Source organism: Parambassis ranga, chromosome 2, assembly GCF_900634625.1.
Source record: "Parambassis ranga chromosome 2, fParRan2.1, whole genome shotgun sequence".
Taxonomy (NCBI): domain Eukaryota; kingdom Metazoa; phylum Chordata; class Actinopteri; family Ambassidae; genus Parambassis; species Parambassis ranga.
Genome location: NC_041023.1, coordinates 6469798 through 6540456, shown reverse-complemented (window position 1 = coordinate 6540456; position 70659 = coordinate 6469798). Strand labels below are relative to the sequence as shown.

Genomic DNA, 70659 nt, shown 5'->3' with positions numbered 1-70659 from the left:
ACAGTAAAGAATTTAAAACAGTTGAAGTAGTGGATAAGAAGTCCTTTAAAGGAATGTCCTAAATATATAATGCAGAACAATCCATTTTATTTAACCAGCAGAGAAGCTTGATGAAATTATTGAGAGACTTATAGAAACCAGCAGTATCATCTGAGCTCTATGTCCACTTAAAACCACCACCTGTGATGTAGGAATGCTGCATTAGTCTTTAATGCACAGCTGCTCTCATGTTTCTCACTGTGTTTTCTCGTCTACCTCGCTTAACCATCCATTTTAACCATCAGTGACCTCAAAGCAGTGAGGTTTTGGCTATAGAAATGAGTGGTCATTCCCAAGTGTACAGTTAGTCGCTGTGCTGCTGGTAACACATCACCCTTCCAACCCACTAACACCCCTCCTCCACCTCCTCCTCAGTGGTGCATCACCCCACTCACTCGCTTTCAATCTCTCCTTCTCTCTCCTTCACTCCCTGGCTTAATATTGATCTGAATTCATTTGTTTCCTATTGATCTGCCACTCCACCCTCTGCCGCATTGAGCAAACACAAGGACACACACCATGCACACAAAAGCCTAGAGCACATGCGAGTCTCGCACAAGCCTCATGCGTGCACATGCACATATACCCAAAGAATTAAAGGCGATGAACACCCCTTTAACAAAACTGTTGTACATGAAATGCTCTGAGGGTTCATATACACACACCGACACTGCAGGCAAGACGCACCTGCAATCACACTGTCTTGGTCTGAAAGATTTCAAAGGCTGAAAACACATGAAAAAACAGTTAGCAGAGGTCACAGCTCAAGCAGCAGACAAGCTAATGACATACAAAGGAACCTGGATTCTGTATTGATCCAACACTTCAGGTGTGAGATGAAAACATGAGCAGTCTAGGGCTGCCACTGCCAGGCGACACAATTACGGCCGCAGTTCATTTCTCAGGTTCGCTGGATTGTATTTAGAATCATTAGTACAACAAATGGACTGAATTCATTTCGATGGTAATTGTGTGGAGAGATAAAAGCCAAGGTGACATTAGTGGGAGTAATTGTGTTTTTGAAACACCGTCTCTTAAAAAGCATTCATAGATTTCATAGTAAATTAAGTCAATCAAGGTTAAAACCACACTACACACCTTTAATGAGGTTTCCAAAAATGCTTCATTGTAGAAATTGACAGTGGAAATAATCGTATCACCGGAACACTATTAACACAATAAAACTCACAAACTGCTTGAATAATTTCTGAACATGAGTGCAGTCCATATATTTATAAATACTGTCAAATAGATTTGGACCTTATCGACATCAAAATCATCGTTGTTTGTCATTGAATGACGGCACACTGGACAAAAAAAACCCACAAAGAGCCACTAACAGCTTTTGTCTTCAGTTTCAATCTGCAGCGATGTAAACACCCGAGTGCACATCGGTAAATTCAGCCACAAAGTCCATCTGTCTCCATTCAAGCTGCGCTGAAACATCCTCTATTCAGTGATAATTGAATAAAAACGGCACTGAACTTTAAGGAAGCACACATATGTGGTAATTTAAGTGTAAAAAAAAAGAGAGAGACTTTTTTTTTAATATAACGCCGCGTTTAGTGTGACAGTTTGACCAACTTTTCTGCAGTCCCACCAGCCTGTCCAAATTTTTGGCTGGTGGCATCAAGTTGCCATGACACCAGACTGTTTGTCCTGCCCTCTGACCTCCTTTCAGGACATGCTGTGCTCAGTCAGACTGCATCTCCAGCAGCGGCTTGAGTTCAAAGGGCCGGAGGGAAAGTAGCAAGGGGGGGAGAGGCTGCGTTTCCTCTTGGTTATATTAGATAAGATGCACCACAAGCTCTCTAAGTGCACACCGACAGGAACACACAAGCCCATATATATATATATATATATATATATATATAAATATATATATATATATAAATGTACTTACATACCCATGTGGGAATTAATGAGTACACACTGACACAAAAGCCACACATCTCTGTGTTGTCTTTCATTGTGTCTCAGTGTCATAATTATTGCATTTGTTTGGCTGACTGCTGTTTAATTTATGATGTTGGATTGTATTTTCCAGCATTATTAATGTATTATTCATCATCATTGTCTTTAACCGTCTCTGCAGTACATGTGTTTTCGTACCACCCTCTCATTCATGCTTTGTTGATGGGCACAGTGTTCGTTCTCACCATTATCTTCCCACTTTGTTAATCCATTTCTTCCACCACAAATCTATTTATTTGTTTGGATTGCCAAATGCAGGGTTTGGTCCATTAGGATTTTATTATCTCGATGCATTTTTTTCATTGTTGAGTTTTTGTGAGAAACATCGCCACTAAACTATGTGGACTGGATAAAAGGTCAGATAAAGTTGTGTCTGGATGACAGGCTTTATTTATTTACATATCCCATCATGGCCTTATTTGTTTATTGATGTTCCCCTTTTTTATGTTGTGGTATGCTAATAATCTGTGCAATGCTTTGTTGATTTCAGGCGGTCAGCCATGGAAGCTCCCCAGTGAGAAGAGCCATGGGAAAAAAAAAAATCTCCAACTAGATCCTGGTTGTAAGGTAAACGCTTCGACCACATATGTTCCTTCCTCTTTTATACCGACAAAGATTCTGAATGTGGATGAAGTGAAAAAGAGAGCAAACAGCTTGATAGATCAGAGCTATTGAAGGAGAACAACAGCTTCGGCACTAACACATTTCCATATCCCTCAGCTTCTTTTTTTTTTTTATTCTCTGACAGTCTCTTTTATTTTTATTCTTATCATGGAACACAACTTCGTCCTAACTGACAACATGTATTGAAACAAAATTGTTATATCGGCTCCCACTATAAAGAGACTACTTCCCAGCTGGGCTAACTCATTCAGAGCTGTTGGAAGAAGGCTAAATAGGAGAGCCATTATTGTATGTTAGTCATCATAATTGCTTATGGGACCTCACATAACTGCCCTTCGGATTACTCTCTCTTTGACAAACACTTTATACAAAGAAAGAAATAAGCATATATTAGCCAACCAAAGCTGCCTTGCATCACAGTGTCAAACCAGCAATAAGAAATTCAAAGCAGCGCACATTATTTAAAATAATTACATATTGGAGGCATATAAAAGCCTTCGTTATGGAATCAGAACATTGAATTGCTGGTGTATATTTTTTTTTTTATGCTTGTGTGTGTACTCACACAATCTCCTCTCCTTCACACACAGCGCACACGCATACATATATACAGGACATGCACGTACACACACTGGCCCACACAACCCAATAGCCATTGACAACAGTGCCCTAGCAACCATTGGGCATCATGCCAAGCCACTGAGGTTGCCTGGTAGTGTGTTCCCATGGTAACATTTTCTGCCTTTGTAAATAAGGTACGAGGAGAGTGAAAAAGGGGGGTTTTGGAGAAATTGCACTACAAAATCTCATTCTATCTTGAGAGAGCTAATAATTTATGGTTTGCAAGTAGCAGACACTTAATCCTGGCCCCACACCAAGCTGTATTCTTACTCAAGTGCTGCATTAGCATCAATGGGGGAATCTAAGTTCTGAGTGCTCACCACACATGGCCAGATCTGGTTTTAAGGAGAACAGGAGGGGAGCATGTTAGTCTTCTTCCCAGGTCTCTGAATGAGTTCTTTTTATTGGCAAGAAAATCACTTGATCATTGATGGCTCTGGTTAAGTTAAAATTCTATGTTCATTGTATATTCTGAGAATATTTGATTTGTCCATCCACTCACCCAATTTTCTATTATTTTTCTATTAATTGAAAAACAATTATGTCCTGAGCAGTGTGTGGCAATCTATAAAATCGGGTGTACCAGCAGTAGTACTTGGCTCTGAGCTTGAGAGCCTCTGTCTGATGCCTAAATTCCTGTTGAACTGGCATTCGCCAGTTTATTTGCTGTCACTGGGCAGATTTCACTCCTCTCTGCCCCTTCATTGTTTGGGTGGTGTCGTAGTCTCTGTGCGTCACTTCTCAAAGACAACGAGTGGTGGTGAGCCACCTGAAATCTTTGTTCTATCTTTGACCGTAGAGACTAATTTGGTTATGTGTGTGTGTGTGTGTTCAGTGTGTGTGTGAGGTTGCTATTATAAATAATAGCGGCCTCTTTAATTGACAGAAATTTCTTGTTGCGAGGCAGATGTGGGCTTGGTTTTAGAAATCATGTTGTTAATTATCTCTCCAGTTTGTCAGACAGTCAGTTTTGGTTTTTTTATTCCGTTTTTCGTGGTTTCTCTTGTAAAATATATTTAATGAGGCTTTGAAGGCTCCTCTGTGGTATTTTATTTTTCAAATTCATTTTTGAGAATTCAAAAGTGTCACAAATTCTCCTAACAATTTGTTTTTTAAAACAAAATTCCAGATTTAATTTCTTTGGACATGTAATGCCTCAACTAAGGCTCTTCATTTTTGTTTTATTGATAATAGAAAATTCCCATCACATAACTATCCTAGTTATTTAACGATTGCGTTCTTTAAGCTACTACAAAATAAATGCATTGTCTGTTAGTTATCTCAATCTAAAGACTTCTTATCAAAGAAGTAAAGAATCAGAACATTTGTAAAGATTTTCTAGTCTGCCTACATGATAAGCAAAACAAGAATTTAATTATTTGTGAGTGAGAAACAGTGTGTTACTGCTCAGCTGTCAGCTGGAAAAATTACCCTATGGTGATCAGGTATGGGATTATTCGTATATCTTCCATATAAGAGATAAAGGAGTGGGTGTGAGAGCAACGATTACAATTTAATTAGCAAACTGACTTTACAAAATTAATAATGTGGTGGAAAAAAACAACAAAAAACATAATGTAGTGTTTAGCTTTTTTTAGAAATCAGATCATGAAAAAAATAAACTTCTGCTAGCTTCTCATCACTATTTTCAGTGATATGTTGTTTCATATTTTTTTTCTCGTCACATCTTGGATTTTGGCAGTTTAGCTCAGCAATGTTGCTTTTGGAATCCAATATTGTCAGAAGTGATTAAAACATTAATAAAACAGCTAATACTGACAAGCTAATATTTGATTCAGCCACATGCTTTAATGCAGATTAAATGTGTTGACAGCTTTCGGTTTAAATGTCGTCACTGTACAAACATCTTACTGGATTACTGTTATGCTCTGGTAGCATGTTTTCTACACTTCTACAATGTTTTGGTGATCTCACGCGTCAATACTTTGGTTGAACTCGATTAATTTGTTTTTGCTCTCTCCGGAGGGTGAACTGTTATTCTCGCAAAGCTTCACCTGACCCAACACCATCCAGAGTTTGGGCACGGAAGCCACCCTGGCCTCCGATTCAGGGGCTTCCCACCAGACTCAGACTGACACACATACACACCCAGGCGGATTGGCAAAGAGCTGGCATTGGCACAACCATGCCGCATGCATGCGTGATCCGACTGCGAATGAGATGGTGAGAGAGGTTTAAAAAAGGGGAGGAGTGGAATCAAGGGGATGAAGGGGAGACTTAGTTGGTATGAACAGAGAGATTGTTTTTAAAAAAAAAAAAAGAAAGAAAGAAAGAAAAAAGTTGTAAAAGATTTTGAGGCATGAAATGTTCAGCGATAAAGGACAAAAAAAGAGGCACTTTGAGAGGCAGGAGTACATCCAATAAAAAAAATGAAGGGTAGGTGAAGGGTGGGCTTTTAGAATGGCAGGAGGCGGTGGAGAACGGCGGGTAAATGGGTTTGTGTTTGGAAGCTGGCCAGTGAAAAAACAATCCAAGTCTCTATCAAGCATATGGTGTTGCCAAAACACGGTATTCACCCTTTAAAGTTAACTCTTATTTGACTTATTTATCTGTGAACGGGAAGTTACAAGTTTACAAATTACTCTAATTTCTGATAAAGAAAGTAGCTATTCATCGTCATGGTTGTGGCAGGAAAAAGAGTGATTTAGCTTTTAAGACATCAGTGATATGCTACTTGTTTGTTTGAACCTAGCTCTAAAGAAAGAGAGGCTCCAGGCATGGAGAACTTCTACATCTTAAGGTTGTATTTTTGGTGCATTGACCAAGATGAATAGAAGGCCTAGCAGCTCAGCCGTGCAGCAGCTATCAAGTAATCAATGAGTCCTTGAGGCACACAGGAGCAGTGTCAAAACACAGCCATTGACTGCTAACAACAGCCAATTTGCCGCTTTTGCAGAAGATCACCTCAGCTAGATGTCGAATGTGTGGGTGCGCCCCATTATTTATGGAGTATAATGAGGGAGATTGACTGGATAGTGCTGTTACTCCAAATTGTCGTCCAATTACTCACCCATTAGATCCTATTTGCTACATTGAAAACTGTTCTACGATGCAACTATTTCTGCATTACCTGCTCATACAGCGTTCAGTTTTAGTGTGCGGAGATGTCTGACAGCTGCCTGAGATTGTGACGAAGACAAAGCAAATGCATACACCACTCTGAAAATGCATCTTCAGTGCAGTATTTGAGTCACTCACTCATACATTCGTGCACTCACCGCTGTCTATAGCTGTTTAAAGGCATGGTCATTGCTACATGCAGCACTCGGTATCATCCCTGGCTTCTCTGCAGCGTTGTTTAACGCTGTGGGGTGCTTCCCATCTGTGATATGGTTTGCCCTTGTTAGTATTAAGACCTAAGGCTACTGCCGCAGTGATGTGAGTTAACACTTAATAAGAGCTACAAGGTTCGTTTTCCTTTTTTTAGAAGTGCATAGCTTTTTTTTTATAATGTTTTTATTTTTTGCCAAAGATTAATTGAATAAAAACTTTATTTGAAGGACAGGCAAGGGAAGATTACTTAGATGGCACCTTTTAACAACAAGGCAACCATAAGAAGACAAAGATACGGTGCTCCTTCGATCAGATGAAGAGGTCGTATCTGATAACCTTCTTCTGGAATCTTGCTTCTGTTTCTGTTAACCACAAACAGCAGCAAAGCAGCTTCAGACTTCAACCTCTGAAAGACAATAAAATAGTTTTCTAAAGTGCTGAATCGAATCCGTGAGGATATGGAAGATTCCAGCAGCTTCACTTGCAGAAGTAGGTCAGGCAGACGCCTACAGTAAGCAACTGCAGGTTAAGTGCTTGTCTTTGTATTCAGAGACAGTGAAGGTCTGCCTTGGCCTCTGGTGGAGGGGAGGAGGGGTGTCTATGTTCTGGGTCTACCCACAAGAGGGAGACAAGTACACAGAAATGCAAAGAGTGCATTATTTCACATGCACACCTCTCTTACGGTATTAAACTTTGATCTCATAGTTTTTCTTATAAAATATGATGCAAGCTGTTACAAAATATGCACCGAAGCTTGATGATTGTGTTGATCATAAACATGGCTTTGAGATTTTTGAATGAAGTAAGACAAGAGGGGACAGATGACAAATAGAAGACTGTGTGTGGACGAAGAGGAAGAAGAAGAGACTTCGGTGCTGACCATGCTCCGGTGCTCTGCAGTGTGAGGTAGTTGGTTGTATGGTTTCGCATAATAAACAGCCTGGAGATAACTGTACAACCTTCTAGCTTTCCCTGCGGAGTCACCCAGACTTCACATAGATGCCATGATCATCCTTTGTGTCTCTTGATGTGGTGAGTATGAAGACCAAAACTAAGTCTTTGTAGGATTACAAGCTGAAATCGTTCCAGTATTTCATATTAAGCATGATAAAGTAATAAGTGAGAGAAGATTTTTTTTTTTTTTTTAGAGCTGTAGCTGAGGTATAAAGGGCGAAAACAATGCACAGACAGATCACATGTTCATAATCAGATCTAAAAGAAATTCTCATTTCTTCTTCAGCTAATCTAGTCTCAAGCCTATAATTAAAACAAAACAAAAAAACAAGCTACAAAACTGTTTCAGTGCCGACTTTAAATCCGGTACATCAGGTTTTTTGCTGTTGAGGTCCAGCTAATCCAGACATCAATAATACCCACCTTGCTCTGCAGTGCTCCTTGATTTGTTATTTGGTGCAGTCCAATGGGGTATAGAGCCAACTGTCAATAGCGGTTTGTTTTTTTGTGCTTTCTTAGCATGCCATGCACAGGAATACAAAATATGTCTTCAGATGATGGTAGAATGTGAGGAGATGCTTAAAAAAAACAGAAAACATGGGGGTCAAGGACATTTTTTTTTATTGTCTGCAGGGTGAGACGGTGTGTTTGCTCACTGTATTGCCTTAATTTTTAACGTTTTTAAGTACTGTTCGATTTAGGACAAATATATAGACTTTTATGTGTATAAATCTGTCTGAATCTGGAATTTGAGCAGTTTCCAGTTTCATTTGAGTTGTTTCTGTGGGAGCCCACTGTTCTCTATAGCCGTGGCAGATAATGACAGCGCGCCCAGACGTTAGTGCAGTGTGTCCTGAAGCACAAGGCTGTATGTGAACTTGCTTACTGCCTCCGCCTCCTTCTCTTCTCCGCACCCCAACCCCTCCTCCACCTCTTCTCCTCGCTACCCACCACCCCCACCCTCCTCCTCCTCCTCTGTCCCCCAGTGTGTCTGGCTAGTGGCTCAGACACCCAGTATCCGCATTGCGTTGCAGTGCTCCGACAAGGAAGGGGGAAAAAAGAGCACATATCAGCAATCTGCCGAGAGCTGCTCTTTTCTGTAGCACACAAAGAAACAGCTCCCTGGCATGTTCCAACTTAAGAGGGTACGCAGCCATCACAATACAGTTGTTGGCCACCCACTGTTTTATGAAAAAAATTTGACAGGTCCTGTATTTGTTTTCACATGTAATTAATTTACGGACACTTTTCTCATTAATGTGTAACTATTTTTGCAATGTTTAAATGACACATTTTTCATTTTTTCATTGAGCTCCTCAAATTAAAACACATTCATCGTATATGTTGAAGTTCTGCTATGTTTTAACATCTGTGTTCTCGTCATGATAATATTCAGGAATGTCTGAAACAAAGGTGGACATATTAATGTGTGAATTGTACAGATAATTAATATAATTTAAAAGCGGAGCAGCAGTGTTGTGGTCAGAATGGCTGGGGGTTAATCACCTTTGGGCTTGTTGTGGCTTTGATCCTCATGCTGTGTAAAATCCACAGCCTCTGTCTATGAGATCCCTCCACTCTCCTCTTGTTCCCTCCCTTCGCACACACACACACACACACACACACACACACACACACACGTGTGCACAGCAGTGCACGAGGACGAATGTGCACACACACACATATGCCCCTCCCTCTGAACAGTCTCTCTCCTCCAGATGCATAGAGTAGCAGCGCAAGTTCAAACACACATACACAGAGCAATAGACACCCACGTAGAGACACATGGCAGCATGTGAACGTAGACTTCTTTTTCTTTTTTCTTTTTTTCAGGCGTGACGTCCCGTCTCGCCTGGAAAAAAAATGTGAGGGGTTAGAAAGTGAGGGAGAGAGGGGCAGAGATGAGGAGGGAAGGATGAAAATGAGGGGATGGGCTGAGACAGAGCAGGGGGAGGCGGGGACATAGTGATAATGTTCAACCAAGAGAAGAAGAAAGAGCGATAGCTGGAGATACTGCATGCTTGCATAAGTGTAACTGTGTGTGTGTTTGTGTGTGATGTATGTAGGTGACACAGATTTATGAAAGGAGGGGGTCATAGCGCTGTTGGTGGTTGTTGGGGGTTGGGGGAAAGTGGGGTTGTTGGTAGAGCACCAGATAATGGAATCAATGCAATTGTCTGTGTGTGTATGTGTGTTATACTGTGTGTGTGTGTGTGTGTGTGTCCGTGTGTATGTGGCGTACCTGCCTCATAGACGTTGCCTGTTCGGACTCTAATCGCCTGGAGAATTAGTGATGTGACTTGGCAGAGGGAAACAGGCACAAAACAGAGCCAGGGACAGCGCCTGAGAGAGGGATAGAAGAAGAGGAGAGACAAAAAGAGGAGAGCGAGAGAGATGGAGGGGTAGCGAGAGGGAAATAGCTTTTCTGTTTGCTGCTGCGAACGGCGCTCAGAGAAAAGGAAGCCCGTGAAGATGGGGCAGGATAGGTTTTATGAAGCGCTATTTTCTTTACCACTGGATTAATTGTTGTTTTTTTTCCTCTCAGGGGGAAAACGGATCAATAACTCATCGTAAGAATGTGTTGTGTGTGTGTGTGTGTGCGTACGTACCTTTTCTATTTTTGTGCACTTGTTGTATGCATGTGCACACTGACATGAGTACAAATGTGTGTGTGTGTTCATGTAAGGAACACCAGGCAAAGGCAAATGGTGAGTTCAGAATGACTTGAGCGGGCCGTGCAACAAATCGAGACCGACCACATTCACCCGCCATCTTCCTTCATTTGCGTCCACCCTCATGTTCATTCTATTTGATATAGATTTTATTTATTTAATGAGGATATTTCACTTCATTTTTCCCTCTAGCCTCTGGTTCACATCCTCCGTTCTTTGTCTCTGGTGCTTTTGAAAGCAACAGAGGAGCTCATAAAAACTGGGGCAGAGGAAAATATCTCCAAGCACAGAGACAAAGAGGAAACAGAGAGAGGCAGTGTAAATTTTCACACAGACAGCAAAAGGCTTCACGTTCTCTGCGCTTTTGGTGGAGTCGCATGTTTGTTTGCATATGTATACACCTGGCCAGAGACAGATTTTGTGAGTTTGAGGACTGAGTATTGTGATGAAGCTGTCAACCGGACAGGCGTGCATGTAGTGCAAGTGGAGCTTTACAGCTGTGTGGCAGTTGTTTGAACTCATATTCTTCATGTGCTATCTGCAGTGTCAGAGCTCGTGTGACATTTATTTTGTCTGGGTAAGAGTAAATCAGTGTTAGTCCCTCAAGGCTGAACATCTTTGTCATGGGGGAGTGATTGCATAATCCTGTGAGATCACAAGGCCTGTAGGAAATATAAGACGACAGTGTTGTCTGCGGCTCCAGGCACAGCTGTCTGCGGATGTTACATGCATGTGCACATTGCACAAGCAGATTCCACCGCATGTTTATATGAAATTTATTATGATGCCGCTGCTAAAGCGTATGTTATCCCATCTGTGCATATATATATATATATATATATATATATGAAGTGCGAGGGATTTTTTTCCTCAGTGAACGTGTGTGTCGGTCTCTCTGTCTGCCAGCAGGGGGCATTTTGTTTGAATGTGTTACTGCACAACACTGCACCGACTAACAGGCGCCGGCTTTGTCAGGAGGAAAGAAATTGAAAAAGGGATAAATAACACTACGAGGGCTGATATTTATGATGTGATTTACCTATTCTGACGGAATTTGCTTCTTTCCACAGGATGCGATCCGGTCCAGGTTGTGCAGACGTGATGGGAGAAAATATTTCATGTCGAACTGCATCGATAGCAAGCAACGGTCATCATTCCATGTGACGTATAAAACTGTCTCTCTTCTTAGAGCATATTTTCTTATTTTAGCTATCAGTAGTTATATTGTTTATTAACGTAAAGGTCAAAACTAAGGTAGAGTGAGCTTACAAGGAAACAATATGAACAACATGGCACGTTAATGCCGAAGAACCCACTGAAATACGTCATACATCACAGATGTATAGTCGGTGTTTTGCCTTTGGATGAGTCTAATTGAACAATAATTCCCTTCCTTGGTGTGCTTCGTTGTCCCTGAGACCCTTAACCTGTGATGATATGAAAGGTCACAGGTGAGGTCCTTGGGAACAAAGTTGCATGCATTTCCTTCTAGAAGCTTAAGCTGGTTTTTCTATAATTAAACTTAGACATAATTTTTGTATCATGTTATAAGGATTCTGCAGTGACTCACCTAAGAGGGGACGTTCCACTTGTCACGAAAAGCCAAGAAGACGCAGCGTGGTTCTCTGTAGGGGGCAGTTCCTTTTGGCCGGCTTTGTGTGCTGAATACGTTCATGTTTAAAAAAAAAAAAAAGACAGCCAAGGGTCATGACCCCGATATATGATTCGCGTGGGATTTTTCAATCAGCTTCAAGCAACTGAAAATTACAACAGTCTGGACCTGTAGACAGGAAACATTTTACAACAGACAAGAATTAACTACAGACATTTTAACACTTCCCATGGCAACTGAAAATATTGAAGAAAACATGTTGCCACTGTAGAAAATCAAAAGCCTGAATGAGATTCCTACAGATCAAAATGCTGCATTATTTCTTAGAAAATAAACTTTATTAAAATATTTGTCAATTATTTTTCTTTCTTCTGTTTTTTAGTTTTTGTTACTTGTGGAATTCTTGCACCTTGTTCTGATTCTTCTTACCAATAAAATTCATAAACATCTTGTATTGTTTTTGTTATTTTTGCTCTCCCACTCCGAAGATCAGATCAGTGTAAAGATTATCATTTTAATATTAACTCCCACAAGCGAGCACAAGCTAAACTCCCCAGGTGAATCAATAAAAATGACGTGATTCCCTTTCAGACTCTCACCCTGACGCTCAGCCAGGGTGGCTCAGTGTTCCCTGGCTCTCGGCCTTTCGTGTGTTTGTGCATCCCAGGACAGTTGACATTGATTGTGCAGGAGACAGACTGAGACACATTAGTACCCAGCTCGCTCCTGCTGCTGAAAAACACATTAACTGGCTGCATTGGGAGCCCTGTCTGGTAACCATGGCAAAGCACACAGGCAGGGAGGGGGTGGAGGAGGAGGAGGAGGAAGAGGAGGAGGGTTGAGACGGGGCAGCGGGTTCAGCGACAGTCTCTCAGGGGTTGTCTTTCTCAAACACTCCTTTCCTTTCCTCCAGTCATGTCTGTCATTTTCTTTCAGCCTCTTTTGAACTGACAGCTTTTCACTCTCGTTCCCGTCCCTCCCCACACAGTTATAAACACATTTGCATATTTCTTTTGTCCTTTCTTGCATTCTTCTTATTGACATTGACCTCATACTCCACCCTCTTATCTTACTACCCTAATCTGCCACTCTAATTTGCCTTTTTTTCCCCCCTCACAATACATTTTCTTCATCATCAATATGGTCCTTGGTTGTGGTGGAGGCACAGTAAGGTCAAAATGTGGGATGAATGCAGCTCTGCAAAATGATTTTCCACTTCATGCTCATAAAATCCAAGCACTTCTCTCTCTTTAACACAACTCAACAAGTTTTTTGTAATCATTCAGATAGAAGAAGTCATCATATAGAACTCACATTTATATATATTCTCCTTGAATTGTGAACACATGTAAAAGGACATACCTGTTTCTATAATAGAGCAAGTGTTGACTCCAGCTTGACTTTTGATTAAATTATTGTACACACCCAGATTTAACTCATTCTTCACATGTATTATTATGGGAACTTCAAACATCAGCAGACTAGAGACTTTAGTATTACAGTTGTAACAGCATGCATGTTGTCACTCTGCGAAGGAAAGAAGTTCTTATTTGCCTTCATCAAATTATTATTTGCACCCATTAAACTGGTCTATAGGGGGCAGAGCTCAGCTCCAGTTGACATCACAGTGCACATGCTGAAGGAAAATTCTGATATAACATAACATTAAATAATTAAATTCATTTTAATTACTTTGCATAACTAACTGTAACTGTTCGAGTCAGAAGCACAGTCAATAGAAGAGATTAGAAGCAAAAAAAAACTGTAAGATAATTGATCGAAGTGTAAATCAGAGATTATCTGGGTCGGAACAAAAAATCTCCGCTGTAGTTTCTGTCAGAGCCCTTCGAACGTGAAGGACGGCCGGAAGCGGCTGCAATATTTAAATAACCATCATACCAACAATAAATGGGAAATCAAAGTTTGAGGTACGTCTACTAAATCATACATCTATGAAAATGTAATATTTAGTGTTCGAACTTAGAGATGAGTAGATCGCGGTGTTTTATCCGCCTGACAACGGTAGCTACTGATTTCTTGCAATCGATTATGAAGCTGACTATTTCCTGGGATCCGGTGCGCAATCATAACAGTTTTTGTTGTTGTTGTTGTTGCCCAAATTACATTAATTTTACTGGTTTGCAGCGACAGCCAAGAATGCACAGACTGTAACATCTGTAAACATGCAGCCAAAACGCAAATTCTTCTATTTGCATGCAGTGAGTCGCGCTGTTTATTCGAAGAATGATTGATTGTTGAATCTGATGGAAATAAAATCAATGTTGTGTAATATGTTTAATTAAAAAAAGGAGTGCGAGTGTGCAGTATGTGGCTACACCGCTAACACAATAACCGGAAGTTCAGAACCGGGTAGGAACTGAAACTATTGCCTATAGTTTCTTTTCGAGCCTGTTTAAAGGGAAGGACGACCGGAAGTAGTCGCAAATTTGAACAACCATCACAGCAACAATAAAACGCGCACTTTCACTTTACGGTACGTGTACTTAATCAACATTTCTTGAAAAAACAAGATAAAATCGTAACAAAGCGTATATTAATGGGAGGGATTCACTGTGTGGATTGCAGTGTTGTGTTGCTTCACGCCGCCTTGCTACTCTTATAAACGCCGTTGGTTTTGTAGCTGACTATTACCTGGAAAAACAATCTGGTCTCCAGCCATAGTACACGATCTAATTAAATTCGCTGCTGTTCCGCAGCAGTTAAGAATGCACTGGATCCGTGCCATTAAAAAAAAATCAAAATATTTGACTGTAAACATGCAAGCTGAAAACAGAAGAAGCATTTGCATGCAGCGATGTTTATTAGTCGTGTTATTATGGCCGTTTAAACACAGTGGGTATACTTTCCCGCCGTTACAATGATGCAGTCCAGAAAATAGACATAGCCCAAAACCATTTTTACAGTTAAATAAATAATATATTTGCAAAAAATAATATATGGGTAGAATTGTCTTCCTAGGCTAGGGTTTTGCAGCCTGTTTTGTTTTGTTTGTTTGTTTTTGTGCTTTGTTTTGCAGCTCAGATGACAAATCACTTTTGACCACGCTTTATTTATTATTACTTTTTTAAAATTGTAAGTATAATTATGCACGTATAACAATGCAGTCAAAGTAAAAATTCAGAATATTTATAGTTGTTGAATTATTGTATACCTTGTTAAAATACATAAAATTATCTATATATATATATAATAAACACTACATACATATAATCATACTATATTGTTTAATATTAATACTTTAAATAATAAGAAAGTGTATATAAAAATGTATTAAGGGGTTCCAAATAAGATTTATAAACTCTTACAGCTATATGCTACCTTAAAGAGCAACTTAAAAAATAGAAATTCTCCATTAATGACTCATGTGTTCAGAATTTTACACATTGATTTCAACATGCAAGCCAAAGAAACATGTTTAAAATGCCATCAGAAAGATCTGAAACTATTAAATAATAATCAAATGCTATAAATTCTGCCAAATAAATTGCTGCAAATTAATATTGTTTTCTTTTTGTGTTGTCCTAGTGGGGGCAAACCAACAGAAGTCATCCAAGCTGAAGGCAGCAATATGGAGGAAGAAACTGTGACGGCTGAGACGGAACAGGAAGATGCTGTGAGCAATAAATCCGAGCTCAGTGAAGAATCTCCCATCGTTAAAGTGAAAAGAGGACGAGGGAGAGGGAGAACGCAAGGTTCCAAGGAACAGAAAGTCAGTGTTACAGGCACTAACCAAACGGAGTTGGTTTCTGCCAATTCCAACGGAGGGTCTCCGCAACCACAGAGGGGGAGAGGACGTCCACGACTCTCTGACAGAAAAGACACAAAACAGCAAGGGTCAGGGGACAACCATGCTCACAACTCTGACAAAACTCCTAGAGGTCCAGGCAGGCCGAAAGGGTCCAAGAAACAAGCTAGTAATGACACTTCTGTGACTGAAGGTTCGCCTATGAAAGCAAGTAGTTCTAAAAAATCTTCCAGTGAAAGCATAGCTGAGAAGGCTGCAGCTGTAGATTTACCCAATGGTGGTTCTGTTACGCCGAAAAGGGGGCGTCCAAAAGGATCAACAAAGCGCAAGTCTGAAAGTTTAACACGTGGGGATGCGGAGGAGGGCACAGGCAGTTCTGAAACACCCCGGAAAAGAGGTCGTCCAAAGGGTTCTCTAAATAAGAAACCCAGGCTGATGGCAGAGCTGGGGAATGATGGAGAAGTTAATGCAAGCTTACAGAAAAGAGGAAGAGGTAGGCCCAGAAAGGTGGTGAATAACACGGGGGGGGCAACACAGCTGTCATCAAATGGCATCTCCAAAACACCTCGGAGAGGAAGAGGAAGACCAAGAAAAAGTATTGAACAAAAAAGTGGAAAACAAAGCTCCTTGCTGTTGAAGAGAGGAAGGGGTCGGCCTAAAGGCTCCTTAAACAAGGTAAGACATGGTAAAGTAGGCCGTCCACGGAAACTACAGGTTCTTCTTCCTAAGAAGGGGAAGAAACGTGGTCGACCACGACTACATCCACAACCAGGCAAAAGAGGAAGGCCGAGGAAATACCCTGTGCCCTTACCGGAGGAGGTGAAAAAGCCAAAAGTGTGGAAGCCATTGGGAAGGCCAAGGAAATACCCTCGTGCTGATCCTCCAGAAGGAGTTCCATCAACCCCACGCAGAGGGCGTGGACGGCCTCGCAAGTCAGAGTCTAAGAGAGGCGTTCACTTACGCAAAGGTGTGCCTGCAACCCCATCCCGTGATGGACCTCCGAGAAAAAGGGGCCGTCCTCCTCTCAAGCCAAAAAGTGAAGGCGGCACGTCAACGACGCGGAAAAGGGGGCGGCCTAAAGGTTCGGTCAAACATAAAGCCACACGTGAAATGGAGACTGACAGCACATTCCCCAGCCAGTCAAAAGCAGAAAATGTGTCACCTGCTGCTGGGATGGAAGGTGAAGAAGAGGCAGTAAAAGGGAACACAGATGGGCTTGAAGACAGTACACAAGAGACTCCTGTCAATCAGGATGTAAGCTCTGACAACAGTAACCAGGCTTGATGAACAATTTCAGTCTGACCAAAAAAAAGTTGCTGTAGTAATTATCGTTTAAAACATAGAATACGTTCATGTCAGAAAAAAAGTTTTTAACACTTTGTCTGTTGACTAAGCTAGATATACAGCATCTGTTCTGTTTTTGGACTAACTTGGTCATCTTATTATTTTTAATGTGCTTCTTTTTTTTAATTTGTGTCATCTGAGTAAGCAGAAGTACTAAAATCTTTTACTAGAACTGGCATGTGGAAGTATATTTAGTAGGATTGTACCAGTTTTCATGCAGCTTTCAGATGTAGTGTCTGTCTGTTTAGTTGGTTCTAGTTAAACAGTTGTTGTTGGTGGAAAAACTTGGAGGGGAAAAAAGTACAGAAGACAAACTGTAAAACTTAAAAAAAAAAAAAGGTTCTGTACATCAATGCAGTCGTTCATAAGGCATTACTTGTCACGTGTCTTAATCTGAAAAAAATGAAGTGTGTTCTTGGGGTTTACTTTGAAGATTCTATGACAAATCGGTGCATGAATACAGAGCAGTTTTGGGCCCAGTCACACCTCCTACACGCAGCACATTTAACTTGCACAAAAATATACTAGATTTGATACGGTTCATGACGAAAGAACTGGAGTCAGGCGTTAATTAAATGTATTATTTTTTAACCTAAAATTGGCATACTGTAATAGCTACTTGCTGGAGATACTCAAAAAAACAGGTGTTGGAGTTTTAATTCACAATAGTCTGCTGTGAATGAAAAGTAATACTCAAACAATAAACAGTTTTTTATTGAAATCAGAAATCCTGATTTTTCTGTGAGGAGGGTTTAGGGGCTTTGGACGATGTCATGATTTTATTAATTAAATCATACAGTTGATCGTGGCTTCATATTTGTTTTGCCTTAATTGCCAAAGCTTTGAATGTACCCTCCTATACTTTTGATCAATGAGTTGTCTGTCCTGCACTGATGCATTCCTCAAGAGGACGAAACGTCCTGTGCACCTTCCTGCGCTCTCAGGAGGATTTCATATCCTTCACTTGGGTTCTTTATTATTTTACTGTTTCTCTAAATGTTGAAGTGTAGCTGTGAATCTTTTGGGACTCTCATGAGATCAAAAGCAAACAATTTGATTGATTTCGTGAACATTAATTTTACCTGTTTTGAGTACCTTTTAGGAAGTAGTGTGACATTAAATGTACACCATTATTACGGATATCAACAGCTTTTTGGGTCGGGTCAAAACAAAATTGGAAGTTCGTACATGCCAAATTGTGCTTCTCTGAGTTACAGAGGCGGTTTTACATTTTAAAATTCACAACAAAATTTGATCCGACTGTGAATTCACATAATTTTAAGTGATCATTTGAATTTCTGTGTGTTTTGAAAAAGAAGCCAATAATTTGTGAAGATATGTTTAAATAAAATGTTGATCTTGCCATTTTATTTGCCATTGTGGTGAGATGTTTTGGCCTGTGTCCTGTAATGTTCTGCTTTATCTCACTGTTTATCTGTGGACAGTTTGTCTACATCGTTATGTTACATAAACACAAAGGCAATAGATCACTGTTTATTATGGTGTTAGTGGCTCCACTCACCACTCCTGTCTACTTCACTGATGTACTATGCACCTGAGTCATACCAGCAGCCAGAGCAAAGAATGTGTGTTGTGACAGATGACTCACTCAAAAACTAAAACTAATACATGAAACAATAAAAACCTGTGTTTCCTTAAAATTTTAAAAATAAATAATAATAAATGTATTTTTCTGTAAGTAGTTGCAATATTGCGGCATCTGTGGAGACAGGTGAAAGGACTACAACTTCTCTGTTTTGAAACTACAGTTCACTGAGCAGCCATTCAGTCACTTCCTGTTTGTGTCACATGGGCTTCTAGCCACGCCCCTTTGCAGCAGAGAAACGGTTAACCCTGAGTTTAATAATTCCAATGGGGAAAAAGTGACGTGATCCTACAATTGTAGCAATTACGTCACTTCTGAAAATCAATAAATATTGCACCATTCATCACAATATAAAAAAAATATTCCGATAATTCTGATTTCAAAGTTGTGCCGAAGAAAAACACGTTGGCGCAGGTCACTCTCGCGAGACTTGCTAACCAACGTTTGTTAAGCTAATTTTGTGCGATGCTACAAATAGTTGGTAACTATGTAGATATTTAATAATAGTTTAAAAATAAGATACAGATATGTATCTTCTAATTTAACTTCCTGAAAGAAAATAAAAAAATATATATTTTAATCTGTTTGTAGTTTACGGAAACAGATGCGGAGTGATACGTCTTCACCGGAACCTGTGCTGCGGTTAAAGAGTACATGCTGCACCTGGTCCCACCTGCCAGGTGACTTCCTTTTACTTTTAGGGGAAAAACAAAGTCTAAACTCGCTACTTACACACAAATTTACGTCTTGTTTTAGTGATGGTGAAGTAACAACAACCAGGTACGTGAACTTTAAACGTGTGATATCTGTGCTTTGTTGAAATATCACAGGACTCGGTCGTAAATACGTAGTCGCTAAACAAGTTTTAGTTTTAGCTAAAGTATGTGTGAAACTATGTGCCCTGCAGGAGGCCTCAATAACTTCACTAAAATCCACAGGAGTCTTTCAGTCGTCATAACAAACATAACAAAAAGGTGTGTGCAGGTTTCTGTTTTTTAAGAGACAATCCAGATTCAGGATCCGTTTGTGAGTGTGCTTATACACTAAAGTGTTTGTGAAGGCTTCAGTGGATTATATTTAAAACTTATTTTATTATGTAATTGTAATTTGAAGATCTAACAGGGTCTGACTTTATGTTTGGAAAAAAATAAAAGGGCTCTGTCATGTGATAGTTCAAATCATTAAACTATCTTTATTGTATTTGACTTCACTGGAATGAAATTAGAAAGCTAATGACTAGATTAAAATGATGCTACTATATACATAATGTTTCCCTTTTCTAGGATCTGTCTCACACACACACACACACACTGTTGGCCTCAACAAAGGGCAGGACAGGCCATATAGGGTAACACACCCATGATAAACAATGAACTTTGATTCTTTTTCTTTTTTTTTCTTAAGCTGAGATCTGTTTCAAACATTGTATGTTTTTCCCCTTCAGCCTCACAGAGAGAATCAGCAAATGTGGCCAAAAATGAACTGTAACAGCTGAAGGACGAGTTGTTTACATCAGACACTTGCAACACGTATTTGACCGAAAAAGAACTGGATTTGAAACGCAGGAGAATGGCCGTGTTAGGCAGTGTAATCCCAGATTTAGCCGAGGAGGCGATTCTTTCACCTGCTGGTCCAAATACAGAGACACAAACAGCAGGGAGTAAAGATGGTATCAGTTTAGAAGAAAATACAGAGGAAGAGGAGGAAGAGGAGTTGAAGAAGGAAAAAGATCAAGAAGAGGACGAGGAGGAGGAGGAGGAGGAGGAGGAGGAAGAAGAAGAAGAAATGGCCAGGTCTGCTCATCTGGAGCCGGCCACTTTACCATGGCCTGGAGACAAACACAAAATTCCTCTGATGGACTACGAGGATGGAGTCTGCTCAGAAAAGGGAGTCTCGGAGCCTGAAGAGAGGGACACCGGGATCGGTGGAGGGAGCCAGGACCTGTCAGAGGAGCAGAACCAGGAGAGTGTCACCAAAACCAAAGCCAAATGGAGGGAGAGCATGCCTGAAGGTGAGAGGTGGAGGGACGATGAGATCGAGGTGCAGCGGAACGATGGAGGCGACGGCTCACTCGCAGATGATGAGGAAGAGGAGGAGGAGGAAGAAGAAGAGAAGTCGAAGTGGAGCTCAGAGAAAGCTGCCCTAGGCTTCACTCCACATGTCACCATCATGTGTCCGTCCAACAAAGAGCTTCCTGAGGAGAGCAGGCACTTCATAGAGAAAGAGGTGGAGGAGCCGCTGATGGAGCCCGACTCAGCTGTGCAGGTTTACCCGGAATGGACCGAACAGGACGACAAGCTGTGTGAGTATCCCGCTAACCAAGGAAGGGATGCACTCCTGTTGACAGTGACGGTTTCGGCCATGATTGTCAGTTGTTCAGTTTATCAAGGTTTTATCACTGAAATATAAATTAAAAGAGAAGTAAAGAAATTCAGAAGTCCATTTTATTGACAGACAAAAAGTTCATATACAATAAAATGTACATGTGTATGTTCTTGTCCTCCTCAGACCTGTTGGAGCACCTCTGCAGTGAGAAGATGAGGCTAGCTTTAGCAGTAGTAGCTGCAGGGCTCCTCTTCCCGTTGCTGATGTGGGGAGGTTACGCACTCCTTCCCTTTGATTTACCGCTACTCCAGAGCGCCCCCCTCAGGGTGGTGTACACACTCCGCTGCTCGTTCTTCGCCACCATCCCCATCCTGCTCGGTAAGAGATTTGTTTTCTTAATGCACTGAGGTAAAAAAAAAACGCCTACAGGTGATGATGCTGTGTGTGTGTGTGCAGGTGTGGTGGTACAGGGTGTGGCCCGATTGCGTTACAGCGTGCTGAAGCCCCTCTATCAGAGTAAACTGGCGAACGAGGACGTGGCGGTGCACTGGCACTATGTCAACGAATCGCTGGCCCTCTTCCTCTTCTACTTCCTGCAGCTTGCTGTCATGGCAACCTACATCAGCCAGGACCTGGTCAAGCTGGTGCCGCTGCTCACCATCATATTTGTGTTTGGCAGGTATGTTTACCTTAAAAAGAAGACTGTAAACATGTTTACTTCTGCTGTGCATTTGGATGACACCCTCAAGTGGTCATCTGAGGAACTGCACAAGTGATCAGGCAAACCCTGTGTTTATTGATATCATCGAAACCACCAAGTTTGTATAGAATAGGTGAATATTTAACTGGCTGTAACTTTGACCTGTTAGGTTTATTACAGTCATTTATATTTGTACGTTTTTAAGGTGAAGAAGTTAAGATGTTTTTCAGGTTAAGCTACTCGGACCCGCTGTAAGTTGTCATCCTTACCTTCCTGTTGGTCTGTTCTCTGTCCTGCAGGCTGATCTACTGGCTCTGCCTCTCTCTGGGCAGCACCATCAGAGGCCTCGGCTTTGGCTTCTCCTTCTTCCCCATCCTGGTCATGCTGGGTGCCAACCTCTACTACGTGTGCTCGTCGGTCGGACAAGAGGCAGTTTTCGACGTGGCACCGCCTACCACACCTCCACCTCCTAAGCAACGCTGGTGGGGTTAAAGAGTGACGTCCAGAAGGCGGTGAGGAGAAAAATCACAACATGACATCACACAGGCTATAACCATGGTGACACGAAGCACAGGTTAAATCAGCGATTTCATAAAATAATAATACTTATTGATTATATTATTGATTGCAGCTGCAGGATGAAGGTTTTATAGATGTACAGTGTAAATAAAATGACTGGTATATATCCTATATTAGTTTGTTCAGTCCACCTGTAACAAAATATGTGACTGTAAATATAGTAGATCAAAAATGGGGACTGATTAAAGGGTTAATTTGTACAAATTTAAATACTTTTTGTGTAATTAATGTTGACTAATTTCTGTTAAAAGTCTGGGAAGAATTTCTGTAAAGATCCAAAAAAGGTGACGTTTATGCTCACAGTTAGGTGAGTTAAGTTTCAGTATGTGAACAGTCAAGAGAAGATAAACAAACTGTTAGTGTTGGAGGAAACATTAGGTTTTTTTATATAAAGTTGTATTATTAGCATTAATTAATTCTGTTTTTTTTATATTATGTTATAGTACAATCGCTGCTCGTGCTAATCTTTATTTTTATTTTTTTTAAGCTGTGAAGGATAATTTTCAGTCGATGAATGATGAGTAGTTAAAATGATCCATATTTGGGACCTGGGAATATTTGATAATGATTAAATAAAACTTCATTTTGAAACGTGATGCTCTAGTCGATAATTCAAATTTAAATGACTGAGGGGAATAATGATTAATGTTTCAGTGTCCCTTCATTGGCTTTATTATGTATTAAACTTAATACTTGTCTTTACTTGTCTGGAGCTGAAATTGCATTCCCTTGCCTAAAAAGAGGACAGAAGCTGAATATTGATAAATATTAAATGTTGCCAAACTTGTCAGACTTGTGACAACCTGTGTAGGAATGCCATAAAACTGCCAAACCAAACAAACACAAATACAGTTTAAAACCGCAATCTCAGCCTTCCTGCAGCTGCTGGTTTCTGTTTCGCTCTCATCCAAAAACAAGCATAACTTAGATTAAACTCTCTTAGTGTTGAAGTCACAGAGAAAGTGACTTTGATTTTAATTTAATCATCTTTATACATAAATAGTTTAAAATACATTTGATTTTTCTGATTTTACTTCTTTTATCTAAAAAAAAAACAAACAACAAAAGCAATAGTTTTCAGCGCAACAATTATTTATTCTTTCGTCTCTGCTGGTGTTTGTTTAACCTCCTTGAAGGTCAGGAGAGATGAGCTAAATTTAGCCGTCTAGTTATCACCGAATGTGTGAAATGAAGCTTCATTGCACGTGTTTTGTAGCTGTGATGATGAGCTGAGGAAGAAAAGAAAAAGACCGAAAAATGAAGCCACAGATTCAAATTCATTTCACTCAGTTTGTCTATTTAATATATAAAATACGGTAAAACATACGCAAAAAGGATAAGGTTTCAAGGGACTTGGATACTTTGGTACAACAAACACTTTTTTGTAAAAGCGGTATAGAATTTCAATAACATATCAGTGCATACTTTGTATATGAAAATATACACAAACTGTATATCATTCTCAAAAAAGACAACAAAAAGAAATATTTTCTTTACAACAAAAACCCAAAGCAGACCAGCTCAACACAATATATTAGCTATAAATTTCATCTTTAGTATTTCATATGCTACATTATTCTGAGTCGTTTTAAAACTCACTTGTGATGCATGTCCTTATCATTACTGTATGTAACATATGGTTTGTTGTTACCTGTATCCCATGCATTTAACATTTTTCAAATTTCATGGATTACTAATTTCAATTGTTTCCCGTTTTTTTTTATAAATATATTCTATATCTTAATTAAAATTGCAGCATTTTACTGGTATTTCCTTCATTGCATTTGCTAATACCACAATAACTGATCGTGCAATTTTCAGCAAGTTGTTTCAAAAAAAGGATACCAGTACTATATGTTTATGATAAGGAAGATAAAATAAGAGAGAGAAAGTAAAAACAGTTGGCTATCCTACACAAAATAGCAATAAAATAAAAGCTCCATAATAATATCATTATAATAATAATAATAATAATAGACAATGGAACTGTCACCAGCACAAATTAATCCAAAAATAGTGAGATTCTAAAAAACATTGTACACAACAAGTAACAGGGGTGCAGGTTTCATTTCTCATATAGATTGTCTTGTGACTACACTGCTAGATTGGACAGAGAACCTTTTTTTTTTCATTTTTTCATATTTTTTGTACATGAACAAACCTGCGTGAGGCAGGATGTCGAAGCCAATCGGTGTGGTGTCACATTTCAGTCAACCATCAGCGCCCACAAACAATAAAACAAAGCTGCAATGGAAATTATTTTTTTTGTTAAAAGATTGAAATGACTGTGTGGTGAGGAAGTTCACTACAATCTTTAAAGGACAGACTCTGATATTTTCTCTCACTGCAGTAGCCGGTTAGACTGCTCCTGTCCAAAGGTAACGCCTCAAAAACTGATTGGCTGATACTTTCTGTACTAAAATTAAAAAACAAATGAGCGATGTTGATCACTTACACAGATTATTGGGCACTATAGTTACTTTCTGTACTAAATCTGTGGCCTGAAATCACCTAACGAATATATAAATAAATCTGTAACGTCACAGCTTCTGGACACGATTCAGCCCAGTACTAATTAGAGACAAGGGTTCTGTGAACCTATGGCAGCCTCAGGTTAGATTAGCCAGGTAGAATTCTGTTGAACGGGATTAGGAGCAGACAAAGAAAAGACCTCTGAGGTTCGTCAGGTCATGGGGCTACTGCATTCATGCAACATCAACAGAACAGGAAGAACAGGAAAACCTCGACTCGGGGAGCGTTCACACATTATTCACCTGTATGTTTACCCTTTAGCCTTCACCTTACATATCATCATATCATATTTTCTGTTGCCTCTGCTTTGATATTGCATGAATGCAGCATTAGAAGAGATGTTACCTTTTGAACAGAGCTGCTCTAAATGTTTCACTTCACCATGCAATTAATTTACTCTGGCATCTTGAAAGAATAAATCATGTAAGCAAAGTGGAAAAACTATCCACCACACAGTCAAATAAGGGACGGAAAGATGACCCGATCATGGAAAAAATAACAACAATGCTGCCACAAGATGCATCAGCCTTTGTTAAAAAAAAATCAGACAATTGTCTCACCTACAAAGTGTAGGCTTGTTAAAGTAGACGAGCAGCAGCAGCTCTGACACCAGTCTGCACTTTGAGCATCGTCTCAAGGAAAAAAAAAGGTCCAGCAATCAAGAAAAACATCGACTATAAACACGCTCGTACACAAAGGGTGAAATGGTTCAGACAAAACCAATTTGTTCAAGAAAACGTGGAAAAGATTTGACATGATTTAGTCAATGTCAGGTGTAATTTATCTCTATACAATATACTACTAATACTAAGTGAATGCTTGTGTCCTAATAATGTCACGTGTACAATTTTTACTTTAATCGTGGGTTGTTTTTTTTTTTGTTTTTTTAAATTGTGTGGCAAAGAGAATATGATGACACCACAACCAAGCAGGCCTCTGTGAGTGAGACAGAAAGTGCACACACCATCAACACTAGAATAAAATAGGTTTACTGAAACGAGTCTGATCCACCGGCACTGCGTCGTGCGGCGTTAACCCCTGCACCGTAGCTCGAAACATATCAAATTCACACTCATATATGCAAACAGATCCACTGAGAATCAACACATTGCTTGTTTTTAGGGATACCTAGCAAAGTCTATGCAAATATATTCATATGTACATACACGTCGTTGAAGCCGAAAAGCTATTTTTACTTTGTCGCCAACTGAAGCGGTAGAAATATAGAAAATGTCTTTTCCTTTCACTTTTTGAAACACGGCAAAGAGCTAAGGAGAGCTATAGAGAGCTAAAGAGGACATCAAAGCTTTTGTATAAGGAGTGAGTTTTATACAAATTCCTACTTCTGGACGACTAACGGACCTTCAAAACAGATTTTTTAAAATACCAACAGATAAAGAACACTTGGACTGAAAGAACCAAATACTTCCCTACTCCAAAAAAAAGCCACCAGAGGCTCAGAAAACTCTTTACTAATTTTAAGTATTTAACTGGATGGCATCTACTCCTGGTAATTAAGCTGAGTGAGTGGCTGGATTTACTGGTGCAACAATTTCCATCCAAGTTCCAGAGGAGATGAGGTGAGAGGACGGGAGGAGCACCCAGTCTGTGAACAAAGTGACGGCCAAATACGAAGCCTGAAAAGCATCAACGTTTCCATGACAGTGCGAATGATAATATGTCAGTGTCGCTGCACCATGTGCGAGAGGCATTTGGCTTTGTTTTTTTTTTTAAGTTGATATTGGCACTCTGGCGAGGTGCTCGACTCCACAGCTGCAGAGTGCCACCTGAGGGCTGCAGCGATCCATTAGATCCATTAATGCAGAACTATCCTTAAATAAACAGCACTCCTGTCTAAGTCTGTGCGGTCAGTGCCAGGTAGAATCTCAGTCCTTAAAACGTGTCCAGACAAAATTCATATTATTTCCAATAGTGCAGTTTTGGAAGTGATTCATGGAAGAATGGACAGCACACACTCTTAAGTGACGTTAGATTGTGAAGAGCAGACGGTGGCGAGTCATACGTCCCATAATCTCGACAAGCCACCGGTCAATAATGTATGAGCTCGATGTGAACACATGACGGTGATGGAGGAACCACAGGAAAGTCTTCATTGTTGTTCCGTCAGATTGCATTTCTACCAAATTAAAAATCACTATACGGGAGTAAGTTCAAGCAAGAAGGCTTTAAAAATCTACTGTCCCACTGTTCAAGGGCCTACCTGGGACAAAATATCCATCCTCCCCTCAATCAGAGCAAGATCCTCAGAAGGATTTTTCCGTTTCCTTTTCTGTTTTTTGGCAAAGCCTCAAGTCTGGGTGACACAGCTGAGTAGTATAATCTTGGACAGAGGCAGATGTGCGATGATAGTGTCACATGGCAGTGGGGTTGGGGCAGTGGGTGACTAAGAATGAGTGTAAGGGTGTGAGTTGTGGATGAGTTGTGGGTGTTTAAGAGTCATCAAAATTTCACTGGTGGTGCTGGTGCCTCTATGTGACCCAGGTGTCCAATCTCATGCGCTTTATGTTTCCTCCTTCCTGCTCTGGTTCATTTGACGCCCTGAGGAGCTCAGATGAGCTGAAGTCAGGTGGCACAGATCGGCTGCCGGGACCTGTGGACGTGGCGGTACTTCCGCCGCCGCCGCCTCCACCTGCGCCTGCACTTCCACTGCCTCCTCCAGCAGCGCTGGCATCGTCACGATCACTGCCCTCGAAGGAGCTGGTGTTGCTGCTTACACTGTCTGCGGGCGAGCGGCCGGTCGGAGGCTCCAGGCTCAGCAGGGAGCCGGGGTACTGGGGTGGAGCAGCCAGGATGGCTCCTCCTGAGGTCGAGGACGGTGTGGTGGAAGAAGGGGGGCAAGGGGTGCTGCGATCCCGACCAGGCGAGACAGGCTCTGATTTGATGCTCACGCTGGAGTTGGTGTTGACGGTCAGCATGGCGCCTTGAGGTATGTGGGTCACCGGCCTGAGAACAGGGTCACAGAGACAGGAAGAAAATGGAAGGAAGATAAGGGACAGAACAAAATAAAATTCAAATGATTAGCCGATTGACAAAGCGGATGAAAAACTGGGAGGGCACTCGTGTCAAGACAAAAACCCACATTACAAGCACAGCACCGACACGGAAAAGCAACACTGGATTTAATAAGAATACAATCATTTCTGAGCCTTTTAAAAGCAGAAGTAACACCCCGACTGCTCCCAAAAGATCAACAGAACAGCTGAGGAAGCATGAAATGATTGGTGTGACATGGTGGTGCACAGTGAGTCAGCTGTGATGTGAAGAAACTAGAAATGATAAAACAGAAAATAATCTCGGGTTAGAGAACATGGCGGAAACCGGAACTATGTCTCTTTCCTGTTTGACTGCAGACAGCACCAGACATGCTTAAAGAGGGAGGCAGCCAAAAGCGCACAGACACACAGGAAAAAGGAAGTGTGATACAGTACCGGCCCAACCACTCATCTCTACCCAAGAGCAGGTTGGACGGAGAGCCAACACTGTGGGAAGAAAACAAAATGTTGGAGCCCAAACCAAAGGGAACAGGTGGATTAGAAGGCATGTGTGGAGAAAGGTGTGAAACATTATTGCGAGCAAGTTTTTTTCCTTTCAACAACAGCAATAATGTTAGTAATGTCTCAGCATCAGAAACACGATCTTTGTTTCCAGCACACATGAAAGTCTGGTTTTCTGTTCTACCGACACACACTGAGTGAAGCATTTGCACAAGAATGTGTTAATAAGGACAGGGAAGCCTTTATAGTTAGTATATGGTGGCCTTTAAAACCAAAATATATGCATTATCTTAGTAAAAGCAATATAAATAACTACAATAGAATAAACTGCAATTAAAGGAGCAGTCTGTAAAAAGTGCGCAGCATGCAGAACATTTCTGCATGGGTTAAATTGCCCTGAGAAACGACAACTACTCTTAGAGGCCACCATATCTGTGTAGACTACAGGACTGCAGAATAAAATAGGAGTAAAGAAAATAAGGGAACCTGCTGTTCAGCATCTTAAATTAAAATGAGTTAGATTACAACAATCTTAGCAACACTTGCTTCCTGCATTAACTTGTGCTACTAGACAAATAAAAAAAGTCTTTGGCAAGATGTCGTTATCATTATTTAAAAGTTGCATTTTGTTACTACATTGGCTGCAGAGAATTAAAATACATGAATGGTTCTCCTATGACAACATGTGCTGAGTGTAGTTTCCTACAGACACGGTCATGACATTTCACACACGCACACACTAGTTAGTGGCTGTTCACCTCAGATTGGCAGCCAGACTGGACACCTGGCTAGACAGCTCGCTGCTCTGTTTGTCCACGCCCCACATGCTGTGGACGAGAGGAGAGAACACACTTCAAGGATGCTACCAACAACCCCAAACCCTGCAGCTCTGCGCGGACACTTCATGAAAGTCCAGTAATTTAGTCACATTATTACACCTTTCATACAATGTGAAGAGCAAAGAGTAAAAGATCACCTTAAAGATCCGTCTTTTGACAGAAGGTTTCAAATGTAAAGTTTTAATTTAGACTGAATATGTTGACAGATATGTGTGGAAGTGTTTCTCCTTCTGTACATATCTGGAAATATATTTTGTGGATTTTAAATCACCTCTGCCTTCCAGACAATGTTTGATACTACCCAGTGCATCGATGCCAGAATAAACTGAAAAGAGTTCAGGTTGATGTTATGAAGAGACTGAGATGGTGAGATGCTGGTGAGAATCCAGTTCACTGGGAAAAAAGGACGTGAACCGCTTGCATATAAGGTCATGGTATGATTATCATGCAAGCTGACTGGAAAGGTCAATAGTTCAGCATTAAGATTATCAGCAGCAACTTCTCAGCCGCCACCACCATCGTCCTTCAAAGTGAAAAAACGCAGGAAATGATGACTTACACCAAGTTGCTGAGTGATGCGAGACTAAGTTGTTGCTGCTGCTGCTGTTGCTGTGTTTGCTGCTGCTGTTGTTGCTGTTGCTGTGGTTGCTGGGAAACGGCCTGCTGCTGTTGCCATGTAGACACGCTGGTGGGCAACAAGCCGCCAGGTGATGCTAAAGCATGTAATGCAGTGATGTCAGCACTGGTCAACTGGTACTCTGAGAGAGAGAGGACAACAAGGCACAACAAAAACTTCAGATTCCATAACATGATGTAAGTCTGATCCATAGGTACAAGAGTAAATCCACTGTTCCACATGTTGCCTTACCTGTGTTGTATGCTGTGGGCATGGCGGAGAAGGGCAGCCCCTGTGCCAGCAGGCTCGGTGTGGCTACAGAGACCACCGGTGTGGTAAGCGTTTGTGCCACCTGGGCTCCAGCTGCCAGCCGCTGGGCGTTCTGTCAGAGAGGGGCCACAGAATGTTAGTCACAGCAGAAACAAGGAACCAACTTTGACATGTGAGCCACAGATATTTTTAATCTTTTTTGACATGCTGGGAATGACGATGTGCACACGGCTGGATTCATAATGAATTACCACATCAAGTAAATCTCAAACTCAGAAGTGGATTTACTGTCAAGACTTTCTTGATGGCATGCATCAAAAAAAGGTTCCTTGTTGTTGTTCTTGAGCTTAATTATATTAAAGGCAGTTTATTCAACCTTCAGAAGTGTATTGTAGAAGTGAATTGTAAATTTAATATTTCTTCTAAGATGTTAAAAAGAGATAAAAGTGAAAATGGACCGCACAAAAAAATCAAGTTTATGAACAAATATTCACTTTCATTTCTCAAAAAACAGCATAAACATCTATTCAGAAGGTGAATTTTTAGTGAAAGTCTTATTTATTAGCTGGCTTACATTCTACTCTTTATCAGATTTTTGATTGACTTAGTGCAAAGCTCATCTCATGATTCTCCAGTGGATGTCAGTAAAGGTCTCAGTGCATGTGGTCCGACCGCACTGCACACTGTTAATGTTTCAATCATTCACTCTTATAGGAGTCTGAACAGATGAGCTGGCTGACACAGGTGCTACAGACATGCATCTAAATCTGTGCAAAATGCTGCCACAAGGTTTTATTGTTAGCCGCACTGAGAGAGACACACACATCTCTCAAATAGCACAGCCCTGCTTCAGAGTCTGCTTCAGCTGAATTTAATTACTTATAAAAGCAAGCTGAGGTTCTCTGTAAGAAAACTAAATAAATAAATAAAAGGCCTGCATATATGAAAGGCCAAAGATGGCAGTAATTCTGGTCTGGAATTACTCCTGTGTGCTGTGAGGCTGATCATCCTGAGAGGAAACATTCAGCAGAGTTATGACTGTAACACTGAATTTACAGAGAGAGAGGGGAAGAGACAGACCGGAGAGAGGAGCCAGATTCAATTATCTGCCTTTGTGAAGAAGTGAGGAGGGGCGGCGGGGTGAGAGTGATGAAAACTAATCACTATCCTCAGGAAAATGAGAATCTTGCCTGTCAAGTTTGAAAGGAATTAGAGGAGAGGGAGAGAAACAAACGCCACCTCATGAGCAGCAACCATATTCAGTGCTCTCTGGCTAATATAGCTAAGTGAGAATTTTATTTCTTAAGGCATAAAATTATCTTGAGGCTTGTTTTATAATGCATTTATACATTATGCTTTTTTAGTAAATTTTCAATCTAAACAATCAATTTTCTTTTGATTATTTTTGGGTTTTGGATGCGATCATAGAGATATGACTGAGTAAAATGCCTTTAATGTAATACCTGTTAGTTTAACATCTCTAATTGACAGTTTTTTACCGTGGATGGTGAAAATGAGTTGGTGTGAGTGTGTGAATGGGGAACATGCTCTGCGGCGCCTCGCACCACAATGCCAAGTGAGAAGACACCCATGCTTTAAGTGGCATCATATGATGAAGTAAATGGGCCTGGTTTTAAAAACTAGACGGGATCACTCGAGGACGTTTCTGCTGATGTGGAGTTCTACATTAAAAAATTTCTAGATCATCGCTGAGAGATTTATGATCCTGAGACTACAGAAATGCTGGAACAACACATCCATGAGTCCTGAACCACATGCAGTCAGGGAGGAAACCAACAAACTATAGACCATCCCAAGAAATGTGAGTGGAGCAAGACCAAAAAACAATGAGAAACTCCTGTGGAATAACTGTATCCATGCTAATAATGTGTGGACAGTCGACAGCACATCGACTCATGCGAGTGTCTGGCATGGGGGAAATCACCTCGTTTACCAATTCCAGCTCATCCTCTGTCTGCAAAAGGTGGTAACAGAGAGGGTTACAGCTCTGGTAAAAAATAACATGTAACAATTATAAAACTACGTAGTGTGTTTTTGCAAGTAAATGTGTGTTGTCACTTCTCACTTGTTGCTGCGTCCTATTAGTAAGTGACATGTCAAGAAATCTACAATTAAACAAGCACCCAGCAAGCTCTGAGAAAGACAGCATGAAGCAAAAAAAACCTCCAGAAAAACCAGTAAATAAAGCTTGTGGCTGGAAGAAACATTCTGTCTCATGTGAAATAATATTTTACTGGTCTACACTGTCAAACATAGCAACAAGAAATGTGGGTGCATGTTTAGCAAGAAGTTATGAGAAATCTTGTCAGTATGTTGCTGATTCATCAAGACTTTGCTAGAGTTTGAACATAATGAGAAGTTTTTAGCTCAAATATCTGCCCCCAGGTCTTCAATAAATACACAGAGATGATGGCAAACAGCCCTCTAACTGTTTATCTCCAGTAAAATTCTCTTAAGATTCATTCGATTTTTCATTTTACTCAGTTCCAAGTAAAGGAATTCTTTTCTGAGATAAAATTAAAATTACCTCCTCATGTGGAAGGTTTAGGTCCAAGTACATCTTTACTTTGTTGACATTAGTTTTATCATCACTGGCTTTTTTAATATCATGATCCAAATGGGATCACGATCCAAACTAAACGGACCCAGACAGGACAAGTTCGAATTGGGTAAACTCACCATCTGCATGAGGCTCTTTCCGCCCTGTGAGGTGATGACTCGGAGGTCTGGCTTGCGGCTGTTGACCATCTGGGGACTGGGAGGTGGAGGTGGAGACTTGGCCGGAACTACTTTCCCCAGACTGTTGCCGTTGGAAACGGTGAGGAGGCCTGGGGAGGCCCTGGCACTGGTGTATCCATTAGCTGCAGGGGAGACGGAGGTGCAAATGGACAGAAATCAATAGGGAAAAATCAAACAGGTGAATGCAGACGGGGGTAAGGACAGCCTGCACACAGGTTTGTGTTAGAATGTTACAAAGCCTTTTTTCAAACTCTACAGGTGACAGTATAAAGGTCTTTGTGAAGCAAACATTATGTGGAGAAAATATCAGGAATCACTGGATATTATTAAAATCTCATGCAGCGTCTTCTCTGCAATGTCCTCATTAAGGAATTAAAAGATTTAAACAAAAGCTGTAAGCTGCAATCCCATAAAAACACATGGCAAGGAAAGAAAAATAAATAAATAATGAAAGACATTTAAACGAGCATAAATAATGACACTCACGGACTGGACTTGGACATCCTCCGTTTGAATTATTCAGGTCTCCTCCAAGAAGAGCACCTATTGATTAAACGATTGACATAAGTAAACTCCACTTCTTCCATCCTTATTTAGTATTTTGTTCATCCAGGTATAAGTTAATAATTAAATAATAACACAAAAGACAAAACTTGTAGAGGAAGCACAAATAAATGTCACACATGCAAATTAGTCCATAATGTGCACTACACCCTGAGGAATTAAGCAGCTTATTATGCATGATAATACGGACCTTCATACACAGTATCTACGCTTTGTAAGTAACAACTGATAACGATGGAGATCATCATAGGATCATTTCCACAACTGTCACACTCGGGCAAAGATCACTCACTCACCTGCACTGGCTGGTCGCTGTGGCAACCCAGGAGACACCGTATTTCTCTGAAGAGCAGGTTGCTGTGGCGACAGGAGGTGGGTATCCGTGAGCGACGATGATGTTACATAGGAGGTAGTAACCATAGCGTTGCCGGGATTGCTGAATTGCAGTGTGCTCTGATTGGATGCTTGGACCGTGACTGGCATGGAGAACGTCTGGGGCTGAGCTGCCGACTGCTGCAAAATTTAAGCGGAAAGTTTTTGTTTACTTTCATTGTACAACTCAGATTACTTTGCAACAATGATACAAAAATTTTGTTTTCACATATTTATTATATTTTTTCATGTCAAAAACTCTTAAAGGAACAGTTTGCAGATATGTGGTCACATGAAGTCAAAGCAAAAAAGTGTTACTAGTTAGAAACTAGTTAGAGGAACTTCACACTAGTCGCAGTTTCCTGTAGGTGCTTGGCCCAACAGAGAACATTAACAGACCAGTGTTTGACCAGCGAGTCAAGAGGGAAGTACCAGACAGTAAGTGTCAGGTTTAGGAAACGTACCCCATAGCGTTTGAAGAGAACATCCAGGTCCTCTGTGGTTTTGCGGTATTTGTCATCATTAAGGGGGCTTTGGTCAATTGAGTCTTCACCATCCGGCTCTGGACTGTCACAGCCGTTGAAACCCTTCTTTCTCAAGGTCTGTAAATGTAAATAAATGCAGATGTTGGATGATGATGACATCTTTTCACCCTCCATATCTAGTTCCTTCATAAGCTTTTCTTTACACTGCTAACGTGATGGATTTTACCTCAATGATATCTGCGTTGGTCCGGCTCTCATGTGGCTCATTGTACTCTGTGTACTTGAGCAGGACCTTGTCCATGTCAGTGCTGGCGTACTGAAACAGCTTGTTCGCATGGTTGAAGATGATCAGAGCAATCTCACAGTCACACAACACACTCAGCTCGTAGGCCTTCTTCATCAAGCCAAACTTCCGCTTTGTGAACGTCACCTACAGAGAGATTGGTGAGAAAGATTTGGGAGGGTTAAACAAGGACGGAGGGTACAAATGGAAAAACAGAACACAGGTAAGTTCGCTCAAGCTCCTTTCTCAGATTTAAGTTATTGATCTAAACTCAGTGTCATCTGTAAATAGGTCTACAATAACGTAGCTTTGTGTATTTTTCTATGCTCTTTTGCACAAACAATAAAGATCCATCAATAAAAAACAGTGGAGTCAGTTTTCAGCATTAATACTGAAGCACTCTTGTATTTGTGGCCCTTTATGAGTCATAATCATCAGCACGACTATAAAATAATAGCCTTCAAACACTCTTTTCCAAGCAATAGGCAGTAATTTTCTCTTACATTCAATTATCAGTCTTCCCTCTCAATACAAGCCATTACATATATTACCATATACCTATTTACTGTTTTTTTAACTATTACCTCTGAGCAAGAATTTTACAACAATAAAGCAACTGACTGATTCTCTCAGTTCAGGGTCACTGATTTTTGCAACATGTTTATGATTTCATCTTAAGAAAGGACGCACAAGTTGGCACAATAATAAAGCAACTAAGAATGCACATATGTTTATTATCAGTGCATATAAGAGGTTGGAAACTACTACTTTTTTGTTACCGAGACACAATGTTTTAATTATTTAAACTGTGTGAAAAATGTCCAAAATAGGCCAGTCAAGGAAAAAAAGGCTAACTAAAAAATTGTGAAGAGCATGAGGCAAAATATTCTGTTGTGTGATGAAAACACAATTGAACTTTTCAGCTGTCGTACAAAGCACTTTGTTTGGCAGGACTGAGACTCATCATGCCATTCATCCAACACCATCATTACTGTGAAGAGGGGTGGCAGCCTCACGCAGTGAAGACTTGTGTGGGGACAAAAAAGAAACAGCGCATGGAGCTGAAAAAGGAAAAATTTAAAGGGACAGTCTGCTCTAGAGCCCTTGAGAGCTTACAATGAGAGGGGGACAATAACACAACCACGAAGCCAAATCAACAATAGAGCAGACAGGGCCAGACCAAAGTCATGACTTTCATACAAAAAACTGCCTACCGGTGCCTTCAGGTGACTGTATTCCCTCTGTAAAACCTTCTATATACTGATGGTAAAAGATAACATCAGTAAGCAGCACATTACTATGGTATGTTGATCCTTGGGGTTTTTTTGTTGCACAGTGAGCCTTTTCACAACCATGCTAACCAGGTTTTGTAGAAAAACACACCCTTAATTTAGTGGCTAAATGTCTGTTTCTAAAGCTGCATTCGGTTTTAAACAGCACATAAAAGAATTGGCTGCTCTATAATTATTACGTTGATATGAACATGTGCTAATTATGCATTTACTGAGAGAGATTAACATGAAAATATGATCTCCATAATGTATCTATAGTTTGCTTATGTAACAATAACAATTAAATAAAACTTTTGGGCAAACATGGGCAAAAAGTCCAAGAAGCAAGCACCCATAAAAAAATCAGTAGCACACTTAATGAAATTTTAGTGTAACTACATCTGCTGAGACAAATCATGTGATGTGACTAAAAACCCACAGAATCGTTTGAACAGGGATATTTTAGTGAACACATGATATAAATGTCACTATTACAGACAAACAGCGTCTCTAAAACCTTTGTTTTTAAATTATACATCAACTCAAGTTGCAGCTGTCAGCTTTAAAAATATAAATATGGAAGATGGCACACACTGAAACTATGATTCTCACTTAATAAAAACAAAAAACAAAACACATGTTTTATTCTAAACACAATACAGACTCACCTGTTTGTTCCTTTCATCTGTGATCCGCTGGATCTGAATCTTTTTCCTGCCCATGATGCTTTGCAGTTGTGAAGACAAATGTTGTAGTGACTCAAGTAGAGAAGTGCCTCTCAGAAGGTGAGAGAGGAAGTACAGCCCAAAAACACTCAGGCACAGTCATGCATTTGAGGACACACACACATTTCTCAGTCCAAGGGTGGTGAGGCAACGTGGTCGACTCCTTTACCAAATGGCAGCAAGAGTTCAGAGGGGGTTCTGCAGAGATGCGTGAAGTTGAGACATAGAAGAGGTCATCAGTTCATCGCTTGTTCAACAGAGACTAAAGTGACAAACTTCCCTGCAGCTGCTCGGTGAGGAGGACGTCACTCCTCTCCTGCAAGACACAAAGAGGGCAAAAAATGAAATCAATGAACAAGGATATTCTCGTCACCTCAGAGGATTGAAATAAACAATTCAACCCAATTGTTCAGTCAAATTAAGTTGAACAATAACAATGGTTTCTGATAATACTGGCAGGTGGTACCACGTGCCGTTGCGGCAAGATCTTTAAATTAAATGGCCATCAAAGAACCATTAAAAAGCATGAGAAGATGGAAACATGTTCAGGTTCTGGTTCCCCCTTAAGCTGACGGGTCCTGCTCAAGGTTTCTTCCTCTTAAAGGGAGTTTTTCCTTGCCACAGTGCTTGATTGATTTTTTAGATTTGATCTGAGACTACTGAAGGAGCTGTTCTCCTTACTCGGCAGGAGAAGTTGTGGTCATATGCTGTGTGAGTACATGTCGGCAGTCGCAGCACCCCGAGTGATTTGTGTTCATTTAACTCATCTACAACATGGCAAAGAAAAAAATGTGAATATGTGCAACTACAAACACAGAAATCCAGTGTTACTTTCTGGCTCAGAATGGGGTACCTTTCATGGGAGAACAAATAAACCAATAACCATAATCAGTCTGTGCAAAAACAGCACATTTCTATGCATTTCCCCATTACTTGCTGACTATTTGATTGTCAAATGAAATACCAACAACCAGAAGTCACTGATCTTTACCAGTTAAAGCTACACAAATCCAAACATCACATTTTGAGTGAGGTCTGATTCGTCAGTAAAGGCACAATTTCCTTTTGAGAATAAAGCTTGATGCCATCTGAGGTGACCGTTATAGTATTTATAAGAACTACTGTTTCCTTGGCTGTATCATAACTCTACATACGTGGGTTTGTCATCTTTGTGGACATTCTGAGTCAGACAGCTTATACTCTCCATGATCATCATTACCATTTGTAGCCTTGAGAACTATCCACAGCTCTCCTTGAGAAATACACATTTGAGACTAATGAAACCGGTCGTTCTTCTAATCATACCGGCTTTATCATAGATTAGAATGAATTAGTTCCATTTTAGTTTGTGATAAACAATTAGACAGTAGTATAAAGAAGCAGTAACAGTTTGTCACTCTCACATTACTTTCTTGTGTCAACAGTGACATCACTAACATATACAGCAGCTTCATTTAACCTGCCAACAGTGAGAGCCTTTAATACATCCACAATGATGATTTACCTTTCCAAGTTGGCTTAACTGTTAGTCACAATTTTAGCATCAACATATCATTTAACCTTATCAGGTGCACCACTGATGTTTTGCCTTTAGGGTGGCAGGTCTTGTGCATGAAATCAAACACAGCCCAGGGAGAAATTTTAATGACTGAAAGTACTTAATGGAATTTTCTGCTTTATAATGTCTTTTTAGTCGTTTAAATCTGACAAAACATCTGCAACTCCCAACCAATGTTACTCTCTTTCTCCTTCCCACACATGGGCTCAGCCCTGTGGCAATTGTGTTACGATTTCCCTCCAGTCTTGACCCTCCACGTCCAAGCTTTCCTGTGGGACTGTTGTTAGGCCAGACGGAAAAAATGAAAAAAAAAAAACACCACTGGAGTACACATGGGGCCTCCACAAACCACATTTCAACATATGCCCAGCATAAGATGTTAAAAATCCAGTGATTCAACATCACTTCTAACATTGGCTGTATTATGAATTTGCAGCAGTTTGTCTTTTTATCACTAGCTTGCTAGCTAACAGGTTTCCTCTCGATATGCACGGACGGTGTGTGATAATTTGGACCAATGGATCTGCACCAATGATAATCTCAGTGAGAGGATCAGGTGTCAGCTTTATGGTGCATGTTCTCATTGACATATATTCATTCACTCCCATCAAGGCTTCCCTGAACTCATGTAAATAAATATTCCTTCTATTTATTGGTCTCTTACGTGAATTTCTGTAGGTATGCATGCAGTACATGCCGTGACTTGAGGTATGAAAAACAGCATCCCCAATCTTCACACACTTTGAGTCACAACATTTGGTGTTAAGATGTCGCAACTGAATTGATGCTCCCCTATAAGGTGCCTTCACAGTTCCTATAAAAAGGAAGGGTGTTACTGTGGCTGGGACTAAAACTAAACACGGATTAATTGATCACTAAAATAGAATCTACTGATAATAAGGGGAAACAGCAGAAAATATCAAATATAAGAATGAGGTATTTTGCCACAGACCTCAGAGTTGCTTTTTGGGAGGGGAAACACATACCACTATACAAACTGCAGGTTGGGCATCAATACTGATTGCTGGTTTAACACAACTCTGTGGCTCCCTTAATGTAAAAAAGTAGAATCTAGAACAGCAGAAAAACCAAATAAATGAACAAAACATGAGAACAAACAAAGGAGGAAGTGCAGAATTTGTGGATTCAAATATTTTGCATTTTTACTATAAATTAGATGCCAACTAATTAAAATAATGTACTTTTCAGCACAATATCACAGCTGCTCTACATCTACTGCACAATCTTTCCAGGCACACCTTGGTAACGATAACTTCTGTTGATAAAAGTGTCCTGTACATGTAGATAGTACGCCCAGGGAATCTGAGCTTTAAAAGACCTACATGGCCACTTTATTGGAAAACAAGATCAACATCATCATTATGTCAAAATAGTGCATTAAGAACAATAACAAATGCTATAGGATGTTTACACAGCAGTTCTTTGCTCACACAGCACATCTATTATAGCAAAGACAAGAAAACATAACAGCATTAAAACCTCCATAATGGCATCCATTATCAAACAACACACAAGCTTTTATATTCAGACTAGCAATTAATCAGATTCCCTCAGACCTAAGTCGTGCTCAGGTGCAGCTTCTCATACATTAGATCTGCATTCTCAGCAGTGCCGATCATCATCATAACCATTCATTAGCTGTAACTGTAAGGCACCAACTCAAAACAATTACCACAACACGACATGTAGAAATATCCCACTGCTAGAACGAAAAAATAATTAACAAAGTACTCTTCCCCACTGAGTCTAACTTTGCCACTGTCGGGCTACAATATTATCTTTGATTAGTTGTAAATTGACTAGAATGCGGCTACACCACAAGGCTACCGCCATGCCTCCCTCTCACTGACTGCCCTCTGCATGGCTGCCCCCTCATTATGGTAATTGACACGTTCGTCCCTTCTCCCCCCCCCCCCCCCCCCCCCCTCCCCCCCTTAAGGCGCTGATGGCTCAATTAGGATCTGGCCTGAGGACTGACTGGACACCAAAATAATGAGGTCGCTCTTTGGCAAAAACCAAATCCTGCATCCAGCCAAACCCACCTCACACAGTGACATACAGGAAACCAAAATAGCAGACAAGACAAGTCAGTCTAAACATACACTGAAAGACACTAAGTAACAGATGACTGACTTTTGTTTGGACCAGATATCCTACTTCTCCTAAGTGGGATGTCATTTTGGTAACCGTGGTTAAAAAAAGGCCATCTACATATGTTATTCCATTCATCTAAGTAATGGTTATGCAACTTTCAAATATTCTCTCGTGAAGGAGAACACAATCAAGCTCAGGGTAGGCATCTGTCTGTTTTAGAGTAGTGTAATTAGTGGCAGTGACCTTTAGCAGATTATGCACTAGCCAATGAAATGTGCCAAAGCCCTGAGATAAATGGTCGCTGCCTCCAACATGACTTGCAGGGAGGGGTTTGCCCAGTTGAAGATGTTGGTCAGCCTTAATGGCTCAAACCTCCAAGTGCCACAAGCTGGACAGCATTGACTTTCACCGACAGAGATCTGTGACCTTGCATCAACCTCATACCTGGCAATATAAAGCAGCATACATTGGAGAAAGGTTAATGTAGTCATGCCGCTCATAAGCCATATTAATTTACTATTCCATTACCAGCTAAGATGCAGGACATTTACTCAGGGTAATGAATAGGAAATGCCCATTTGGCCTCTTCAAAGTCCTGAGTGAATCCAGAAATCAGTCTAAAACTCCAAAGTTAATCAATTTCCTGTCATATATGACCATGACCAAAATCCTCACATGTATACAGAGATAAATGCAGGTTTCATTTCGCACATTTGCAATGGAAGATATTGGTCAATGGTACTTTATGACTTCTGCATTATAATTCACTACACCAATACAGTGTTAATTTTCCAATAACTTCCACTTCCACTCAAGATTACTGCAAATAAAACACCCCATTTTAGAGTGCAACACAGTTTTCTGATTTCCATGATTGTCTGTAAAATCACTATTAGTCATAATCTTTCAATGAGACCCTGCTGTCTTACTGTTCCTTTTCAAACAGACATTAGGCATTAATTAACCTGGCAAGATGATGAAAAACATTATTTGCTTGAATACATTGCTAGTAAATACTTGTAGGTGTTCCTGTGAGCTGAATACTTCAGATGTTTAAATAGGAAATAGGAAAAAAAACTTCAGCTTGCTTGACATGCCTTTAATGTTTAAACTAATATAGAAGAATTCATCTTTGGATGCAAATTGTTGGGAAATCGAAATTCTTTTCTGTAGTTATGCTCAAAATTCACACCAATTCCCTGCTTCTTTTAACATTGTTTAATTCTGTTCATCTTGGCAGCCATGCCAAGCCTTGTCAGCTCAATCACAGCAACAACAAACTAACAACAAAATGCTTGCCTTGTGGCTGGTTGTTTTCTGTTGATACTGCCGTGATGCCAGTACAGAAAAAGAACTTGTGACTCCAAACAATAAGGTTTAATAAGACATAATGAAACCTTTAAAAACATGGACCTTGGGGCTCAATTCAAAACGCATATTCTACATTAAGTAAAAAAAAAAAGGGCTGGAGATTATTCGTAAATTGTGCCATACACACTCTCATCCAATCAGACTGCACTACCTACAGACGTTTATATGAATCCATCTGCCTTGCAGCGGTGGATCACCCTGTCAAACTGGCCTACTTCTGGCCCAACAGCTTTGGCATCTTCCCTTGGAGGGCAAAGAAAAATCATGGCTGCACAGGCCAGCACTAAACACACACAACCCCTATGCTAAACCACCATCAGGGCAAAAACGTTTACTTTTAGGGTATTGTTAAAGAATACTGCAGGCAAAACAACTTGCATTTTGTAATTTTAATGTGCCTTTTAGCACAAAATCTTTTTACACACACTTTAATCAGAGTCAGTGCAGGAAAATATCATTTTACCTACAGGCTCTTTTTAATAGTGACCCTTCAAGAGCTGGAAAATACAGTTGCATGAACAGCTTTGAACATATATGAGTAGTTTGACTTCTTTTCTCCTTAATGTCATTAAATCAATGGCCATGTTAGATCTGGTATGTGGTGTCCACATGAGGTTAAAAACACTATTTTCTGTACCAGGGTAGAGTCATAGTTGTATCCTATCGTGATGACAGATGGGAGACTGAGCAGGCCCACTGAAGGCAGACAGGTACCCTACAGGATCTAATCTGACATGTTGGAAGCCAACACTGGTGTCAGATCGTGTGTCCTGATTTTTTATAATCAAACCGAATGCACTCCTTTGACCTCTGGGGTTGATTTACGAAGCAAAAGACGAGCTAACATTACTCTACACAGGCCATTTCACAATTTTCTAGCTACGAGTGCAACCGACAGCCATTACCTTCCTCACTCTCTCTCTCTCTCTCCCCATATAACTCGACTACGCGAGCTAGAGTGCGCACTACTTTTAATCACATTACGGGTATTTTGTGTTCAACTGTGTTCCGTGTGTGTTTTTAATACCAGCGAGTACACTGTTGTTAATTACTTTGCTATATTTAAATCATAAAGCAGGCAGGTCTGCACCCGTGCGAGGAAAAAAGACGCAGGAAGGAAATGTATCATTCCACTTACCCTGAAATATTGCCGTGAAACACACGAAAATAGGGCTGCCACCACCCGCTCCAGAAGTGACCCGTGTTAATTAGGAAACATTAATTAATTGCGCTGAGGCGACTTCTCTATGTGGGCGAATCCGCGGCATTTTATTCCATTTAATGTTGAAGTAACTATACTGTCCACCCAGGCGACACAGCGTACCCAGTGTACGATCGACGTCATTGACATTAGCTCGGGATTGACTCATCGGACATCCAATAGGAAGCTGACTTGCGAACTTATCGTCCAATCAGAGCACAATGTCGCCCAAGTGGGTCGGTCCATGAGAGAGGACATGACGGAGGTGACGGCCATGTTCTGCAATAGTGTGTGTATCCCTCCGCCTCAGTATTTACCTTTTGCATGATTTTGCATGTGGGGAAAATGTCACTGTAGCCCCACTGTGCCCTGCCTGCTTTCCATAAGAGAACCCGCTAGGCCATTTGTTTTTCACGTCTGTCCACACCGCAGCCATGCAAGCACTAAATAACCGCCCGTTAAGGCTTCTAAATGTGTTGAAAAAAGAAGACTGTTGAGTATTATGATGCATTTATCGTCTTTCTTAAGGAATCAGACGCTATGGCTCCACAGTCTGGTGAAATGTCCACGGATTCTTTTGTGTTTTTTCCCCCCCCTAGCCAAACGCCTTTTTAACATTTGCATATTGTTGGTAACAAGAACAGTTAAATCAGCCATGGAAAGTCTAAACGTGAAAATAAACTTCAATTGTTTATATATTTATAGGCTGTTTCAGTTCACATTGGGCAATAATATCCCTTAATGTCATGTGCAATTCAACATGAACATATGGGCCATAACATTGTGGCACATTCAACACTAATGTAAATGTGAGCCAGACTAGAATTACATGAACTAGTGCGAACTAGTCCTTTTAGTCCCCACATCCACTTGCATCTCAGATATGGCATAACTTGTCATGATTATGATTCATTCTGAAATAAGAAAAATACATAAAATGAAATAAACAAACAGGCTGACAGTTTAAAAAGTCATAAACACCCCCAAAAAAAGGATTAATAAAAAAATTGAATGTAAATAAACAACAGTAATGATGTTATATCAAGCACTTTTACGTGCTGTGTTGCTGCATATCTACTGAAGTTAGCATGCTGACCAGTTAGCCACAGACCATACTCCAATGTAACACCACTGGCTGGATGCAGGAGCCCTTGTCTAGTCTGACCAACACAAGAAGATGCAGAAGTGTGGCCCAGGCAGAAGGTGTATTTCAAAGCACATTCACCCCTCACCACCGCCTAGCCACTGGTTTGTGTCTGGTATAGAAATCATCCACTAATGGACCAATGTCGAGAGGAGGGGATTCTGACGGCTGTTGCATCTTTGCAACAAAGATAAGAATGTTTCAGAGCTGACAGGTGTATAAATAATAGACATGGAGGAAGTCAGTCAGAACTCATTAGCAATTATCTGCCTAGAGGCCTATATACCATGAGAGTTGGCAAATACATGATGTTAGCAGTAGAAATTCTGAGGGTGCTAAAAATAAAGTGCAATTGGATTTGTTTCTTAAAGACAAGTGGGAGTCCCAGCTGGAGGGAAAACCAGTGAGCAAGCACTGTTCATCTTGTAATGGAGTTCTCTGGAGTGTTGAAATATGTTTTAAAAACTAGTAACGTGCTGCCCACATGATCCTCCTCTCCTCTGCCTTTCTAGGCAGATTTGTGTCCTAGTTTAAGAACATATGCTGTATCAGACACATCGCTGGGGACTATTGGGAATTGAGAGGCTGACGGAGATGAAGCACATGACATCTTGGAAAAATACCTCATAAGGGACATCTTAGATTAGAAGCACTGTATCAAAGGCTGGCAAGATTTGCCATAAACTGCCGGGAGATGTGTCATAGTCACATCTCACAAGAAGCAGAACCAGCGTAGACAGCACAATGGAAGAACACAGTATGGATAAGAAGAACTACAAGTGTGCTTGTGGATGGAGGAAGAAAACCCGTGTTGGGGACAATCCAGTTTGTGGTCCAAGTACCTGGGATTGTACTTAGACCACAAACTGGACTGGAGTAAGAATTTGGACACTGTTTACAGGAAGGGCCAGAGTCACCTCTACTTTCTGAGGCAGCTGAGGTCCTTCAACATCTGCAGGACGATGATGAGGATGTTTTATGAGTCTGTGGTGGCCAGTGCCATCATGTATGCTGTTGTCTGCTGGGGCAGCAGTCTGAGGGTGAGGGACATAAAACAGACTCAACAGAATCATCAGGAAGGCCGGCCATGTTGTAGGAGAGGAACTGGACTCTCTGACAGAGGTGTGTCAGAGGAGGATTTTGTCCAAAATAAAGACCATACTGGACTGTCCCTCTTACCCGCTCCACACTGTGATGACCAGCTACAGGAGCTCATTCAGCAACAGACTCCAACTCATTCCTGCCTGTCTCAATCAAACTACTGAACTCTGAACTGTAACAGTCACTCAGACACTTTGACATTCATACTGGTACATTCATGTCTTGCTCTTTACTATGTAAAGGTTTTTATGCAGTAGCAAATATGTTTCTTCTTCTTTAGAAACAACTCAGGGATTTAAATGCTATCTAGGTATTTAGATATTTATTATATATTTCTATTTCATATTTCAATTTATCTTTGGCTTCTATTTGTCTGTAACAAACAAGAATTTCCCCTCTGGGATAAATAAAGTAATTCTGATTCTGAACACGCCATGAAAAGCAGACAGGGAAGTTCAGAGAAGTTAAGAGAGTTTATATTGAACTCTGATATGAAATTCACAGTCTGTAGTGTCCAGAGGTAAGAAATGAAATGCGGGGGACAGAGGGCAGAGAGATCAGGCACCATTCAGCTGTAGTAAGACTTGGCCTTGGGCTCCTAAAAGAAACAAGTGGGCATTTATTGAATCCCAACACTGAGGCTGAGGAAAGCTGTGTTTGTTTGATCCTCCAGCCATGTCTCTCATAGTGTCCTTGAGCTAAAATGTCATGTTATAATCTCAGTAGTGTGTGGCAGATATTCAGGCGCACAGTAGAGGTTTGGATTCTGGACAATTGTACACAATAATCATGCCATCTTGTTCACATGGACAACCTGAACAAAGGGTAGCATAACAAGGCAGTCTATGTGACAAATATTTCTCTGTCCATATGACTGACTAAATCACAGGGGTCGTCATCATATCCCATCTGCATGCCTGGAAATGTGCTTTACTCTCACCGTGGTAATGACAAACACAAGCCAAAGTGCTCTCCATGCAGGCCTGCCCCACTCTGCTGCCCACACACACACACACTCCACGCTGCCTCCCACATGCTCTCCACTCCGCCATCATGTTTTATCATCTCATTTTATCATGACTAGAGCTAAGTGTCACTCTTACTCCTCACGAGGGTATTCTCCATGTTTCAGACAGTAAGAGTGATTTCTTGGATCTTTTGAATGAGTCAATAAAATTAGTGGTGCCCCGAGGTGCTACAGGCTTGCATGCTGACAAGCTAAACAGAAACCTTCAGGGCTGAAAATGATGCCAACAAAGAAGTACCAAAAACTGTTGTCCCTTAAATGGCCACTAATGTTAAACTGCCCTATAGAACTACACATATTTACAGCTTGGTGCCAAAAAAAGTTTTTGTCTCTTTAAATAATTTCCCCATTTTTGAGAGAATATGTTAAAAAGCACATTTATTATAATACTAAGGCTAATAGCATGGTCCGTTGTATTGTATATTAAAGATGTGTTGTCAAAACACCCACAATCCTCTGTATATATGAAAGTGTAGGACCTTTTCAAGGATGTACACACACACATCATCTCTCAAGAAACTGGTTTGAAAAACAATAAAGAGTAATGCAACTAGCACTGTAATGAAAGCCTAAAAACCAGTTTTACATGAAGACAGTGAGGGTTAGGTTTCAACAAAAATGCACTGTGAACAGTGAACATTATTATGTATACGTCCTCAGACTGCCTGTCCTCTCTATACCACTGCAGGGAGTTATTCATAATGTATTTTCAACATTCATGAAGGTTTCTCTCATTTTATTTCCTTATTTATGGGTTTAATAGTGGGGATTTTTCCTTATTTGAGCTGATATTCCAAGGACAGAGGAAGCACCCTCTGAAAAGTGTTTCACGGAAAGCTTGTAATTTGTGATATTAAGGCTATATAAATAAAACTGTCATGACCACATGCACTGTGGGAACGTATTATAATAGCAACCATTGTGAAGCAGTGCACCAAAGAACGCCTTTGGCAGCATGAACAAAGAATCCCAACAGTCTGTGAAGAAGAACATTAAATGCATCTGATAACCAGCTTCTATACCCTGTTGTACGAACAACAAGTGCACTTTAAATTTCTGGGGAAGATGGTGTGTGTGTGTGTGTGGGAGTAAAATCTCCATTACTGATATGGTGAAGTGGGCAGTAGCCACAGGTTACAATCTACATACATTGATTAAGTGCAAATGTTCAGCTCTTGTGGTCCTGATTTTAAAGTGTTTACAGGGTCCCAACCAAAAAGGTTTGCTCGAGAACAATTCCACTCAAGTGCTAAACAGCTGAATGGCTGCTGACACACCTCTGACCTGACTAAAAAAGCACCAAATTATGGTAAGGTTGGACTAATGTCAGTGTTAACAATAAAAAAAAAACAGGCACCAGCAGCTTTTCATTACATATTCCATCTCTTTTTCTGTGAAATACTGACTAATCAGGACATATATATTTATACAGCCCAGTTATGTCATTAAAATGCCCGGCTGCTGCCACATGTGCAGTGTTTCCTGTTTGTATCATGATCCAAAACTTTACATTGCAGACAGTGATAAAAATGTAAAAAACGTGGCTTCCTGTGTTTCCACAAACCTACCACATGATGTTCTGTTAATGAGAAAAGTAGATGAGATTTAAATTAGAGCTGTGATTCTGATTATAGTCTGCAGGAAGCTGTTAGCTGCATCTCATTAAAGCTGTTGATGTGAAATTAGACTTTTGTTTACTTCATCCATAAACTGACAGAAATGATGATGATGATGATGATGATGGTGGGATGATGGGGATGATGATTGACAGATCACGAACGTCATGAGGAAATACTGCAAATTTCTCCAGGTCAACCTCAAATAAAATAAATGACCGGAACACAAATTAAAAAAAAATTAACAACTATCCTCCTGATTTTAAATATTTCTACGTTGTTTATAGTTTTTTTTAAATATCAGGGGAAATGCACAAAGGGGGGAGAGAGAGAATTGTGTGATTATTTGCAGTCATGACTTTACAATCTTTGGCCTGTTGAGGCAGCAAATTACCAGGAATCAATAATCTAATGTGGTTTGCGTGTAATACACAAACTGTCCACATGATGGCAGCAGCAGAAAAGAAACACATCTGGGTCCCTGCCTGGTCTCCCACAGTTAACAGCACAGCAGCAAAATTAATTAACCATAACGAGGCCAAACCGTGAACTGATATTTATATTAGATCACTCAGTAAATATTTATTCTCAACCTGTTTTACCATCATATTTTTTGCATATCTGTAGACACATCACTGTGGGAAGGAAATCGATTGATCATCATTGACAGGTGGCTTTCAGACCTGTTTGATGAGCAATGTTTATGACATCACGTGAGCTACATTACGTTGTGTTAATAAATACATGAAAAAAAAACAATGTGTTATTATGCAACATACAGATTATTTGTGCACCTGCGCTTATTTTACACCGTCTATAAAATTAAAATAAATACGACACATTCCTCAGTTTCCAACTCCAGTTTTGATTTGTAGAGCTTTAGAAATTATATTTAATCATCTCCTATAGTTTCTGATGGTTTGTGCACAGTATAAAGCCGCTTCAAAGACTGCAGCTGCTCTTATAATAAACAATTAAAAAAACACAATTAGCTACATAATACAGCCAATATATGATCGATTCGAATGTTGAAATGTGAACTATAATCTACAGTTTCAGTGAAAAGTGACAACTAGCATATCCTATTATCGCCGTTCACCTAATCACCTGTTTGATATTTTTTCTGTTTCTGGTCTGGAGACGATCAATGAAAGCGATTGGATCCCATTCCACGATTATAATCAGGCGATTTATTACGTGATATAGGATACGTTTTAGATAAATAATGAGACTGAAGAAAAAATATCCCCCCAAAAACGTCAAATAAAATAGTTTCATGCATATTGTTGTATGTCTGGAGCCTAAAACTCTTAAAGGAGACACATATCAAACATGTCACTCTTAGCCACTCTGTTCAATAAATGCACAAACAGGCCTACTTTCTAATAAATATGACTCATTTTAGAGCGATATGTGAAACGCAGACAATTAATGCATTTCTATGTGTCTGTAATTTAGCCATCGATAGGTCTGAAAATGTCCTCCTCATTCAAATAACTCTCATGTCCCCTATAGTCCATTAAAGCCTGTTGAATATCAACGAAACGGAACCTTTATGTTTCTGTTTAATTCTGTGTAGAGTTTATACATATTGTCACATTGAGTGTGTACCTGTTGCGACCAAATTCAAAGGCATTCTTTCATATTTCTATATTAAATAGCTTTCATGCAATTATACAGAAGTAAAAAAATACTAAATATCTAAATTGTTAATATTTTAATCTATGAAAAACTATAAAATGCACGTGTCAAAATGTCAAAGACTGTGATAAATAACATTTATATATATATATATATATATATATATATATATATATATATATATATATAATTTTCCTTTTTAAAAATAGTCTTTTTATATCACAACATCTTCGTTAAATTAAACCCCATTTACCAGCTGGGTTAATTTTAAAAGGACTTCATGTCTTTAGTCAGCTACAGGTCAGAAATAAAGACCTGTCTTGTCATGACAGCAGGGTGAATTTATGCTGTTAATATAGTATCATGCACACAAGACGTTCTAACAAACAAGACGCTGTGGAACCTGTATGTTTTTAATTGATTATTTGTTGAATACTTTGGAAAGTGTTAGATAAAAGATGCACAAGGGGCTCAGAATTTCTGTTAAAAGCATCTTCCAGAGGTGCAGAGCTCAACTTTTATTACTTTAGGAGATCCATGAGAAAGCCCCACAGAGAGTTATCCATGTTAATGAGGTGTAAAATGGGGTTTTTACTTTCTAAAGATGTTTCTAGATCACTAATAAAACCTCATATTCTAAATTTAAGCAAAAAAAACAATGCACGTCAGCAGCTACACTGTCAATGCAGCATAGGCTACATGTTAAATTGTAGGAAAAAGCACACTTTCTAATACTATATGTTTTCCACTCTCGCTGACAGACGTCATTCCAATACAAGACAAAGTGATGTAAATTCTCTGACAAGTCCTCTGATGCTGTGATGAAGAGCTGAAATCATGCAAGCACCAGTTGCACCATTGAACTCAGAAATCATGCAAGCATCCCGCAACTCCTGTGCAGAGAAGCGTCTCCTGCTGCTACATCATTTATTCATCTTCACACCGACATTTTCCGACATTTTTCTTTTTCTTTCTTTTCATTTTTTTTACAGATTTACTCTGTGAAAACTCCACTATCCAAAAAACCAAACATAAAACCTCAAATACTTGCTACATTTCTGAAATAACTGCAGCATGACTTCACCCTCACCAAGTTCTCCCACGTTCATTTATTATACACCACCACGTCTCATTAAGCTCCTATTCAAATCAGAGGATCCCAATTTGAATATTGGCGCGACGTGGGGGTGAAAGGGTGCCAGGCCGCACATGCATGGGCACGAATACACGCGTCTAATCCCTGTGATGTACAAACAGTCTACCACCTCCTATTTACAGTACTCTCAGGTGAGACTTTGCGCACGCCAGCTGTCAATTTACGCCACTCCTATGCGTGCGTAAAAGCTATATTCGGTCCTCACGCAGCCACACAGAGGCCACCGCCTCTAAATGCTCAGTGGAGCGCTATATGGCGTCTGGACTGGCAGCAGTAAAACAATGGAGAGAGGGTGAGGGTGGTTTACTGCTGTCGGAAGGTCTGAGACAGACTTTGACCTGGCAGCCAAAAGACTGTCTGCTTCTCACGGCCCGTGCGCCTTACACAGGGGGAGAACTGAATATTAGGTTTTCATGCATGATTTTGGACGAAAGAAAATTAGAAAACAAACACTTTCCCCCAGAAATATTAACTTTAAGATCAGATTTTTACACGTCAGATTAAAGTCTGTATTTCCTATAACTGGTAGAATATACAACCACAATAAAGATTTGCTAAAAGCTTTGATGCAACCTTTATTTTCCCACCTAATCCTCGCTGTGCGTGTACTAAGACTGGCTCAAGTCCAAATACATTTACTGTAGAGGTCCACATGGACAAAGTAAAGTTTCTTTTTTTAACTCCACTGTTCTAAGTCACATGACGAGTTCAAATGGCTGCAGTTCAAATCAGTAGATCCAAGGTATGCTTGACGAACTCATTAATATTGACCGTAACTTACAAAACTAACACAACGGTGACTTTTAACACCATAAAACGTCACAAATGAGAGACGCTTCTGTACGTTTCAGCGCTTACAGTGGTTTCCTGGCAACGAGGTGCGCGCAGTTGGCACTGTGAGCGCGCTTCTGTGCGCAGTAGAGAACTTGTTGGTGGAAAAAGACTTTTAACATGAATTGACAGGTCAGTGAAACGTGTATGACTTTGGTGTTTCTGGTGGAGATAGAAAATAAAGTTTTTTTTAAATCAGGACGCCATGCACTGGCCAAAACTGCAACAATTTGCCTATAGCGAATGATTAAGGGTTAATAAATGCCTCAGGTTTTACATGCCTATGTGGTCTAGACAGAGCAACATGGCTGAGTTATCTTTATTGATGCAAATGTTTGAGAACGTCTAGGCTGTGCATACAGACATATTGAGAGCCTATACAATAACGTTTGGAGAGGATTCTCGTCTTTCACTAACTCAAAAGATTTCTGCTGTGATTATCATGATAATCAGCCAAGCCGAGCGCCTCTCAAGTCTGTCTACAAATTTCAACTGCAGACACATCTTTGAAATATCTCAAGACTGGAAAAGAAGCCAAAGTCAAATACATGACTTTATGGAAAGTATGTTTTTCTCACTAGTCTGGCTGCAATGTAGATAAATGGCTCTCTTGTGCATATAATCCACTTTGAAACAGGACCATTACAGCAGAAATTATAGCCCCGGTACAGGTATGTTCAATGCGGCTGATGTGGAAAAAATAAGCATGTTTTAAAGCCACGAACAAATGAAATGCGTCCCTTAGGGTATCACAAATACACTGATTAATTCAATCTGTATACAACAGTTCTTTACTGGCACTGGAGGGCCATATAAATTTGCAACACACACACACACACACACTCACAAGCCCCTATAGGAATTAGAAGGATGTTGGGCTGATGGATGAGTGATGGTACCACCATGCACTTCTGCATGCGTCTGTAGGGGGGCGTGAGAGTCGCTGCTATAGGTCCGTATTATAATCACATCGTTCGTCTTGCATAATATAAAAAAATCTCAGAGGGTGGGAACAGTGTTACCTCACTGATTCACAAGGGGGTGGGCCTTAGACAGCGTATATGATTTTGGACAAATGAGCTGTTACACCATTTGGAGACGAACGCTGGTGGAGATGTAACCATCCAAGGCGGACAGCCCCAACTCCTCTGCTTGCTGCGGGGATGGTCGGGGCTGTGGATGTGGAGGGCAGTCGTGTGATTATACGCCAGGAAAAAAACAAGAGGACCCTTTAGATTGAAAAAAAATGGACGATGCCGGCGGGACGTCACGATGCGCCGCCGCCACAAAGCTCAATACGCCGCTCATGAACGCGCTCATTTGGCTCCCAGCATGCCGCACGCCCGGAGGGACCACTGCTTTTAACCAGGAGCTCACCCAAACCCGGAGCAACCCACCGTGCTGCAACCTGAGGAGGAGAAAGTAAGAACCGTGTTTTGTATAATGAGCGTTTTTTGTGGCAGAGTTTTAACAAATAAAGCTGCAGGAGCGGCGCAACAGACAGGAGCGAGTTTAGGTTTAGGCGCGTTTAGTGTATAACCTACTGAATGATGTGTGAATTTAACGATGATTTGTAGGCCCAGCAGAATCTTTAGACTAAATACATCCTACATTGTCCTCATGTGAAGGGTATTCTGTTGCAGAAGATGCAGAGCTGGGTGCGCAGCAGCATCTCAGGGATCGGAGCTATGATGGCAGCAGCACAGACGTGCAGTTGCACTTGTGGCTGCATACACACTTTTGTTTCCCCACTTGTCTCTGACCGTAGTGTGATATCAAAGAGCAATTTCATCACTGACACTTGTGACCCTTTCCCGTTGGTCACATGTGATATCCCACAATTTGGTTAGTCGCACAATTTGGATAGTTTCCAATCAGCTCTGTTATACATGTTGGCTGTAATTGTGTGCGTAAATGGATGAGGATCAAATCCTCTCCTTATCATCTATCAGGCCGTTTCGCCCACATTTTACCACACAGTGAAACAGATTATACACCAAACTAAAGAGAGGGGACTCTTAGCTTTAAAGGCTGTTTTAGCCTTTAAATCTTTGTAGCCTATTTTCTGACGCCAATGAGTTAAATTACTGTTTGAGTTTGAATCTCTCCATTGATGCTGACCCCGGCTCAGCCATATGTTGTGTTGTTATTGTCCCAAGTATTACATGTTACATAGTATTACATACGTTTACCGCAAGCTGGAGACACTTTAACATAGTGGCTTTTCTCCCTATGAATTCTATGTTGCATTGGGTCTGTAGCAGCACCGGCCCGTGGTGGTGCCGGAGTGGCCTCGGGCAGGTGCAGCCCCTTCAGTGTTGCTGTTGTGATGGGGCCTGCAGTGTGCTGTCAACAGATTGCGCACAGAACAGGCTAAGCAGGTCATGAAGCATGAAAAGGTGATTATTGTACATGAACTCGGCGGCGTGTTGTTCCCACACAGCTTCCTGCAGTCTGGGATTATACAGTACAGTGCCAGCATAGCGCCCTGCACGGGGAGCTCTTACATAAGGCCGGTTTAATCTGTGTGAGAGGGAATCAGAACTCCTACTTATGTATGTATGTAGCTTTTTATTCGTGTCATAATAATCACTTAACATTACGTTCTTACTGAATAAAGACAATTGAGAGTGACGTGCGTAAAGCTGAGACGTCCCCGTTGATTTAGCGTATTTTTGGATCTCTTGGAATAAAACTTTTACACAGGATAGTCTGCCCTTAAAAGGGACTACTTGTTGTATTGTGCTTCATTATTGAGACTCTCAACTCACATGTGGTCGACCCGGGCCGAGTGACGCAAAGGCTACCTTTGTGCAGTATATGATAGAGAGAGAAGTACATGAGCCAGCACTGCCTCACTGGCGTCCTCATCCACCCCCTTCAGGTCATGAATGGAGAGATGGAAATGTACCAAAAGAAAGAAGTCATGTTGAGGAAGCTAAACAAAAACTCTCCAAGCTACTATAATTGGAAAGGAGTCTGCAGCAGCAGCATCTCTAGAGTCTCGCTGGTGCAGAGTCAGTGAAGCTGCAGGTGAACGACTCCGCCGAGGAACACAAACTGGGCCAGTGTGAGGGCTACCAGTAACCTAGTGGGCACATTTCCCACGAAGGGTGCTTTCCAGGGATTTTCCAAGAGAGGAGAGAGAGAGAGAGAGAGAGAGAGAGAGAGAGAGGGGCCATTCACTAGGATGAAATCTCGACCTCGTGTTTTTGAGCCTATTTCTGTCTTTAAGGGCATTTAAGTTATTATTATTATTATTGTTATTATTTTTTGGGGTAATTATGTTTTCTTTTCTTCTTCAGATAAAACCTGGAAGCGCCACAGATGAAGCTCAACACTTCCTCTGACGTGCAGGTGAATATATAAATGACTGCATGTAACTTAACCTGGAACACACTTATTATTGCGCATCGAGAAAACTGCAATGGAAACGTAATTGTGTCCTTTTTACTGCAATACACGTAAAATCGGCACGCTGGGTGTAAATCGTGTGAATCATTATGAATTCCTTTCGGGATCCTTCACATTTCTGTATCATTTACAGCAGCTTTTTATGGTCTCGACAATCTATTAAAGCAGAACATTTTTCACAGAGTTACCCTGAAGAGAAACTTCAGTGTAATTTCTCTGCAGGGACTGAGGATCAGTAAGTGGAGTCAAATTGGACTTAAATGTCCTTTTTTCGACTCTTTTTAATCTATGCGTTGCCTGAATCCAGACAAAATATAACAGATATCCAGATTAAAGCAGTGTTTAATTTCTCATTTAAGTTAATTTACGGTAGAAACAGCCTTTATATCATGAAGAAAGCTCCAATTAACACCTGGATAAAACAACAAAATAAAACAAATCTGCGTTATATATTATAAAATTATTATTCTTATATAAATCACGTTATTTGTAGCATTATTTGAAAAACACACTTGCTTAGAATCACATTATGTGACATTTAATTATTCTATTTAATGCTCGCTGCAGAAATAAATACATCATAAAGTCATCATAAGAATAAAAAACATTCAGGGGCTTTAAATTTGAAGCATGGTGTGCTGTTGGTGTAAAATACACAACTGATGGTGTAAGTGTTATTTAGCTGTGAATGGAATCGTGTTAAAACGTTGTGTCACGGCCCTCAAACGTAAAGCAGCAAAGTGATCTCCACTAATGGATGTTTGTTTCTGGCAAAGATCCAAAATCTGCATCCTTTTGTCTCTGATTTGAAGGAGAGCTTTAGGAAAGCAGCTGCACAAATCAGGCACAAACATGTCATATAATGAACATAGTTATCATATTTATCATACATACACACACACGTCTTTATTTTTTCTGCAAACATCCTGCAGCAGCAGCTGCTGTTTTTTCCAGTGCTGTGTGTGTTTAAGTATGAGAGCAGTGGCCTATTTTCACGATGTTGTAAAGAAGAAGAGCTTCTCCATAGTGTGTGTGTGTGTGTGTGTTAATTAGTCATTGCAACTCTCTGCTAACGATTTAATTGAAAGCTTGCGATGCTGGTGACGTCATTCCACTCGTTGGACGAAAACCAAATTTAAAAAAAATGTTTTTTAGACAGCCATTTACTTTAAAAAAATAATAATAAAATCTGTACAAACATAAATAAAAAAAACTAAAAAAAATAAACTAGAAGATGCAACACAAATATTATAGGTTATTTCAATAAAATCAATTAAAATCAGGCTCATGGTATTTAAATTTTACATTACATCATTAATTTAGCTTTTATGTTACACACATTTGGAACAACATATCTTAGATACTTTATTCCTGCTCTGACTCTATGCTTCAGATTATGAGAAATACATTTTACAGTTACAATTCAAATACCTTTATACAGCTATGTAATCACTCGTTTTCCTGCAATAAAATGCACGTACATGCCACATTTTCTGGATATTTCCCTGTTGCATTCTGCTGTATTATTTCCTTTATTTGTGCAAATTATTCCCTTCAGTGCTATTTTACATGCACCCTCTGTCGGCCTCATAAAGATTTTTATTGGTTTTGTCTTTAGTCCACTGGATGCTCTCCTTTGTTTTGCTGTTCACATTTCACACATATAATAATAATAATATTAATAATAATAATAATAAAAACACTTATTAACTCAGAAAATGTGTTTTCCCATCAGTAACTCCTGTAAGTCTTTAGTCATGCTTGTTTTTCTGAGGTGTGATCAATCATTTCTGTTAACACTCCAGATATATGACTATTATATGATCATTACTTCCACCTCTGGATTATATGCATCGACTAAATCAGCTTTGTCCTGGTGAATTAGACTTTCATGCATTTTTTTCTCCCCTGTCATTGTTTGTCCTTATAGGTGTTTCAGAAGATGTGTGCATGTGTCCTACTGCAAGCCAATAGCTGCATCCGCAGGCCTGAGGGGTTGTCTGTTATCTTTGGTTATCTAGCTGTATGAGTGACGTACATTCTTCATAAAGCTAGATAACCGAAAGTAACAAGAATCCCATTACACGCCTGCGTGGGAAAAAAAGAGAACAAGAGCGAAAAAAAACCTGTAAAGAAGCAGAACAGAGGGCTGAAGGTGGACGATGGATGCTGCCAACCAATGACGTGAAGGTATGATGATGCTGTGTTACATAAGGGCTGATTAGGGAGGGATGGGATGGATGGGGGGGGGGGGTGTTGTGTCTCATGCTGTGCACTAAAGACATTCAATAGGTGTAACTACAGAAAGAAAGTGTTTTGATGTTCATTTTTGGGTTAGTTAGCAAGATGATTTCTGACTTTTGTTTAGTGCTGCTTACCTAAAATCTCACACAGAAAATCAATTTTACTGCAGCTTAAGACACATTCTGAGTCTCTGTAGTGAGCTGATGACTACATTTCAAACTTTTTTTTGACATATACACAGTCCTCAGCATTAGCTGGATGATTTAATTAACAATAATCTACTGTGTGCTTGATTAAAATTGTTGCCACTGTAGTGTTGTTTATGGCTACTCCTTCACATCTAATTGTGTTTAGCAGAGGTTTGTGCACAGTATGAGTCTGTATGGCTCAAAAATCTTGTTAAAGGAGAAAGCAATGAAGCAATTTAGCTCCATAATCTGCAGTTTTTTTCCCCAGGAATACTTTAAATCCGGATATTTTCTCTCTCACAAACACATACAATACACTATTGTATTTTGTTTTAAGTAAGAATTTGTAAGCCAAGCGGATACATCTGAAATCTCTTTGTTGCTATATGAGATGTTAAGGCTGATTTCAGCTGGGAAAGATTCATGTATCTCCCAGTTGCTCTCATCTTACGACCATTTTATACATTTATATATTAATCTCCATCTGAGAGACCCGAGCTCATCAGCGTTTCATTTTTTTGGATGATACATTTGATAAAGGCTGGTAATGTGATGATGTGCAGCTCTTTACACAGCACATCCTGCAGAGGTGAAACAAAACAAAGACCACCTCAAGAGGCAATTAGTAGCACTTTGCCATCGTTTGGAGCATCTCCACTCCAGTTGATGCTCCGCTGCAGTTTTCTGCACTTCCTGCCAAAGAATCAGGCAACATTGTGGGTTCACAGCATAAAAAGGCAGCAGGGATGTGTCACTTTGTCCAGTATTTAGGAACTAGAAATCAGCAGTGTGCTCAAGACGGTCTGCTTTTTCCAGTTATTAATATTTGAGCTTAATTGAGATTTATCCAGTGATTGATGTGGACGCAGGTTGTGATCCGTTTGGTGCTGACCACAGATTCACACTGCACTCTCTCCACATGCTTCTTCTGTTTTTTTTCCTCAGCTTTCCCCCCTTCATTCATTTAATTTTATTCTTTCTGTTTTTTTCCCAGCTCAGATTTTCAGATGGTTGGTTCTGATTTGTATGCATTTGCATAATGAATGTCATTTGCATGCTCAGGGGCAGACCATACCATGAGAACGGCTGTGTTGGTTGTTTGTGTGTGTGTTCATGCATGGGCACATGTGTGCGCGGTGTATATTAAGCACATGTAAATTACACGTTTTTTGAACAAACAGACCAACACGGGGTGCTGTGCTTCGCGGTTACACTTTGTTCTTCCTCCCATGACGTGTGTGTGTGTGTCTTTGTGTGTCCATGTGTGGGAGAATTTCTCCTGCATGTGTGGTGCATGTAGGGCAGCAATCTGACGCTCATGCCTCTTTCTCCCTCCCTGCCTCTCTTAGTAAAGCAATGACTACAAGAATAAAAATAAGAGACTCCCCTCCTCAATCCCATAATCCTCCTCTTCTCCGACCCCTCCCTTGCCAGTTTGTCCTCCTCGCTCCCACACAGCAAGTCACAGTCCTGCCACCATCTTAGGTGTTAAGGCTGGCACAAAATGGCAGCTGAATGGGGGGGAAAACGTGGACAGCCAGCGCTGCACCTTCCCCCCACTTTGTGTTGGCCCCGATCCTTTCCGCGCCATTGGTTGCCTCAAGACAGTGTTAATTACTGCCAGTTTGTTAATTGCAGAGATCGCCCCAAGAGACACACGGGGACGGGATGAGATAGGAGGAAACCGCGGAGCCAGTGGCTTTTTCTGAGTGTCGACAAGCTGGCATTTTTAAGGGCAGCTGCGCTTCCTGCGTCGCCTTTTTCGCCGTGCCCGTTGTCTTGCTGCAGCCGGTCGACCATTTTGTGGAGATGCTCACTTTTCGAATGCTTCGCCTGTGCCACATTAATTAGATCATTCCAGTGTTTTTTTTTTTTATTACAAAGAGTTATAATTTCCAGTAGTGGCAGTACATGTGGAGCATCCACGTGCACGTGCAGACAGCATCATTTGATGATGTGGAAAAACCCACCTACATGCTCCCTCACATCCACAAGGAGCCATAATTAGCAACACAGTGTTCTTCATAAATCTCCGCTTGTTATCACATTTAACACCTCCCTCACGTGTGCAATACAGTTCCTGTGCAGGGATGAAAACGTGTTCCTCATAGGATTACTACACACATGCAAACACAATATGTCTGACATGCCAGCGCTCAAAGGCCTTTAGTGTGGTTCTTGTGTTTCCTTTAATGTTTTACTGCCCGAGTGCAAAGTTTGACGCACAAAAATATCAATCTTCATAACTAGACTAACAGTGTTTAGCATACACAATACTCTCCTAATTAGTGTACACATCAATGAGAGAGCTTTGTGAGAGGGCATCGCACTTTCAGAGCCTCCTGGTGTGAAAATATGACAAAGGAAATGTAAAGAATATCCACTTTATTAACTCTTCTGGCCTAATTTTTAACTTTAGCTGAGGAAAGCCTTCAGCTGGTGTGTCACCACATTAATTATTTAACTTTAGCTCTGAATTCTGAAGTCTAAACTTTGAGATTTTACCACCACAAAAGGCTCAATTATCACATCAACTTGTCTTGGTTTTACATTTAGCTTTAAAAGAGGCCAGAGAACGCTATCAACCATTGCCGCTCTGCAGCTAGTGTGAAAACAGCAACCACGTAATTTGCAAATTGTAGTGCGAATTTACCCAACATTTACAGAGAGGTTCTTTGTATCTTCACGTCTCCTGTGGATTTTTTGAAGTGAGCCCATGACTCCTGCCACAGCTGCCAACATACCCACCTATGCGTTGAAAAACTATAGTGTGTGAATGAGTGAGAAAAAAAAAAAAAAAAAATCAGGAGGAAGGAGAGGAGGAGGAGGGCAGACAGACAAGGAGAGGGAGCCTGCGACAGTGAGATCTCAATAGTGAGAGGCCTTCTTTGTGTTTGTGTGAGGTTTATTTTGGGGGGCGCAGGGGGGGGGGCACTAAGAAAGGAGGGGAAAAGGAGAGGGTGGGGAACCTATCCTGGGCCCTCAGACAAGCGGCACATTGTCCTCTCCAATGTGTGGCGGCACTTGTGGCGTAACGCCATTATTTAGGCCAGTGGAGGGAACGGGGGTCTGGAGACCAGCTTAACCAAAACGCCAATTAGAGCCGGATCGTCCTGATTAATGGACGAGGGAGATTGGTAAACAATGCCGGCCATTGTTAACCACCCCCGCCTCCCCCCTTCTTCCCTCATCCTCCTCACACACATATACAAACCCTGCTGGTTTCTTTCATACAGCAGACCCTCCATCTTTGTTGTCTCTGACACACACGCAAACACAATATGTCTGTCATGCCAGTGCTCAGAGGCCATTAGCATGCTGTTCTAGTGTTTTCTTTATTGTTTCACAGTCTCAGTGCAAAGTTTAGGCTGATCACACACAGAAATATTAATCTTCTTAACTAGATAAACAGTTTTAGGGGTAGTTTTTCCAACATACACAATTATCATGTACTTACTGTACACATTAAATCTAATTAAAAATATAGACTACAGTTTTAATGGTGGTATAAATGAGGCTTCTTTCTTCTAAAGCAGTGCTGAGCTTATATGTTAATCACACACCATGCAATGCTTGGCCCTGCATTTCAATACGTCCTACTTTATTGTTTTTTTAAGCATATGCACTGAATAATTAGCCACCACATACTCCAATCAGGGGCATGCCAATGTGGGGTTGCCATGGCGACCTCATCAGTGAACCCCCCTCCCTCCCCCTCAGCCCCTCTCCTCCTCCTTCCTTTCCCTTCTTCCCCAACCTCCCTTTTCCAACCTCCTCCTCCCTGGCCACAAACAGGACAGAGAAAAATAAAGCGTGGGAAAAAACACTTAGGTGGCTCAGACAAAGATGGTAGGATGATGGGGGAGGAGGAGAGGAGAGAAGAGGGGAGAGAGGAGAGGAGAGAAGAGGAGAGGAGGTGTGATTCTGGTGATTGGAGGAGCAGCTTGTGTCTAGACTGATTGTTTTTGGGGGTTGTAGGGCATATTTCACCTTGTCTGTCTGGGTTCCTTCTGTCATCACTGTGCCATCTATGGGCAGTGACTGGGAGCTTACAGTAGAGGAGACTGTATATCCTTCTTATGAGCTCTGATTTTTTTGTAAAAAAATATATATATAAAAAATATAAATGCTTTTATATAGACATGTTTTCCACTGTGAGCTACCAACAGCATGGATATGAGCCTTCCCCAATATTTTGATCATATATGTGTATTTCCCATGGGTGAAGTTTGACAGATACTAGATAAAAGTGGCTGCTCTGTGCTCTTATGACTGTTGTAAAACTGTTTCTCTCTCTCTTCTTTTAAGGTCTCTGATCTCCCTGATGTTGGGAAACCACCTGGATTATAACATCTCTCAGGACTACAACACCATCGTTCAGCAATAAAACATGAATGAACAGACTGTCAGGTCGTCCAACTGGATACAGACATTACTACTACACAGAAGATCCTCATCTGAAAGACTTTTGATTTATCCATTATGAGGCTTAAATTCAGTGAGAAGGACGGCACAAGGGAATCTTCTGTGTTTGTGTGTACACACTGTTCTGTGGAGCTGCTGTGCACAGCTGTTCAGGAAACATCTGCACTAGATTTTAATGTAGGTCAGAGCTTAGATCTCTCGCTCCCTCACACCAACAAATTATTAGAGTCGTTATCGAGCTTTTTGTAGATTTTAAGCAATAAGAAAAAAAAAGTAAAAAGTAGTGCTTATCCTTTAGAGTAGAAGATTAAAATTGTTTCATTATATAAATAACGTTTTTTTCTTTTAAATCTATTTTTGTTTAATGTTTTTTTTTCTTTCAAAACTACATTTGTCTTGTAAAAACATGAGATATCTCAATCAATGTGTTGACAATCGATCTGCACTGGAGTTAAATTTCAAATCTATTGAGTGAGATGTCAAATGCTATCATCTGGGCCTGATGCATCACTAGGAGTGATCTTAAAACAGTCTTTGACTCTATAAAGCATATTTGATTTTGTATGTGCAGATATATATATATATATATATATATATACACACAACATTCTATATAACAAAATGATACATTTACTTTTTTATCTATGCAAAAGAGAAGGCGTAGCTGGTTTGTTCAGTTTGCACATAAATGTTTGGGTTCAGTCTGAGTGAAGTTTTACTAATATGCACTGTATGAGCAGAGGTGCAATGTCTGTGTCAGGATAGTTAAGGTTATGTGTGGTGTTTTAATTGATTTAATCAGGAGTTGCACTGTGAGTCTCAGAGACTTAAATCTGCATTTTTTCCACATTTTATTTGTGTTAAATCTTTTCCCCTGATAAATGTGATGCAACTGTACTTGTTTGTATTAATATGCAATAGATGAATAATATTCAGAGGAATTGTTTATGCACTGTGAACTCAGGACTTTTAAAAGCTTAATTTGCACAAGCTACTTTGTACTATGCAACGTTTTCTACAATAAAGGTATTGATGTTTACAACAAGACAATCACTGCCTGCGCATGGATTCACTGTGTCTTATCTTTTATCACAGAATTGTAAGCATAAAACTAATATTCATAGTAATAAATTGTGTAAGGATATTATAACTGGAGCCTTCACTAAAATCAACTAACTATGCAGCATATTACAGCTGATGTGCTGTCACAGCTGTATCAGGGTTTCTTTTGCAAAATGGAATAATGCAGGTATATTTTCTGATTAATGAATTAAAGGTAGGGTAGGAGATTTTGAAAACTCAGTGAGAGTCAGCCAGATTTTGAAAGTAAACACACGCCCCTTTCTCTCGGAGCTCACCCCGAAGCCATGCCTCCCAACCAGTCTGTCCATCATGCACGTACCTCTCTGGTGCACGCAGAGCACGAAGAGAGTGACAACCATCCAATACTCCGCGCAGGTGCGCCTCGTAGGATTGGCTGATGTTTTTAGCGTTTCATAGCTTCCACAGATGATTAATATTCTTCGTTTTAAAGCGAAACTGACCTAATTGGTTGCTATCGGATTGTAAAGTTACACTAATTTAACAAAAAGTGCATCAGAATGAAATCTCCTACCCTACCTTTAACTAATTTTAAATTAATACACAAAATGCTAATAGAAATAACTATCAATACGGATATGTTTATGACTATGGAACAGAAAATTCAACTTTGGCTTTCCTGTAGTCACCTCAGACTCAGAGGCTTATCACCCGAGGCAACACTATTGGAGGGTGCTCCTTGTTTTGACCCTCATCCTGGAAGGCTGGTCACCATCACAACCAAATGACAAAAAACACAACAGTACATTGCTATAAAGCTGAGTAACCCAGGAACGTGTCCATGCACAACAAACAAACAAACTCAAAATGACAGAGCTGCTAGCCTGAAACACTTTGAGCCTAAGAGAGAGAGTGAAGCGAATTCTGAGATGTTTCTCTTGTAGTTTGTTACAATAGATGAGACCTGGGTGCCCCACTTCTAACCACAAACAGAAGATCTCCAGAATCCATGCTTTTATCTCATGTAGACTTGACTACTGTAATGCACTTTATGTTGAGCTCAGCCAGACGCTGCTGTCTCTTCAATTAACTCAAAACGCTGCAGCCAGACTTTTAACAGGTACCAAAAATTTGAGCACATCACTCCGGTTTTAGCTTCCATTCATTGGCTCCCAGTGCATTTTAGGACTGATTATAAAATTCTTTTATTTGTTTTTAAATGTCTTAATGGCCTCGCCCCACAGTATCTGTCCGACCTGCTTCAGCCATACACTCCCTCACGCTCTCTCAGGTCGGCAGATCAGTCTCTTTTAGCAATCCCAAAAACAAAGAAAAAATCCAGAGGTGATCGTGCTTTCGCAGTCACTGCCCCCAAACTATGGAACAATCTGCCCCTGCACATTAGGCAGGCTGACTCTGTTGCAGCTTTTAAATCCTCTCTTTTTTCTTTGGCTTTTAACTCAGTCTGAGATGTTGACTTTTACTGTGTTTTATATGTTTTATATGCTTTTGTATTGGTGGACAGCACTTTGGCCAACAGGGTTGATTTTAAAGTGCTCTTTAAATAAATCTGTTTACTGAGGTATTTCAATGTAAATGGAATTAATTCTAAGATTAAGCATAAAGAAATATATAACTAATATTGGTAGGTGACTGATCTGCCTATGGCATACAAAGTGAAAACACTACAGAACATTTTCACACGCAACCACTGATCAATGTTTACACACAATGCACAATTTAAAAATCACATCTGGATGATGTGTTGTGTCTGGGACAGTGTGGCACAGCTGCTGTAGAGGACATGCAGGCCAGTGGATCCAGCTGCTGTCACACATAGCCTCTGGAAACATCTGGAAGGATTAGCTCCTTGCTCAACTGGGGGTTAAAGACGCACATCAAGGCTTTGGATTTTCAATATATGATCAAATATGAATTTTTACAGTGTCCAAACCAGGATACTGTGTCTGTTTTTCTACTACTTGGTGAATCGGATAAATGTTATCTTTTTTTTAACATGAAAGCAGCTATATGCTTAATTGGAAATCATAATCAGTGTAATAAAACAAAGCAGAATACTGCTTCTTACAACTGCTGCCACCACTTGCTTAACTAGCTGATCTTTCTCACACACACACCTGTCTTATCTATTATTCTATACCTTAATTAACAAGGCACATTAAAATTTAAAGGCACTAATACAATGATGAAAATGTCAACTCAATTATTACTCTGTCGCCAAAAGGTGTTGGCAGAAACAGCTATAGTGCCAAAATCCATTTCCTTTTGTGAGTGTGAACCTTTACAGTGCCTCCACAGTGGTGTTAAACATGAGAATTAATCGCACAGACACCGACTTTAATGTATAAATCCTTACCATATGACAGGTAGGCCCTCTGCTGCAGCCAGAGCTGCAGATCAGCCTCCAGACAGCAGCTAAGTTACGGGAACAGCCTGATTATGATGGAATCAATAACAAAACAAAAGCTCATGTCTGGGAGGAAAATCGTGGGAAGTGCCGCCAAGGGCCTGATTAGCATTCTGTATTGCGAGTCCCTGTAGGCCGTCTCCCAGAGCCCCCAGACCCTGAAGTGAAGAATGGCTTAGGCGAGAGGGGAGGCGAGGGTTGCAGAGGGCCAGACGGGGGATGCGGAAAGTCAAGGAAGACAGCTTCACAAAGACGAGCATGGTGCTATGTGCTGGAGGGAGGGAGGTGTGGGGGGGAGAGACGGGGGAGGTGCTGGGGGCTACTACCGTGAAATCAGGCGGTGTGAGGGAACTGGGTTCAAGTTCAACGGCAAACCCTGGTCTTGCATGTTGAGGTGATGGAATGACTCCAGAAGAATCCTGTCTGCATTTTAGAGTTTAGATCGACTAATCCCTCAAAAGAAACGACTTCATAGAATTGCAGAGGAGGTGATATCAGTCTGCTCAGATTATATAAAATTTCTGCGTAACCTAAAGTTGTATTGTTGACAAACATCCCACTAAAATGCTTCTGATCCGCTACAGTTTTACAGGATAATGTTTATTTTAGGAGGAACATGTGACCTTAAACAACCTCAAAAACTGAGCTTTTAGTGGTTGATGTTAGGTAAGAGCGCAGTTAACGCAATCATCTTTAATTAAAATGGGTTTAGAATGTTTTTCTTTTACTGTGCCATAAAATATTTATCTGAATAAATGTGTAATTTCGTGCAAATACAAACATGGAATAAATCAAACTCTGTGCGTGTTTAAGGTCAGAAATTAAGTGTGACATGAAGAGCTCTGACCTCAGGGCAGACGGACAATGGTCACTTCCTCCTTAATTCACCACATCTCTACACACAGCTGAGTGTTAGCATGTGTGTGAGTGTGTGAGCGAGGGAGGCTGCCCCGTGTGACCCTTGTTGATGGCCTTTTAAATCCACAAGTTGTTTGACCTTTGAACCATGTGATTGTCGTTCTGCTTCCTCGCAGGGATTTCTCATTGAAACACCTGTGAAATCCCACTGGTAGGTTGCTCTACTGATTTAATACCATCAATTCTTGCTTTAAAAAAACAAAGACCAAAAAAAAAAGGTGGGAAGCGAGTGGCGGTGGGAAAAGCACTCATGATTCTTCACTAACGCATCACAAAGAGGATGTGCTATGTTCAAATTAAAATTCCTGCATTTTAAATTACATTTAAGAGAAAATGCAGAACTATAATCCATTTAAAGATGCTTATTTGTTTGCTTACTGCAAGAATTTTCATTTCACTATAATTATTTTCTTCTTATCACTTATCTGTTCACTGCTGTGGGCCATTTACATGTATAAGGATGGAACGAGTCAGAGCTGATGAGAGGACAGCTCTCATTACACACATGAAGTTCAACTCTTTGAGTCATTATACAGTAAATTTTGAGGTATTGCCGATTATAGCAACTCAGCGCTGTCTGAGAAAATGGACATCGACACTTCTGGGAATGTGGAATTAAACTCCTCTAACAACTACCACCCTTAAACCACAATGTCTTCCACAAGATGATGACTGTCACATGACAGTTTCTAGTGTACCTCTGCGCACCGTGATCTAAATTCTTCAAACAAATGATCACAAAAACTAGGCAAAATGGTTTGACACCGCTGGTTAAAGATTTAAAAAGCTATTTTACAGTTTTTAATTTAGTGTCATTACTAGAAGGCGTTAGAATGTGCTGCACGACAACTGTAATTTCATTGTATTTTATATTATTGATTATATCATACTATGTTTAAAATGATTGGCTATAAAGTAACTGCAATAAACAGCTGTAGTGGAGAGATTTAATTACTTTAAGAACTGTACCCTACAGTCAAGTCCTTATCTGACATGTAAATGCACGTAAATAAAAGGGGTTGAAAAATACATTAAGATAAATATAAAAATGTTGAATTTGTAGCTTTCTTGTGAATGTTAAAACAAAAGAAATCTGAGTTTTTTGAAAATATGAAACGTCAGAAACAGGCTCACAGAGCAGGAACAGGGAGGGGGGGTCACAGCTGGATAGAGAGGTTGTTGACCTGCTGGTTTGCTGAGTTTAACCTCTTGGCCTCCTTTTTTGATGAGAGCTCAGAGGTCGTGTCTCAGTCAGGAGGGGTCGAGGGGGAAGTCTTGCATGGATGGCCAGACAGGAGGATGAAGTGTGTCGCTGGTCCCCACTGGACCAAGTAAATCTACCAAAACGACGTGTGTGTTCACACAGACAGACAGACACTGAATTTAACTGCTGATTTCTAAATATGCACAGACTAATGCAAAGACAATACAGACCATCACACAGTCCACATTGTTGTTAAAGATCACGCATGGGAATGCTCTGTTCAACCTCTCCTCACATACGAACGTTGTCTGAAATTTTCGTCTTGTCTAAAAGTCATTCACTCGCTGCTTTCCCACAAAAAGAAGTTGAGTGGGGCTGTTGAATGCTTTGTGAATTATTCCTTGACTCTCTCAGGCCATTGACAGAGGGGGCACCGAACTCGATGGGGAAACAATATCTTATAGATTGCGTTAAAAAAACAAAGAAAAACCAAAAAACGATCCATCCAGACGAAGACACAGGCACAAAACATGGCTAGAAATCAGCCATGAGTGTGTCATGGCACGCTGGAGGGTCTGACTACATAATTAGACATATAAAAAGGCTGGGTCAGACAGAGCAGACAGGCAGAGAAAGGCAGGCGAGATGAGGCCCTTCAAATTGTCTGTGTCACACTGTTGGGTGTGTGTGTGTGTGTGTCTGGGTGGTGCTGTGAGAAAGTGTGTGTTGTGTTGTTTGCATGTCTGAGTCTTGGCTGTGCTGGAATGTGTCCGTCTGGTGTAAGCGTTTATATGCTTGTAGTCAATCATGTCAGAAGATGCACTCCAAACCATCCAAATCGTGGATGCTACACGGATCCAAACCATATCAGTATGTCATCCTTAAAGAATTAACATTATTCTAGAACATAAGTCTAGAAAGAGCAACAACATCTCCATTATTCATGCACAAAGAATAAAAAAAAATTAAACATACATGCAGAGCTCAGTGCAAAAACATGTTGTACCCTTTTTTTTGGGACAACAATGTTAGTGTTAGCCTTAGAGCTATGCTCGTTGCCTAGTGGTATCTAAATACATCAGATTCATGTCAAACTGAGCCACCTCTTTGTTTAAATCTTCTTGAACAGCATGGAGTCGCATTAATAAATAGACAAGTCCAGGAATCGTGCACAGGTTTTGGGCTGACAGACAGGGACTTTTAAGTCTGTGTTAGGAGGTGGAATGGTGGTTAACACAGATTTGGGAGTCTGAGCTGTTTTGTTTTCACTTGATTATAAGGTCAAGTGTTAAAAAACAGGGTAAGGGGTGAGCTAAAGATCATCTTGAAATGCATGAAATCATAAAATTAAACACATTTTACAAGGAAACCATCCCCCTCTACAGTTGCTATTTTCAGCTGCTATCACAGCAGGTCCCACCCCCATAAACTCCATAAATGAAGCTTTGACGAACCTGGTGTGAAACAGGTTCCTCAAAGCTTCACAAAGAGGTTGATATCTGGTCAGGTCTTTATGGATTAAAACACACACACAGCATTAGCAACACCTAACCCTCACCATGAGTACAAAGCAGCCGTGAGTGTTAAATGAAAAGGAAGAGACGGTCACAAACAGAGGGCAGAGGGCACAAGGGCACAAACCCAAACCTCCTCTGTAAGAAGTAAAACAACACTGCTGTAGCCAGAGCTCTGTGGCTGCTCTTCATTTACCCATTTGCATTGTGGGTACTACAGCTAAGTCTAGAAAGAGCAACAACATCTCCAGTTCTGTTGCATTCATTCCAATCTATTAAAACAAATCGCTCAAACCAACAAGTTTTTTCAAAACAGCACAATCTGAGTGGTTTCCATGTACATATTCTTTCTTGTGATGGATCCGCTGCAGGTGTTACTCAACAACATATGCTGTATACACATGAACCCTTTACAAATGCATTCACTGCAGTTTGGCATAAGCAGCAACTGAAGACCTGTTTTTTTTCGTAAGTATCTCATAGTGAGGTCTCTTTAAATAATTTACACTTTGACCTATTTGATTATATTATGTTTCATACAGTGTTAAAGTGTATTGATTCTGGTGATTAACTCATGTGAATATGCAAGTGGAAATGACAGACACCCACTGTTTAGATAATTTCTGTTTCATTTGCTATCACATTTGTTCCTCTCACTTCAACACAGCACCCTCTGCAGGTCATCAAATATTATAATTCTGCTTTTCTTTGACGGGTATTGACTTTAATTTAGGTTTAAAATGTCCTGCTGCTTCAGCCTTGTGTGTGTGTGTGTGTGTGTTCAGACTGCCCCGGCCTCCAGTATGTTTAAGCTATGTTAAGTCTATAAGTGAGTACAAAGAACGCCTCTCAGTAAGTCATTAATGGTCACAACAAGTCAGAACCACTTATAATAATCACTTATTCTTACTCACTCTGTGTCGTTTGTGAGCAGACATGTCCCCGTCAGTCTGGACTGGAGCCCGTGGGTGAGAACCAACCGGGGGAAACCCTCCAACCCAGCTGCAGCTATTTGTCGTCTGCAACAAATAGAGGAGAGGTCACAGGTCAAATAAGTTCACAGGAACTCAAGGCTTTCACATGTTAATGTTTCAGAAGAACACAGCAGTGATTATAACGCTGTCAGGAGACAGTTTATTTAAATGTGCCCTGATCTCACGTTTGATGGACGTGTCGACTTTACCGATGGATATAAATGACTCTTTGTTAACTATTTAACGTCAAAATGACAAGAAGATTTAGACATCAGCAAAAAAGAATAAGATGGAAAAGAAAATTATGATGAAACTCATAAAGGATTCTTTGAGTCATAACCTGGATATGTTTGGAATAAAACCACATACAGTGGTGGAGGTCACACCTGTGTATTTCTATTACGTATTAAAAGGGGAATACAACAGTGCCTAAGACAGCTCAGAGCACTGTGATACATGCAATGCAAATATTAACAACACAAGTGAATGCATTAATGCTTCAAGTGGCACAAAAGACAAAATGAATATTTACAGGGCACAGTAAAACAGAATGTGAGGGACCTGGGAGGAACATATCTGTTCTGCAGTCTGCTGCTCATCACCAGTGTTATCCTTAAGGTGAAGTGTTTCGTTGGTCTATTTTAATATCTGGAAGGTTCATAGCTTTATCAAACGTTTGTGTTATTGTCCATATTTGCTGTATGTTTTGTGTTGTTTTTGATGAAGATGTGCTTTTTTTTTGCAGAGCTGTTTTTTGTAGACTCTTCCTTCTGTTCCATTTATCTGACATTTGAAAATACTTGTCCACACTTATAAATATATATACTGTTTGATATTGTTATATTTTATACAACTTGAGAATTTGGTTGAGTGAATGGTTAAAATAAAACTGTTCAATTTTCCTCAACCGATATCTGCTAAAATGGCAATAATTTACAAGTTAACAGAGAGACAAGGGATCCCGTTACAGAGTGACTACAAAAGATTAAAGGTGTTGACTGTGTAATCATACCACCTATCTTTAGTGTCCTGTATATAATAAAACTGACAAATACCGCAGGCAAAACCCTGATGTACCAACTATAATATGAAATTAATGTTGTCCAGAATAATTCGCAAAACCATGTGAAGTTAGAAACAATCACATTTACACTTTAGAATAAAAAATAACGGTCAGCGTGAGAACGTCTCACAGAAACGTGCACG

General features: G+C 40.4%; 3 protein-coding genes across 9 annotated transcripts; 2 read left to right on the top strand and 1 right to left on the bottom strand.

Annotated features, from left to right (window-relative positions):
* The first annotated feature begins 13642 nt into the window (after positions 1-13642).
* On the top strand, positions 13643-17278 carry LOC114432424 (chromosomal protein D1). 3 transcript variants are annotated; one of them, XM_028400434.1, is made up of 2 exons: positions 13643-13718; positions 15337-17278. In XM_028400434.1, the coding sequence occupies exons 1-2, from the start codon at positions 13699-13701 to the stop codon at positions 16838-16840; spliced, it is 1524 nt and encodes a 507-aa protein (XP_028256235.1). In that variant the 5' UTR covers positions 13643-13698; the 3' UTR covers positions 16841-17278. The 3 variants fall into 3 exon arrangements, with proteins under 3 accessions (XP_028256235.1, XP_028256236.1, XP_028256239.1); XM_028400435.1 differs by lacking the exon at positions 13643-13718 and adding an exon at positions 14209-14284; XM_028400438.1 differs by lacking the exon at positions 13643-13718 and adding an exon at positions 14300-14883.
* Positions 17279-19147: 1869 nt separating this feature from the next.
* Positions 19148-22812, top strand: tmem79a (transmembrane protein 79a). The gene is made up of 5 exons (XM_028400439.1): positions 19148-19286; positions 19951-20808; positions 21015-21209; positions 21288-21510; positions 21831-22812. The coding sequence occupies exons 2-5, from the start codon at positions 20076-20078 to the stop codon at positions 22021-22023; spliced, it is 1344 nt and encodes a 447-aa protein (XP_028256240.1). The 5' UTR covers positions 19148-19286; positions 19951-20075; the 3' UTR covers positions 22024-22812.
* A 574-nt stretch (positions 22813-23386) lies between these two features.
* Positions 23387-42721, bottom strand: LOC114432423 (myocyte-specific enhancer factor 2D homolog). 5 transcript variants are annotated; one of them, XM_028400429.1, is made up of 13 exons: positions 42525-42721; positions 36286-36658; positions 34290-34493; positions 34043-34180; positions 33503-33719; positions 33129-33185; positions 32583-32764; positions 31828-31857; positions 29865-29994; positions 29556-29754; positions 28916-28984; positions 28092-28142; positions 23387-27606 (listed from the first exon to the last, which is right to left on the bottom strand). In XM_028400429.1, exons 2-13 carry the CDS (start codon positions 36337-36339, stop codon positions 27132-27134), a joined length of 1806 nt encoding a protein of 601 aa, XP_028256230.1. In that variant the 5' UTR covers positions 36340-36658; positions 42525-42721; the 3' UTR covers positions 23387-27131. The 5 variants fall into 5 exon arrangements, with proteins under 5 accessions (XP_028256230.1, XP_028256232.1, XP_028256231.1 ...); XM_028400431.1 differs by lacking the exon at positions 28092-28142; XM_028400430.1 differs by lacking the exon at positions 31828-31857.
* Positions 42722-70659: the final 27938 nt, after the last annotated feature.

Excerpts from the sequence above, each read along its gene's own strand:
- LOC114432424 (XM_028400434.1), top strand. The coding sequence starts at position 13,699 with ATGGGAAATCAAAGTTTGAG. Across the intron at positions 13,719-15,336 it reads ATGGGAAATCAAAGTTTGAG|TGGGGGCAAACCAACAGAAG; the intron begins GTACGTCTACTA and ends GTGTTGTCCTAG.
- tmem79a (XM_028400439.1), top strand. The coding sequence starts at position 20,076 with ATGGCCGTGTTAGGCAGTGTAATCCCAGATTTAGCCGAGGAGGCGATT. Across the intron at positions 21,210-21,287 it reads CACCATCCCCATCCTGCTCG|GTGTGGTGGTACAGGGTGTG; the intron begins GTAAGAGATTTG and ends GTGTGTGTGCAG. Across the intron at positions 21,511-21,830 it reads ATCATATTTGTGTTTGGCAG|GCTGATCTACTGGCTCTGCC; the intron begins GTATGTTTACCT and ends TCTGTCCTGCAG.
- LOC114432423 (XM_028400429.1), bottom strand. The coding sequence starts at position 36,339 with ATGGGCAGGAAAAAGATTCAGATCCAGCGGATCACAGATGAAAGGAAC. Across the intron at positions 34,181-34,289 it reads CCAACGCAGATATCATTGAG|ACCTTGAGAAAGAAGGGTTT; the intron begins GTAAAATCCATC and ends TTACATTTACAG. Across the intron at positions 33,186-33,502 it reads ACAGCGACCAGCCAGTGCAG|GTGCTCTTCTTGGAGGAGAC; the intron begins GTGAGTGAGTGA and ends TTTAATCAATAG.